We start from the raw sequence: 70,092 nt of genomic DNA, 5'->3' as shown, positions 1-70,092 counted from the left end.
GTAGGATGTTTTGTGACGCAAATGACCCACACATAATAGGCATCAAATGTGATAACTCGAACATTTTTTTATTGGAATCACTGCTCCCAATGGCAAACAGTACCTTTAACCAACTTCTTAATAACAACATATTTATACCGGATGGTATGTTTGTGATATGATACAATGTGTAATAGATATCTTACTTATACCGGATGGTTTAAGTATGATGTCATATCATACCGGACGGCCAATTTGGCGCATATTCGTATTTTTTTTTACTGTGTACTTACCTGTATCCCTCGTCGTACAGTCTCATCTATTCCTTTATGTATGTATGTAGGCCTATGTATGTACGTGTATGTATGTATGTATGTATGTATGTATGAATGAATGTATGTATATATATATATATGTATATATATATATATATGTGCGTATATATGCGTGTATGTATGTACATGTATGTTTATCTTTATTTATTGATTTATCTATCTACTTACTTATCTATATTTATTCATCTATTTTGTTCACCTTTTTAGTGATATATTTGCACCGGAAGAACATCAATAAAAGGTCAAGCCTTTGATGAGAACTGCAACTGTTTCACTATTGAACTACATGCCACTTCTCATTTCTTACATTTGAGCACTTTCTTTTCTTTCCATTTCTTTTCCTCTAACTTTCAGTCATTCTGTTTCATTTATATTTCATTTAATTTCTGTTTTATCATTTCATCGATTTTCTTCTTTACTCTGCACTCCTCCTTTCTGTGCTTTCCTTTTGGGTTATTTTTCTTCCCTCCTCTCGTCTTCTCTTTTTCTCTTCTCCTCTGCTTTTCTCTTTTCTCTTCCCCCCTCTTTCTCTTATCTCTTCTCTTTTATCTCTTCTTTCTTCTCTCCTCTCTTCTTCTCTCTTCTCGTCACCTCTTCTTTTCTTTTCCCTTCTCTTCTCTTCTCTTCTCTCTTCTCTCCTATCTTCACTTCTTGTATCTTCTTAAGTCTTCCTGTTTCATCCTTCCTCTCATGAAATAATATATCTCTTTCTCTCCCGTTCTTATGTTTGCAGAAACGCAGACGACCTCGGTGAATACCCCCCAGCCGCCACCATGTCAGTCGTCTGCGCGAGTGCACGATATTTTCATCACCACGTTCCCGCAATGGCGGAACGTCTTGGATTTGCGCGAAGCGACGAACAACAGCTCCGACATGGTGTAACCATGGTAACATAAACATACCGTGGATAAGACTCTGTTGTTGTTGTTGATTTTTTTTTCTTCTCTCGCTCCGTCTGGAAAACCACAAAAGGTTCTGAATCGTTGGGTTCAACGTTTGAACAAGATGTTTCACCCTCAATGCCCCGTTTGGACCCATGCAGATCTGAATGCGTTGGGATGTCTTTCTCTTTCTTTTATTCATTTCATTCTTATTATTATTGTTATTATTATTATTATTATTATTATTATCATTATTATTATTATTATTATTATTATTATTATTATTATTATTATTATTATTATTATAATATTATTATTATTATTATTATTATTATTATTATTATTATTATTATTATTATTATTATTATTATTATTATTATTATTATTATTATTATCATTATTAATATTATCATTGTCATCGTCATCATCACCATTATTACTAATTATTTTGGGCTTAATAAGCAGAGCCCCCTGGAAGAGCAGCGTCGAATCTGCGGATCCGAGGCTGTATGTCTCCCGTGAGTAGACAATGATTTTTATCAATGAAACCAGGGACTTACGGCAATACCGGGGCATACTATCGCATAGGTATTGTCGTGACGGGCGGGCGATGTCCCATTTTTTGATACCATGTATAATAGTAAATTCTTGCAAATTGTGTATATATATATTTTTTTTAATCTGAAGACGGATATTAAAAAACAACAACAACAAGGGACTTACGACAAATCAGACGGTGTTAATGAGTAAAGAATCAAAACGACAAGGAAGAAAAAGAAAACAACTACAAGTATCATATCTGCAACTGTGATGATAATCATTATGACAGTTGCTCCTGCGAAAGTTGCTCCGGACTTCTTTTCTCCATGGACTTAGGGTCAGGGTTAGGTTAGGGTTTTAGTTTTATTTTGATGTGAGGATAAGAATAAAACTATGGGTAAGGTTTGTGGGTAGAATTCATGTTTGACGTATAGCGTGCAGACACTTCACTGGCCTCTGCAATTATTGTTATCACCGTTGTTGCGTATTCACTGAGTAATGTTGTATAAATGCACTAGAAATTGAGAATATATCATTTTCTCTGTATAGTGACTGATCAACCGTTATTATCCAAGGTGGATTCGTCATACGGTTTGAGGTTTTTGTTTGATTGTTTTTTCTATTTCTAAGTGTTGCTGTTGTTATTGTTGGTGTAGTAGTAGTTGTTAACCTGTGTTTGTTTCTCGAAGAGCAGTATTACTCAAAAACGTTATGAACGGAATTAAGTGGCTTTTCAGGAAAGGGCAATTGCGGTGAAAGGAATAGATAAATGATTGGTTTTGTGATCCGGATCATGATCCGGATCTAAGGGTTTTTGTATCGTATTTATCATTTCCTTTCTTCGTTCATTTTCTTGAAAGAATACAGGGCCTACAACCACAATTTCATGGCGTTTTTTATAGGCAGTCTGTGGCTTTGGCGGAAGTTAGGCGCTTTTCGCTGGTGCTAAATACACGTGTAGTTCTTTTTTTTAACTACCGTGTTAAATAAGTGAATATTTTTATGCTCATTAACACCTACCAGTGCCTACTTATTATGTGAAACCATGCCAAAGGTCATCGCAGTGTGAATGATATGGTGATCAGGAACCAGATAAATTTATAACTAATTACAGGTTCCATGGCATTATTGATGTTTGAAATTCTGTATGCTCAAAAACAAAGACATTTGAAAACTGTCGTGTCCACAAAAAAAAAAAAAAAAAAAATCTGGAAGAAAGAATGGAAATTCATAGACAGATAACAATTTTAATTCTTTTCTGAAATCAGACATATTCTGAGAATTCATGACTTGTCTAAAACAGTAGGACAACTTCTTGGTTTTGCTCATCCATTCTGAATCGTATCTGGTGTCCATACATCAATGTTAAATTGTAAGCAGAGTGCACAAGGTTGGTGAGGAAGTTCCATTTTTGTATAAAACCAGCTGTCGTTTTTGTGTGAGTGTGTGTCTTATTATATTCCCATTGTGTTTCCAGTGAATTAATAAAATTAACGAGGAAAGATCTGAGCTATATATAGCTGCGTGGTTCTACGTGCTAAAAACAATGTTTATGATATAGGCATTAAAGGTATTTGATAATGTTATCACTTTATATTGTCAATAACATTCTGCGTGTACACAAAACTATTGTAAAACATGTCTTTATGGTCAATTACATTATGATGGTGATCTTTGCCTCCTGCAATTTACTTATGTGGTTATTCCTAATAGGCCTACCGCGAACAGGGGCGGATCCAGGAATTCTGAAAGGACACGCAAAATAGAATAAAGTGGGGCGCATGCGCCCCCTTTCATTTCTTTTTCTATTTATTTCTTTTATTTAAAAAGAAATAAAGGGGAGGGAATCGCTCGGTGCCCCCCCCCCCCCCCGATTCGCCACTGATGAAGAAGTGCGAAAATACGAGAATCCATAACATTTTCATACTCTTACATCCGGTTTTGATGAATCCTCTACAAGTTTTTTTTTTTTCCCCTGAATTTACCCTGGCCATTTATACCAACACGGTGCATTACTGTGTACTTATATGTAAACACTACATGAAAAGTTCGGATACAAAAACAGATAACCACCATTTTCATGCGTTTAAGTATAAGCTAATCATCAAATAGAATCATCATAGAGAAAAATGAAATATTGTCACTGTGATTATACTACACTCAATTTAAAGGTAATCATTATCAAAATCATTACATAATTATATTTCAATTATTTTCTTTTGTTTTTCAGTAGCTTTAGTCACAAACTGAGATAAAAATGTATGTATAATAAGTATGTGTGTACTTGTGTGTGTGTGTGTGTGTGTGTGTGTGTGTGTGTGCGTGTGTATGTTTGCATTCAAGCTATTCACATGGACTTGTTTCACATAGTAGGTGCAAAATCAAGGGGAAAGCATCATCACATAATTATATTTCAATTATTTTCTTTTGTTTTTTCAGTAGCTCTAGTCACAAACAGAGATAAAAATGTACATGATATTATAATAAATATGTGTGTGTACTTCTGTGTGTGTGTGTGTGTGTGTTTGTGTGTGTGAGTGTGCGTGTGTATGTTTGCATTCAAACTATTCACATGGACTTGTTTCACACAGTAGGTGCAAAACCAAGGGGAAAGCCACCGTGCCAAACTGGCACTATCCATGTCCCTATATATACCGTATAGCTGTGATTATAAATACACGTATAGACCTATACTAAGAACACGATGGTCCCCACTCATTGCTGTTTGCTCTGGTCCCCACTTCAACATTGCCCTCTACGCCCATGTTTTTTAGAGGTCTCTGATGATCATTCATGATTGATGAGTGTACAGGCAGTGTGACAATACTCTTTGGACAATGATCATGATCATGTGGGCGGACGGCGGAGATAGCTGTGTTGCGTTCGCGGATTTGATTTGATGAGGCGTTCCGACGCAATGAATCACGGCATTGTGACGTAAGAATGAATAGAAATGAAATGGTAATCGCAGTACGAATCTATCGTCAGTGACAAAAGCAATGAATTATTTTTGAGAGGACAAACGGTAACGTTACTAGTACTAATGAACGGATATCGGATAAACGATGTCACATTAATTGCTCTTGGTACTTCTGAATCTGAGGACTAATATCGTGTTCTGACTTGTAATATTGCCCCATATAGGCATATAACCAGGCTCGTACATGTAACACACATCCACACCATTCTATGAATACATTATGCCAACTCTAGTCTTAACATGTTTATAGGAACCTTTAATGGGGCAAGAATTATATTACCAAACAATGATAATGACATGCATGCGATTTACAGTGTTTGCCCAGGGTGACGTGTTTATATTAAATGTTGTGATTGTTCGTTTGCTGTGTACTATGGTTGATACAGAGAATTACCAAATGTATACCAGTAGACCTAGGCCTATGTGAGAAGATATACCAAATGGACAATGAAGGGCAACTCTCTTTCAGCTGCTGGTCTTTCTATAATATCATATCATAATCATATCTTTCTATAATATCATATCATTATCATTTCTTTCTATAATATTATTGATAATGATATGATTGATACGTTGATACGTTTCGTTTTCCTGGACCACAAAAATAATGAGAGAGGTTATAATAAATGGAGAGTACCTATGTAAAGAGCCTAAGCAGTGTCAGTTAACACAAAGCTGTCATACACTATGTATGTATGTATGTATGTATGTATGTATGTATGTATGTATGTGTATATATATATATATATATATATATATATATATATATATATATATATACATATAAAATATCAAGAGTAAAAACAGTCTTATAAACACCGCAGGAGCCAAAAAATTGGACTAACGTTTCGGTCAAAGACCTTTATCAAAGTAATTGTTTATGTTCAGACTTACTTTGATAAAGGTCTTTGACCGAAACGTCAGTCCAATTTTTTGGCTCCTGCGGTGTTTTATACGACTGTTTTTATTCTTGATATCTATTTACTACACACCGACTCAGAACGTTCATATTTTGATATATATATATATATATATATATATGTATATATATATATATATATATATATATATATATATATATATATATGTATATATATATGTAGAATATACATATATACATTTTTTTTATATAATGGATTATTCACATTTTTTAAAGCGCCATGAGCACCTAGAGGTGGACCTGTGCCCTATACAAATACACCCACTTTTTTATGATGATGATAATGATGATGTATATTATTATTATTATTATTATTATCATTATCATCATCATCATTATCATTATATTGTTACTATTATTATCATTTCATTATTATTATCATTATTATTATAATCATCATCATTATCATCGATAATCATGCATGATTTGAAATATAATAAGCATAATAGCTGTTGCTAGTAGTGAGTACTCCTTAAATTGAGGGTTCAGTGATACATTATGTAATCAGCATATTTCCTCGTCCTACTAGTAGTACTATAATGATAGTATTCTGACAAGATGACCTATGCGGGTATCCCGAATAATAATTTAAATTTTTGAATTCAATTTTCCGGGACATCAAGTGCATCTGTGATATAGCCATATAATAGCTCAACCGTATCCAAGATGGTATATACATCATACCTCTAGCTTATGCCTTCATTCAGTAACCATGCAGAGGAGAAAGGAGTGTGTGATATCACGAGAAATAAAGATTTGCATGGAAATCCCTTCGTTATGATTAATCCTTCCCCTCCTATCATAGAGTGACATAACAAGAACTTTCCACAAATAAACGAGAGAGGGCGACACGGGGAATTTCCGAAAACTATAACTGCTGCTAATGGGGTATTGATTTTTCACTTTTGAATGATTATTTCTTTTCTGCTTCCTCAACCTTTCACCTAGTCACCGAGTTCTTTTCGCTCCTCTTTCTGCGTTCGCTGACGCAAAATTTGATGTTTAGGAACCACTTCCCCTTTTGGACTCTTCATGCTTAGTGTTAGACGGAAGTAACTGTCGATAGCCAACCACAAAAAGCTCAAGATCTGGCCACGTCAAGGCCTATAACACGGATAGCAAGTCTGACCCTCACATCTCTGTATCATTAATGAGACCATACACGCGGACCTCTATTTTCCAATATAACCCCGGAATATGATATCAATGACTGAGCAAATTTTGTTTTCTTTCCCTGCTTTCAATAATGTATGGTTTTTCACGTCAATTTGGATGTATGATATTAATTTGTTGCAATTGTTGTAGGCCTATACTTGGAATAATAAGAATTGAATCACCGAGACAAGACCTGGAAACTTACATTACATACAGCGCGAGGAAGAAACTATGCACTCGAATTATATATCATAGTCAACCCACAACCACAGACATGTTTAGGCCTACCATTGATTGGGCTACACATGATCATCAATCTTCTATGACTACAGTATACTGTGATATTACTTCAGCAGCATCATTACATTTTCTTGTCTATAATGCATAAACGACTCGACATTCTTTATGCATGATTTTAAAGAGAAAAGGTGGGGGTGGAAGAGGGGGGAAAGAGGGAAAATACTGGCATAATCATAATTCACGACCTTGCGCAAGGGTAGCCTGTGTAATATTCATCAGTGCAAATGATATTCAGTGGCGGATCCAGGAATTCTGTAAAGGGGGGGGGGGGGGGGGGGGGGGGGGCGTGACTAATATTTCTGGTGCCACTTCCGGGTTTCATTTCATTTTTTGTCTTTTATTTCTTTTGTTTTTAACGAAAAATAAAGGGGGGGGGGGGCATGCGCCGGTTGCGCCCCCTCTGGATCCGCCACTGATATTAATGATTTAAGTTTATTTCGGTTTCTGTTGGCTCTCTCATTTTTTTCTTAGTAAATCACGTCAATAATATCTCATTAAGATTTTTTTTTTTAAATCTCGGCGATTAGCAGTGTGCTTTTGTTTCTTAATAAATCATGAACATGTAGTCAATGTGCATAAAATTTATGAGTAAATTTATAGGCCTATAACATGCACGCCAAAGAATAAATCACTGCGACAAGTCAACGTCATGCATGGTATATGAGCGGCGAAATGCTTTTTACTGCCATGTGTTTACCTGCACTATCGAGTTTTTGGAAAGGGGGTCCTTGGCAGAGCTCGTGGTTGGTTATTATGTAATAGTCTATATTATGTTACTATTTGTGTGTATATATGGCTATGTGTTTGCGTGTGTGTGTGTGTATGTATGTAATATACATTATATGAAGAGTTAAATTTTGTTCGCAAAAACCGATAAGTCCATATTTGCCAAATGGAGAAAAATAAAGAGAATATAAGAAAACTGTAGCTTCTTTTGACCATAACTTCAAAAATGTACCTTTATAAATGTAGTGACCAATATATCATTTAAAAAGGTATTATTTCGTACAGAGACCTTACTTCAAAATCTTCAAAAATGGACTTATCGGTTTTTTGCGAACAAACTCTTCATATATACATATATATTTGTGTGTGTGCGTTTGTGTATGCGTGTGTGTATGTGTGTGTGAACGTCCCCTTCTGCGGCCCTTTAATAATGATTATGTGGAAAAATATTTTGCTTTAAAAATACGGCAGAGATGAAAGAATCCATCATTATAGTGCCTCCCTTTCCTTTTAGCAGCGGGTCGCTCATTTTGAGATATCTACAATTTAATTATGATACTTTTAAATGTTAAGATAGACATATTTTGGCAGATATTAAATGTTTCCGGTTGTCGTTTTGGATGGCCGATCCTTTTTCATTTTTACATATTCACTATAATAGGTTGATCAGCTTTGCGTATCATTGGGTAGTAGAGCGTATATAACCTCAACTGTGATAATGAAAAAAAAATGAGGTTAAAAAATGAAATGGGACTTTTGTCTTTGTATGTTCGCTATTATAGTAGCTCGTATCACTTCATCGGCATATTTGATGTATACATGCACATTTTTATCTATGCACAACTTTAGCGGCTGCTATATTTATAGAGTAGAGTTATACATGAACATATCGAATACGGACAGATTTAGTTGGTGAAGCATTTGACAACCACAAGACTATATATCATAAGCGATACCCTTAAGAATAAAACAGGTCTACTAAACAACTGAATCGATTGTGGCAACTGATGATGTTATGACCACGAGGACGTCGATAGGAATGAAAAAAAAAACAACAACAACAAATAAATGGATGTGGACATATCAAAAATTCTTAGATATGGTCATTCCCTAAATATTACATCCATATTGTTAAGGGATAAATTGATAGTGGAAGAAAGGTTGACTAGAAAGAAATACATACAATACAATTACAATTAACGGATTAAATGAAACTTTGGAATGAAATAAAGAATTAAATTATAATAATCAAATATATTGAGTGAAAAAAAAACATGTGGAAACGAGTTAATTGAATTTGAAAGTTCAAAACGCGAAGTTGTGTTCCGATAAATGAAATTTACAACTGGTGCGAAATTGAACGCCAACTTTGAGTAATTTAATAAATTGAATGAATTTCTCTCTAAATTGAATGAAATAGAATCTAAAGAATGACATGAAATGAAATTGAATGCTCAAAGTGAATTAAATGAACCCTTGCGAGTGAATGCAGTGACCAAAACTGCTTCAATTTGAACGCCTTTTCAATATATATATAATTCGAATGAAAATCTGATGAAATTGGACGGGAAAACATATGCTTCTATTTATTTAAGTAATTATGATTATCGGTCCTGTCAATATAAATAGGCCGACATAATTATCGTTGACACGCCCTGCTACTGGATGGGAACACTTTAGATCTAGCACTGATTATACATACACATATGATGAATCACAAACCGTTTCACACTACTATGCAATGTATGCAATGTATTCTCTACATGCATTTACAATTAGTCATATCCTCACTTTCTTTCTTTTATTGCTGAATCATCGAAATCACATTTATTCTACTTCAATAATTACTTTGTTTCCGTGAATGCTTTCAAGAACGAAATTGATTTGCTGAACTTCCGCTTTTTAACAATCTGAAGTGCGCCACACACCGAGCCACAGTGACTGACTGCATTGTATTCTTAGCGATCCTTGAGATCTGATGCGGAGAGTTGCCCATTTTACGTTACAGTACACAGAATATAGGGCTGGCTAGGCGCTCAGGGTTAACACTTACTCGTACACGCGCGCATAGAGTACACAGCCCTTGCATCCTGTCGCCGCTGTGCGAGTCTCGCTTGTTTGTTCGCTCGTCCCTACTCCTACCAATTACTGTAGTAATACTATCTTTAATTTTACGCCTGTTTTCGCTCCGTGTGAAAATTACGACCCATGGCGTGGGTCGTGTTGTACTATAGACCACAGCAGTGATTTTTATTCTGCTGGTCGACAGCAGAAACAATGGTAAAATGAGCGCCGAATTCGTGGTGCCTGCTGAAAAGCGAGTGGCAGTGGTCGAAAATGCGAGGCGAATTGAGCAAACGTTCGACGTCCTCCTGCGCTGCTCGCACCCGGGAGAGAGCGGCGAGGATGACGCTGGAGATTCTGGGTGTATCAATATCGTGCCGTGTGACGACGCCGATGCTACTGTGTGGGTACAGATTGAAGGAGACAGGGAAAATATTGAAAAAGCGAAAGTAAGTGTGTGCCTACTCATTGTCTGATTAGAGTACATACATGTTCAATGTGTACTACATTGTAATCTATTGTTGTGCTGCTAACCATCAGTTGGGCCACTGCCTCTCTGAATCAGCCCGAACCCTTCGCTTCGAAGCGTTCGGTTTCCCGTAACCGCAGCAGCGACCCCATACGGACAAATACGTACCGTACTGTGTTACAGCGCCCCGCGACGGGGTTAGGTTTCCCGCTGCTACAGTGTGTGTACAACGGAGGAACTTAGTAAGACGAGTGAATTGCACGACAAATACATTTGACATCTCAAATCATGAAGTTATGGTCTTAAAGATACACTGAACATCAGCTTAGTATCGAAAATACACCAGATAATGGACTGCACTTACTCGGAAGAAGTATCTGACTTTCTTCTCTTTGCAGTTTTCTTCCTTTCAAATAAGAAAACATTTAACATTAAAAAAAAAACAACTGTTTACTTTTTAGAATGGCGTCAATTCACACTCACAGATTCATCTTTTAGTTTTACTCTGTGGAATATATAGACTACTAGTAGACTTCTAGATCTAATTGCAATATAGCGAGGCTTTTGCCTTTGCTATTTTGTGAGAAACTTGTGTGACTGTAGCCCGACCAGACGCTGTAAGTTCGCTGTCGCGACGTACCTACATGTACGTACAGCGACTGGGCTGTGTATAGTTAGTGTGACTGACGCTATTTCTTTGCCAGGATCTTGTAATATTTTTGATTACCCAGGTACTCGGAGATCAATGTCATACATGTATATTGGTCCAAATTTACCCAACTGTTTCTTATTGCCAAGCGCCCCCCTCATCCTCATTCAGGACAGTGGCAGTAGTGTGGCCCTCTGTGGGTAGACATTGACTACTATTATAGACCGATTCTGTGACGCGCTGTGTGTATTTTTGGCATGGGCGCAGCCATAGTGGGTGTATCAGCAGACCCCCCCTCCGCACTCCCCCACCCCTCTCCCTACATTAGCACGCGCGCAGAATGAAAAACTGCTTTAGCCCATAGGCGTCTCGTACTGAGTGCGCGAATGCTTGCTTAGTGCGCGAACCTTTGTTACTAGTGCATGATAAACATGTTGCCCGGGGTGGGGGAGAGGAGGGGGGTCAGCTGATACACCCACTATGGCTGCGCCCTGTGCCGTAAAATGTCTGCTGCCCTCAACGAACCCGAATCGGTCAATACTGTAAAAGTGGATATTTTCGCGTAACTAATTTTTTGCGCTTGGCCGTGTCAGAAGACTTGCATGTTTTTAGTTCCGCGGAATCAAGACATCAAGTACCAGTACTGGAACATAGGGCATGCAAAGATATTCGTGTGCTTTTATTTTCGCGCTTGCTTCTCGTTGCACAAAATGCGCGAAAATTTCAACATGGCGAAAATTTCCACTTTTACAGTACAGTAGAATCTAAATGATTGGAACGCGCCTAAACACACGTCTAGTAGTATTTGGAATATTGAATCACATGCAGGTAAACAAGATGTGAATGCGATTCACTCTCACGCGATGGATAATTCTCTGGTCCAATATGTTCGATGGGATATTTGATGTGATTGATAATGTGATCGGGAATGCTTTGAAATTGCGATACTCCCAGCATACTTTTTGGGTAATATCTTGCATTTTTGGTCATTACCCAACTGAAATTGTGTCATCACAGCATTACCGTATTTCACATATTTCTCATAAATGCATACTATAATGCATGAATACATTTTAGAAGGAAAATCAATAATTTCTGCAGGCATGTGAGAACCATGTTTGCCCTTTAAAAGATGAAATGGACAAAGATTGTGTGTACTGTTAAACAGGCATCGAAGCCCAAATGACAATGGTACAGTGTAAATGTCCTACTCGTGTGCATTCTCGTATTTGATGCCACTACAGAGTACTCATAGAGGGGAGAAGTGTGAAACTGCATCAGCGCCCAAAAATCCAACATGGAACATAATTATGGACTCTTCCAATAAATTCTAACATGTGCAGGCATGGCTTGAGTACTGGTATTAATTCAATATTAAAGCGAGAAAACAGATTAAAGTACTATAGTCTGATAATCAAATTACTTGTATATAATTTCAAACAATCAGCAAAGTCAAAATGATGTAATCATCAGTATAGGGCATTTAAAAAATGCTTCAGAAATGACACATAAAATTATAAGACCAGAGACGTATTAAATGCAGAAATGAAAAAGCAAAAAGAAATCAAAATGAACAAATGAAATCTAAAAACAGAAGAGCCATGCTGAATGAAGCGTATTTACAGAGAGCTTGTGAATGTGCGTTTGAAATCGTAGTAGAGCTTAGTACAGTAGGGCTTAAAAGGATTGTATAGTTTGGTTTAGATGGGGCTGCAGGTTTCTAATTGTGTGGGTGTGTGTGTGTGTGTGTGTGTGTTCGTGAGATAATGAGAAGATCATAAGGTATAAAAGAACATTCAATTCTTAGAGGAAATCAAAGTTTATATGATGAAAATTGGTCTTGAAATGGCTGAGATATCCAACATAGCGATTTTATTTTTAAAATAAAGTGCGACAGGCTGCTGCTTTTATTGGAATTGCTTTATTTTACCTTGTTTTGTATGTTCTTCAAATAAATTTTCCATTCCTCATAGAAATGTGTACTTAGGCTCTTGGAAAAACATAAAACATTTCATTTATAGTGGTTTCTAATTATATCTCTCAAAACATTGAAAGCTTAAAACTCATCTCAACCAATACTATACCATCCCTTTAAAGTGAAGTTACATACTGTAAGTGAAGTCAGTGTACAAATGTAGGCTCAGAAAAGCAGACCTCCAAAAGACATCTAGGGTGAGACTAGTGATTGGGGCACAGTGATTAAGAGAAGCAGAGAAGAGAAAACATGGGAAGATGGCATCTGAATGTGGTCAATTTTACTTAAAAGAACTGTATACGCCGAATATTTTGCGAGGTGTTTATTTTCACGCATTTCACGAGTCAGGTGATATACGCGAAATGAAGGACACGCGAAAATATTGACTGATTCCCGATGTGAATGTGATGTACGCATGTACACTTCTCTGTTCAGTACCGGTACAGGACTCCACGATCGCGAATTTAACCACTGGTGATATTGTTTGGAATTCCCGATTCGCGAAAATTTAGACTCGCGAAATATAGCATGTACAGTACTCATTAGTCCTCTCCTCTCCCTAGTATTCATATTAAGTAATAACACTATTAAAGGGATGGTACAGTATTGGTAGAGATGAGAATTGGGCTTTTAACTTTTTGCGAGATACCAAGAAAACCATTTTGATAGGAATTCAAAGTTTATTTGATGAAAATCGGGTTTGGAATGACTGAAACATCCAAAAACAAAATAAAACAAAGCGATCATAATGAAGTGTGGGTCCCACACTTTGTTAGAATTGCTCTCTTTCGGATATCTCAGCCATTTCAAAACCAATTTTCATCAAATAAACGTTGAATTCCTCATAGAATTACATGCTCTTTCATAATTGATAAGAGGTTTCTCATTATCTCACCAAAAAATGTTAGAGACCTGAAATTAGGTCTCAACCAAAACTATACGATCCCTTTAACAGTCGGTAAACTGCTACTTTTTACATTTTTTTTTTTACTGAATTGTCTCGTATCTATGGATATGATGCAACCTGAACTATTGTAAAAAAAAAGAAAAATATGAAGTTTTAGATATTTTTCATGATGTGCTTGTACAACAAGTCATACCATCAGATTTGATAATAGCTGATGCTTTTGTTTGTACATGTACGAAGTGTACGAACGTGCAGGTACACGTGTGTACCATGTGTGTTTAGTTTTGGTTACATTGACAATATTGACTTTAAAATGATAAGGGATTTTAGAAACTCTCCTTTCACTTTTCATTTTGCATCTCAGTGAAAACAGATGTTTTGAGAAACACTGGTAGAGATTAAATGTGAAATGCTCTCTTATTTTTTAGTATGATATTCAGTTTAATTGTATGTACAGTATGACAGGGCAAATCTTGTCGTGACATACGTTTCGTTTCACCATTAAAAATTAGGAAACCTACACTTGCTCCAAGTGTTTGTACTACTATTTCTTTCAATTTCATAGTAGATTTTAGAGGGGAATAGTATTACATCAGGAAAAGAGAAAATTGAATGATTGAGTCAAAATGAAATGGATGTCGCCCGGAGCTTTTGTACTGGAAACATCTCTGGTTATTGCTAGTTGTGATACGCCGTCTCTGATTACATCAAACATGAGCAACTAATCATTCATGTAATTCTGATTGTGATGCTAAATAACACAATCGAAAGACTTTGCATAACCAGTCAAACTCATTTCACGCCAATTTTCTTGATGTCACAATCAGTTGAATAACTGATGATGTCACAAAAACCAGTGATGTCACAATGAACGATGATGTCAGAGGCACTACATTGTACATTGTACAAGGTATTAGCCAAGTCATATCACATGTTTGCAGTGACTACACAAAGCAATTTCGAGTACCAGTGCTTACCACACTGTCCACATACTGTAAGTCTGCGTGCAATGCTTCTGTACATAATGCAGATAACAAAAGCACATTAAAAATGCCTTTGTCAGCACTGTGCAGTCCCATGTACTGTGATAAAATCTATTTTTGTTATTTCCATGGTTACTGGGTTTGCAGCCTACAATGTAGTTCTAGAGCATGACTGGCTGCTGAATGACATGCCATACAGTATCAATGGTTGATCTGCTGTGCTGTATGTCTGCATTCATGTGCAACAAATCAAATCTTTCTGCTGAGGTCTTGAGCTGGTCCTAAGTGCAGTTGATCCGTAGGGTGCATTTTGTTTTTTGGTCGTATCTCTGGCCTTCTTAGTTCTGTAGGCCTACACATATTTTTATTTTTTATCTTCATAGTTCCAGTATGGTGTGTACTTGTGTGAAAGTTGTTGTTGTTGTTGTTTTTCTCTTTGATGGAACATTCCCTGTCAATGTAATCTTGCTATCAAATACACTTTTTTTTTTGGTGACTGTGAAGTCTTTAGTTTGTCCTTTTCTGTCATGAGTGCCCAGAAATGTACATCTGTACTGGCTGTAGCAATAAAAACAATTTATGATATGTGATAACCTATTTGTAATCAAATTTTGCCATTGGAATATGGTGTATGTTTCCATATGATATGCAGTAGGGTATAATCTTGCCCAGTCTATCAAGGACACAAACAATTTGTTCATGATTGATAAAAAAAAAAGCCCTGGAAAAACACTATGCATACATTGTATTCATGACATAAATATCAATGTTACAATTGCAGATTCGGCATTCATATTCATATAACTAAATATGAGCGCTCTTTGCGCAAATAGTTCAGTTACTTTCCTTGTACAATGTTGACTTGTCCTGGAAAGCTGACCTCTCAAATGAGAATAAGGAAGTTAGAATCAGTGCTTACAAGAGGAAAAAATGAACAGGGAAGTCATGTCCAGTTTTTTCTTCAATTCAGGATTTCAGATACTCAAAGAATATGGACAAGTACATGGTAGAGTTATATGTCCTGTTTACATGAGTGTCTATAAAACTTGAGCTGTGGGCCTTGGATGCATCGTTGTTTGCTTTTTTATGATTTGATTTGTTGATGTATCAGTCTGTCACAGTTGCATGTGCACGATACGCTTTCAAATGTAAAAGTGTGTGGGGGAAAAAAGAAAAAGTTTAGTTAAGTCTGTTTCTCATGTGTAAGAGTACACATTGAGCACTTTCACTTGAGATATACAGTACTGCATACAATGTAACTAGGCAAAAGGGCTTTGTGTTTCATCGTGTTTCAAAACATGTTTCATGCTGGCCAGTTTTATATTTTCCCAGATCTGAAAACAAACTCATCTCCTGTTTCTCCCAAACATTATACATGTATCTCAAATCACATGATTGTTTGTGCTTGGTTGTGGAGGTGTTTTCAATCACATTTTATTATTTTATCATATTTTATGATGGAGAGTTTGTTTATCAACTCACAGCAGTTCTGGCATACAGCGTAGAAGGCTTCCAAATAACTTTCAGGAAGATTTGGGCAGATGATAAACCCAAATGTGAGGAGGCCAGGCCCAGTTATGATCTTAAAACACATTTTTTTTTGGCCAATTATGTTCTATAGATCTGTTTTACATACAATGTATTCTAAGGCTGCATTTGTCTAATCAAGGAAGTACTAGGTGAGCTCGCCTAACTGTACCTCCGTGGTCTATGAAACTCGAGAGAGCAAATTTTAGAATGCATTTCAGATGGCATTTATGAACATGAGAAACTCGCTGAAGGACAATCGTCGTCTTAGAATGGTAAATTTGTTTCAATAGGCACTTTTTAGGGCGTTTCAAATCAGCATTTCTAAACACGATTGATAACATAGTTGCGTTTAAATATCTATTGCCCAGAAAATGCCTCAAACACTTTTGGGATTGTGGTTCTGCAGGGATTTTTAACTCCTTGGCCACCGCTGCATGAGCCTATGATATTGGGGGAATCCTTGACAACTTTCTCTTTATAATTACGTCAAAATTACAGATCTTTTGATTCTTTAGGATTCTCATTCGCACTGTGACAGGGGTAGAAAAAAGAGAAGACCTAAAGTACTTTACATTTGTTACAATAAAACATCATGCAAACAAGACTGTGAACAACTTCTGTTAAATTTCATACTCCAAGACTTCTGGGCCTCATTTCATAAAGGGTTGATATGATGGAAACTCTTGCTGGAATAGCAATTGCCATGGTGATGACAAGAATCCAGCTTCCTGATTGGCTGTTGCTATGGGTAGCTGCCATTCCAGCAAGAGTTGCTGTTATGAAATGGGGCCCTGGAACTTTCGTGTAACTCTAGAATATTCCAAAACCAAATGCATACGTATCAGCTGGCTCAACCAAAAATGTCAAAGAAATCAGTTTTTGCAACTTTTATGGGTTTTGTGATATACTGTCACATATGATGTTGATAAACAGTGCCTGACAATGAGATGAAATACATTGTATCCCCCTCCCCCCCCCCCCCATGGCTATAGATACATATAGGGCCTACATAACATATTTCATGTATCAAGGTACATACAATGTAGTGCAAATGTTGGTGTGATGTACAGTGTAAATAATTCGATATATGCCCAAAGGCCCAAAACTGGCCAATGGTTCTCTGCACTACATATATGGACTTGTATAGATCTGCAAAATAATATAAGCATTTCCACATTAAACCCGTTGAGGACCGGCTGATTTTGCTACCAGTACAACAATCATTTCCCGTAGACGCCTGCCCAAGTATACTCCGGCCTCGTCTTCAGTGGGTTACCAAAGGGTACATTTCAGGGATGTCCCTTTATTTTCTGTTTCCAGTGTGCATTAACCCCCAATACAATGTGATCTTTTAGAACAATTTAGTAAGATATAACTTTGCCCCCAAGTTGCTTCAGAGAAGCAGTTTAGTAGAATTTTTGCCGAGAGTGAGATTAAAAATTGGGGGGGGGGGGGGTGGTATCACATACGTTATAGGTAACATGAACAGACAAAACTGTTGCATTTTTGTCTGTCCATGTTACGTACATTCACCAGTGTAGAAATGCTGTAAAATACTGTGTTCAACAGAATTTTAAGGCTATTATCTTTCCTAATCTATATTAGGCCATTCAGTTAAGAAACAACAATGAACATTCATAATTTGACCTTCATATTTATGTTTGTGTACATAGATTTTCGTCCAGTGTTACATACTGTACTACAAACATGTACCTCCAAATTTTTCATTTTGGCAAAATTTCAAAAAAACTTGCTTCTTTGAAGCAATTTTGGGGCAAAGTTATCTCTCATTAAATTGTTCTAAAAGATATTGTATTAGGGGTAGTGTACGTTGGGAACAGAAAATACATGTAAAGCGATATCCCTGAAATGTACCCTTTTACTGTGGAAATAATTGTAGCTACAAATGTACATTGTCCAGTGTCGCTACAATTGTATGTGTGCATACAGGCTGTATGTGTTGTCATGTCAAATGCATGATTCATGTACAATGTGTGTTTGTGTATATGTGTATGTGTGTATGTGTGTGCGCGCGCGCCATATGCTCCCTGGCTTGCTGAGCTTGGTTTTTTAGGCGGGTGCTATTTAGTATTCAGAAGCCTGAATTAAGATGAGGGGAAAATCCCCTGCACTCCTCATCAATATTCTTCGCGTGTCTTTCATAGTGCCAGCATCATCGGCAGTCAATTTTGCATCTTCCTGCCTCCACACATACACACACACACACACATATACAGTGTACGATGTGGTTTCATACTCTGTGTGTGTGTGTGTGTGTGTGTAACAATACACTGTAGGTAGTCTATTTATACACCTTGTATATACATACATATATATATATAATTTATTTATATACATGTACACGGATGCAAATACAATTGTAGATGCCATACCTTATACATGATAGACTGTACAATATCAATGATACATAATTTTCAGAAGCCTGAATTGGAATGAGGGGAAAGTCCCTGAAATTCCTCCTATCCATGTAGGTTTCTCAATGTCAGCTGTGAGTAACAGTGATAAGGAGAGAGTTTTAATGCACTAGAAGTGATTTGATTTCTGGCTCACACCTTCAAAATCAATATGATGTTGGGAAATGGTGTGTATATTGATCATCATACACCAAACATATTGTTTGAGAATTATACAATGTGCATTATGTACTGTAGCCCTGTAGGCCCGTAACATTGACCAATTGAAGGGATGTGCCCTACACTTACCCATTCACTCTTTACCATGCAAAATGGTCTCAGTCATAAAATACATGTAGAGTGTAAACATTTTCACTGATTGCTCAGCTTCAAGAGTACACAACATCGGCAGTCCATTTTGAATCAGCCTGCAACCCTACATGTGTATAACTGTACATATACAATAAATGTACCTGTGTTTGTCAACAAAAAAGTTCAACTGAAGAGCTATTGAACTCCATACAAATCGACTGTGTTGAATCAAGTGTAAACAACCGGAAATTGCAAACAAATCATTTTTTTTTCTTATATTCGCCGACACGAGGCTTGCTTTGTTCTATCAAGGAGCTTCAAAAGCTCCTTGGTTCTATTTGTAGTTTCCTAGTTGGGGTGGGGTGGGGGGGGGGGGGGGCTGTGACCTGACTCACAGTTGCTATTCTGGTAAAAGTCTAATTGCACCATACTCACCCAGATTGTGCCTAAAGAGCACAATTCTGAATAAAATCCCATTGTGACATGTACCGTACCAGGATGTGTGATTTACCTAACAGTATAAATCAGAGAATCCTTATACTGTGTGTACTCTGATGAATTTGCAATTTTCAAAATGTTCAGTTATGTTACTGATTTTTTTTTTTTTTCAAATTATAGTATATTATGATTAAACTGTCTAAATACAGAAATGATCATGGCGTGCAACTGTGGACTTCATGGTAATCACTCTATGGTTGAATGAAATCAGTATTATTGTGTGTGTTTTAATTTTTTTTTTTTTTTTTGGGGGGGGGGGTAGTTTTCTTGTCTTCTAGTAGTCAAAGGTATCACAGTTGAAAGTCTGCTTAAATTGGTTTGGTTTATCTGATAATGTTAAAGGTCCTGTTTACCTTTGGGAGCAGTGATTTTTAAAAAAAGTTCAAGAGATCACATTTGATGCACAAGGGCCTATATGTCTGTTGCATCACAAAACATCCTATCATATCAAATTTTCACAATAAAGTCTGAAATATAAGGAGATATCAGTATTTTTCTCAATAAACCATCACTGTACAAATAATGTAGATGGTTTAGCGTGGAAACATTTTTATTTTGTAAACTATTGTTCACATTTTGTGCATTTAACAATACTTAACATTGATTACTTGTATACGGATTACATTTTTTTACATTGGTTGGTCCTATCCCTAACTTACATTTTAGAACTATTAAAGCACTAATGTTGGGTTTTTGTTTCATCTGCAAATATGGGGTAAATTATGTCTTTGATATTTTCTTCTTTGTACTGTAGTAAAAACAACTTTGGAATGCCATCACGACCAACATCCTCATGCATTATCTTTCAGACATCAGCACACTTTCACCAATCTGCACAGTATCATATAATTGGCATTGGTATCTTATTACCGGTGCCAGGGGGTTCCAGGCATAGGGAAAAAGGTTACCAAGTTCCGGTTGTTGAGGATGCAGAGTGTGTCTCAAACTTTTAGAGTGGAAGGTACATACACTGTAGTAGGCCTACGTGTATTACGCCATATGCAGAAAGTTGGTGTACGAAGCCATTGAAATGTCTGCATGACCCGCGATGATTCAAACTTCACAATTGTTCGATACAGTGGTAGGTTTGACTCACTCACAGCATGGAGCTACGTACTCCACATTCATGATTCACAGGGACACAAAAGAACTCTGGCATTGTCTAGTTGTGTCCATTCCGAGGTGGTAGATGGAATTTTCACGGGTCTTCTCTGTGTTTGGGCAGGTGTTACATCATACATGCATAATCTAGAAATGTGCCCGACAGTTTTGTTCTGTCTTTGATCAATAAAAAAAAATTACCTCTCCCCAACCGCCCACTCACGCCCGACCCACGCGAATGCCCACATCTGTGACCCTGTTACATAATAGACTATGTTTAGACTACATGTGTATGCCAGAGATACATCATGTAGCAACCGACAATGATTATGACAATTCCAACAACAGCCAATCAGCTTTAAAGACTTGACTATTCCTGGATCGTGTCACTCTAGTTGTTGTTATTGTGCAGTATGAATGTGTGTGTGTGTGTGTGTGTGTGTGTGATGAGTTGGTAAAATAGAGTCTTTTGTGTGATTGGCACCCTGATAAGTTTTCTCATTAATAGTGAAAAAGTACAGGATGTGCCATTATGTAAACCTGGAGTGAATATGTACAACCTTCATTTCATTTCATTTATTCATTTCATTTCATTTCATTTCCCCCCCCCCAAAAAAAAAATGTAATGTGGAAATCATATCATGCTTAAAAAATATACAAATTGTAAAGGGATTGAAAGCAGTGTAATCTGTAACCTTCTGTCCATCTTAATGAGGTGTCTTCCCATTTTCTTTTCTTTCTATGGCAAATGTATGCAGATGTATAACCTGTTATCTAGATACTGTGCATTGTAAAAAACAAACTATGTAGTATGTTTGCATTTAAGGAAATTCAATTCGAGATGTGCTTTGTCTTCTTATAACAAAATTAGAAAGGACTTTGAGTATATTTCACGTGCATCATATTTCAACAAAATTTGACACAAATGCACAACAATTGTGTAGCAATTCCAGGAAAAATTCCAAGCAAATGATAATAAAGCACCATCACTCACATCCAGCATGATACTAAAGATAGTACCCATTCGACCTTTATTGGAGTTGTGTAAAACCCTAAATATAAGATTGCAACAGTGACAAAAAAGTCCCTTCAATGAAGGTTAGTTTACTGTATTTTGCCTTTCTCTGTACCTGGCAGATTAAAAAGTTCCATGTCATCTTTCAATAATTTACAAGTTTTTAAAAAAAATAATTAATTTGTGTGTGCTTTGAGTTCCTGTCCACTTAATTCATTCGTTTCCTGTTGATATCTCATCTCGACTTCTATTTCACTTCATATATTTATCATTTTACTTGTGACATGCCCTTCTCTTGCACGTAGCAAGCCTTAGTCTGAATTCTACAGTGAGCAGCCTATCCCAAATGATGGTAATGGCTACCAAAATACCAATTAATGGCATAATTTACCATTTGCACATGAAACAAAAACCTGGCTTTGGTGCTTCGAAATAGTTCTAAATTGTGAGTTTATTCATCTATTTATTTATTTATCCATTCCATTTTATTTTCACAGGGTAGGCCTTTCAGTTAATTAGGGATAGAAACAACCAATGTAAAAATTTGAATCAGAATTATACATGTAGTTAATGTTAAGTATACAAAATGTGAACAATTATCGTAATAACAATGTTTCTAGACCAAACCGTCCACAGTTATGGTTTATTGAGAAAAATGGTGATCTCTCCTTATATTTTAGGCTGTATTGCAAATTTTTTCATGGTAGGATGTTTTGTGATACAACTGACCTGCTATGTACACATGTTATGCATCAAATGTGATATCTCGAACATTTTTTAAAGGGCTAGTGCAGTTTTGGTGGAGCTGAGAATTGGGCTTTTAACTTTTTGCGAGATACCAAGTAAACACTTGTGATAAACTACAGAACATACCATTTTGAGAGGAATTCAAAGTTTATTTGACGAAAATCGGGTTTGGAATGACTGAAACATCCAAAAACAAAGTAAAACAAAGGGATCGTAATAAAGTGTGGGTCCCACACTTTATTAGAATCGCTCTTTTTTGATATCTCAGCCATTTCAAAGCCAATTTTCATCAAATAAACGTTGAATTCCTCATAGAACTACATGCTCTGTCACATTTTATAAGAGGTTTCTCATTATTTCACCAAAAAATGTTAGAAACCTGGAATTAGGTCTCAACCATAACTGTACGATCCCTTTAAATCACTGCTCCCAAAGGTAAACTGTAACTTTAATGTATAGGTCTAGGAGGCCATGGTGATGATTTAAGAGGCCTTCCACCTTTATATAACCCCCCCCCCCCCAAACAAACGCTGTGTCACCGCCCACTTTGAAGCGTAAGCAGAAAGACTTGTCCACGATAGAGTACAAGATAGGCCTACATGTAGATTATGGTTTCCATGCCAGGTCTATTGTGGTTTCCACAGAAGGATGGGTTGTCGCTCAAGTCGCCCAAGACATCAGTGTGTACTGCCCTGCACATGAAGGGTGCCTGGCACTGTCTGACCCCCTGTGATTTGATAAAGGAACATGACTGTCTTCATGCTGGAGGACATTCATGTTGCAAACAAGCAAAGGACCAAGGATGACTGAGACAGGAAAATAACAGGGCCTACGACAAAAATCTCTCTTTTGTTGCTTTTTCCCCTAGGTCTACTCTTTCTGATCAAGAAGCAGTATTAGGAAGGTCAAAAACCAAAACAAAACTAGAAAACAACAGTCCCCTTTTCCACCTCACCCTGTGAAGTCTGTAAAACTTTTCCACCAAGTTCCTCTCTCAACACAAAAGTCAACCCTTTGTGTCGACTGGGTACTTGCTAACTGAGTGAGTGTTATTGTGACACCTCGGGTGGAAGCCATGTTATGCCAAGAAAGCCAAAATTAGGACATTACAGCCAAAGATACGCCGTGTAGGTGATGCAATTAATATTGTCATTAAAGTGTGAAAAATAGTCATGAAATCAGACAGTGAAGGTTTTGGCAGTCAAAAAGAGGGTTCAGACGGAATTATGATTTTGCAGAAATCTATTTATGATCGTAGTTCAATTTAACAATTTCCATAAACTGGGGGTACCAGCCTCTGCCAATGGGATCCGCTTACTCAGGCACATGCGCTGATGACTGTAGCAGCTGGGCCATTGTTGTTGTGCCAAAAATAGATCCATTGTAATGTGTCCTCAAAAAAAAAAAAAAGTCTGTGCATGTGTGTTTGTGGGGGGGGGGGGGGGGGGAGTGCTCAGTGGGTGCTCAGTGATTAAAAGCCTTGATTATGTCTGCCTTGTGTTCATTCCACAGTACAGTGTTTGTGAAGATCTGTTGTAGGATTTCTCGCTCCAGACCATTTCCTTGCCAGTGGTGGTGCAAGTTAATTAACAATTCATTATCAGGAAATCTGAGAGAGACAGTAAAAATACCCTAACAAATTTGTTTGCATCAAACTTTTTGGATTTCGACTCTGGACTATTAACGATTATATTACCTACTTGTACAGCCCCTGTGGTCAACAAAGGTATAGTTTCATGTCTCTTCTAAGTTTAGCCTCTCAAAAACAAAACAAACAAGTTCTAATGTTACCAGAACTGCATTCTTTAATGATATAGGCCTAATCTTCGACATGTTTCCTTGTCTTGTTTTGTTTTGTTTTGTTTTGTTTTGTTTTGTTTTGTTTTTATTATTCCCATGTAACATATATGCTGAAGAAATATTTGTGGTATAAATCATTGCAAATTGTATACCATTTAATTTGATATTCTATTTTGTATCTATGAATATGTATTTTAGGGCTGCATATTTGGATTTATTGTCTTGGTGTTGACTAACATTTGTGCTCAGTTCAGCTGTGCAACAATTTGTTTTTGCTCATAAGGTAAAACACAGTATTGTTTGCATCAATTTTTAATATCTTTTAGTTTTCATTTCCTACTTTCTATTTTATACAATACATTCATGTAGGCCTATACACATCTGTATTATGCACACACAAACAGATAGTATTGGTGGGAATGAGGATTGGGCTTTTAACTTTTTGTGAGATACCAAGAAACCACCTCATGAAATAATACAGAGCATACTTTGTACCATTCTAAGAGGAATTCAAAGTTTTTTGGATGAAAATAGGTTCTGGAATAGCTGAGACATCAAAAGACAAAGTAAAACAAAGTGATCTTAATAACAGATGGGTCTCACCTTTTATTAGGATTGCTCTGCTTTGGATATCTCAGCCATTTCAAAACCAATTTTCATCAAATAAACGTTGAATACCACTTGGAATTACATGCTCTTTCATATTTCATGAGAGGTTTCTCATCATCTCACAAAAAAAAAAAAAAAAAAATGTTAGAAACCTGAGGTTAGGTCTCAACCAAAACTATACAATCCCTTGAAGATGCATACCTAGTATTCTGCTGTGTGAGTATGACTGCCTTGGATTGACCTGGGCGGTGGCTTCAATCTCCCCTGATTTGACGGGAGCTTGAAGTAGCCTAATTGACAGCAGTTTTCTGTTTTTTGCTGTCCTTTTGCTAGGGTATGTTTCTCCCTACTCAGCGCATTGCAAACCAGTGCGTCAGAAATGCAGAATGCATGTATACTGTACATATAGCACGACATTAAAGGGCTTGTCACAAATGCTGCAAATTCCCATGCTCAGGGCAATCATGTGTGTTTGCTTGTTTCAGCATGGAATTAATGATTTGATTGCAAAATGAGTGGGTGCTTTCTTCGTTGGTCAGTGTGAAAGAGGACCCTCTGATATTCTTGCTTTCATTCAATGGCTTGCAGGTCAATCACTTTGTGTAACATGGAGGTGGAGGGAAGGGGGGGGGGGGAAGGGGAACTGCCTCCCTTTTTCCATGAATAAGGTTGGAGGAATGGGAATACGATTTGATCAAACACTTCCCCTCACAGACATCCATCCACAGGTACCCCATGTCACATCCTCTTTCTCAGAGTGATGTGCCAGATATAACCTTCCCTTTGTAATGCTGTACATATAGTTCATTGAGACTTGTTCCAGCTGTAGTCCTGTGTTGTTGTTGTTTGTATCTCACACACACAACACACACACACACACATACACACATGTACAGTGTATGCCCTGTCCAATTCAGGTTTGTACCTAAGAAGAAATTGTACGGATGGAGCATAATTTACAAGTTTGTGTCCTGTATCTGTTGGGGATTCTGTACACCCCAATTAAGAAAAAACAAAAAAAAATGGGGGCATATTCTACATACATGTATGTACATACTGCATCTATAGTAAGAAAGGAAGAATGCAAACCAGAACAAACATAACAAAAAGAATATCAAGGGCATACAGTCTCTCACTGGTTTTCCTGCCAATTCAATATGGTAGACCCCCCCCCCCCCCCCCCAGTAAGAAACAACAACAACAACAACAACAAAACAAAACAGAATGTTTCTGAGAAAATTTGGTTTTGCACCAAATTCAAATGTGTCTAGCAATTGTAGCATGTGAAGGCACTCTGACAGAGTCCATTTGTCAATACCTACCAGGACAATGTATGACCCACCTATGGTGTATTCCAAAAACTGGTTGTTCGATGAAGTGCCACAGGAGTAATGCATTCACCCCTTTCCTGTTCATGATGCTCTCTGGATACTTTGTTGTTGTTGTTGTTGTTGTTGCTGTTGTATTTTTTTGTTCGTGTGTTAGTTAAAAACTAAAACATACTTCTCAGAAGGGCCCAAAAATTCATCTTCCACCATTTGGAATTTACTTGCTATATATCGAAAGGCTCTACCAAGAAACTTGTCTCTCTGACACGATTTACTGGGATGATGAGTTGTTTTGGAGTAAGTTGAGATCAAAAGTGTAAAATATGAACAGTATGCTCTGAGAGTGTGATGCTTTCGGCATCATTTTTTTTTTTTTTTTTTTTTTGGGGGGGGGGGGTACTATTCCATATTCTCGTTGTTACCCAACTGAAAAATTGTGTTAAATCACAATGTTATGTCACACATTTTGTATGCATACCTACAGTATAATGTCTCCATTTTAGAGCAGAAATTGAATGTTTCTACCTAGGCGTATGGAAGTGATGTAAACCTACATTGTATGTTTCGGGGCTTAAATGTCAGGCATGGAGCGGTGCTGAAAGAGAAAGAGAACAATTTTAACCCTCAATTTGTTGTTTGCACCGATGGGCCTCTCCTGTCTATAGTTTGTTACATTAATAAGCAGACTTTCTCAAGAACCAAAACATGTCCTGGGATTATCTTTGCCTCAGAACGTGAATTAGAGCGTGTTTCTACTGAGCGACGAAAATTCGAGGTGATGCCAGCCGATGTGTGGTGATACCGGCCGATGCCGGCCGATACCGGCCGATGCGTGGTGACACCTCGAATTTTTCCTCAGTAGAAACAGATCGGGTAGTGGCCGATGCCGGCTGATGCGAGGTGCTCCGTCGTCCATCTATTGAGGTGGTCGATGCGTGGTGACGCGAAGGACGATTCTCAGTAGAAACACACCGGGTAGCGAAATTCGTGGTGTATCGGACGTCCAGAATTTCTCCCCGCGCTTTTCAATTGGTTCATCGCACACACTCCTTTAACACATGTGTACAAAATACGTGTGTACACACACCGACCGTGTTGGCATGCTTTGTACCAACTCGCTTGTGTACGTGTTATAGGCCCTATACGTTACGTTACATGTGAATTGTGGCATTCCTCGTCTATTGTTCGCGTGATTAACAGCCTAACTTATTGCATTACTAAGCCCTCATAATTTACTTTGATTTTACACCGCGTTATTTCATTTTATACTGTCTCGAATCGCGAGAGTACCACATTAGTATGTCGCAGCCTTGAGAAAATCTCAACTGGACCCTCGATCTCCAAAGATTTCTCTATCAGTGGCAGGATACCAGTATGTTAGTTCGGGGTATATTGGATGGGGAGACGAAATGGCTTATCAAAAAATAGCCGACGCAGTAGCAAAGCAGGCAGGGTTCAGTACAGTGCGCGCGTGACCCAATCTGTGACTTAAAAATACCTGACTTCCGGAATCGCCGCATTTGCACGTCACCTTTGCATCACCTCGTATTTTGTCGCTCAGTAGAAACAGCTCGAGTGGTCGTAAAGTACGAGGTGCTGCGTTGGACAAAATTCGTGGCGATGCCAGGGATGTGAGGTGCTCTCAGTAGAAACACGCTCTTAGACTTTGAACGGTATGTGGGTGGGGAGGCTGTGGAGTGTAGAAAAACGGGAAAAGAAAGGGGGGGGGTGCGATGGAGTCATTTATTTGCCGTCTTTCAGCATGGCAGTTATACAGGGAGTGGGGGCGGACAAAGTCCCTCGAAACAATGTGTCACATTTGTTTGACTGCGCCCATATCTTGCTACTTGGCAGGGGTGAGGCTAGGGAGTGAGTCAGGTTATTGCACCAGGTGGATAGATTCGATCCCACCAGGCTGTCAGCCATATCAGCCATACACAGTATGACTCAAAGCGGCCAGCTCTGGATCAATGTCGTGGATAGTCAGTTGATCCTGAGTCACTTGCCCTGTGAATGGAATGAGCCCACTCTTTATTAAGTTCCTTGACCATTTTTAAACCCTTCCTATTCAGGGTAGGCCGGGTAGTGAATTTATATTGTTTGTACGCATTTATATGTGTGTGTGTGGGTGGGTGTGTGTCTGAATAGCGGGATTTTTAAAACTTTTTTTATAGATGACATCATGCATCTATCTGTCTTTAACAACTGGGTATTAAAGAGAAGACTGAGGAATTTTGATTTTTGGATGCTTTTTGTTTTCTCTTGTTTTTTCCCCTTTATCAGTTAAAAAGGATATTTTACATCAAAGTGTTCATCAGAATACTAACATTGCCAAGTGTTCACAAAAAAGAGAAAAAGTATGCATGGCTTCAGAAACCATACTTTAATTGTACTATGTAGTAGTACTAGTAGTCATGGCTCTAACCAAGGTAATTAGCCATCCAATTCCAACCTTTTTCTTCTGCTTTTCCTTTCTCTTCTCCTGCTTTTCCTTTCTCTTCTTCTGCTCCTTTCTCTTCTTCTTCTTGTTCTACTTGATTTTTCCTTCTCCTTCATGTTATTGTTGTTGTTGCTATTATTATTACCCCTAAATGTATTGTCATTGTCATCATAAGGGGTAGTGGTAGCATTAGTAGTAGTTGTATAAATGCTGGACAGTTAGTACTGATAAATGTATTCTGTAATATTAGAGGCAGCAGTTGATTTGAAATGTGCTTATCATAGTGTTAATGTTGTTGCTTTAACTCGTCCTGTAATTTCAGGTACACTGTACCAACCCCATAGCAGATGCAGTCAGATCATCAAAATGAAACTTGATGCTGTGTCAAGTTAGCTGTGAAAAGCTACATAAAACAAAACCAAAACAACAAAAACACACTTGCACGAGTTCCACTCAGGTGAAAAGAGCAGTTAGCAGCTTCAAAAACATTGTAGGCCTACATTGGATGCGCTTTTAACGTAAGTTTAAATATATGTTTTTCATGTGTATTCAGTGATACCAGTCATAAACATCGACAGTAATATGAGAAAATGACTTCCTAGTTTCACTAGTCTTCCTGTAATGAACAAAATAAAATATTTGCTCAATTTCTATGTGTATTCAGATGAATTCAAGAAGAGGAAGTCATGTTCTTTACCTCCGTCACCTTTTCTTCTTTATGAGGGTGTAGCTGTGAAAACTTTACAATTACATTGAGATATTACATAACAACTATTACAGGGGGGTGTTTCACACACAAGTTGTCAGTCGAGCTTGAAATTTAAGATCAACTTAAAATTATAGGTATGCCACTGGTTTCTATGTTAAGTTTTATCAGCCTTTGAGGGTCCATTTCAAATTGTTAAATCAATAATTAAAAAGAAAATCCTTTGTCAATTACTCTGGCTTGCATGAAACAGTCCAAAAAATGTTCATTTTTATTAGGAAGATAGAACAGTGCTGAACATGTGTCCACACAGCATACCATAATTTCAAGTACACAGTATGGATCTTCACTTTTAAGATCGACTATTTTTTTTGGTGACATACAGTGTACCCTCAATTTCTAGTACATTGATAAGCAGTGGGGGGGGGGGGGGGGGGGGTTGATAAGATGACATCACCATATCTAATCTGCATATGATACGAATGTCACAATTTATTGCATCCTTGTGAAGGAGTGATACATTCTAAACCCAGGATGTTCCCCTTTTTATGTCCAAGTGTAATGAAGACTCGCCAGACTGTTTTGTGCAAGTGAATAAGCTTCTTTTTTTTTTTTTTTTTTGAACTTTGAATGGAGTATTTCCAGGGAAGTTTATGATGATTAACAGGTTGGTTCAAAAGGAACGTGACCTAGGAGGTTGAATAGCAGTTAAGATTTTGTGTTCAAAATCAAGTGAGTGTCGAGGATGTTGCAACAGCTGGACTTCTCAGGAAATACGCCATTCCGGCTTCCTGTGGAGAACTTGTAATAGAGCTCTTTTCTTTGTTGAAGTCTTAAAATGTGTTTACAGCATGTACAAAAATAGACCACAATTGATTTTGCTCTTATATCTGCAAGTTTATGAAGGATTAGTTTTCTGCTTTGTACAGTACTTCCTTCAATGACGTCTAGTCAAAGAATATTCTTGAGATTTTGCCAGTGTACACTCGTAGCACAGTGTACAGACACAAAAAGTCTGTTAAAATGAAAAAAAAAAAATAATAGCACCAACAACATTATTTGTCCACAAAGCAAACAATGATAATCTAGTGACCTCCTGACCGTTCAGGAGTAACGCCTTGCCTGCCAAGCACAACTCTTGGCAACGGACTCTGCTCGCTCGGCCAGCGCGAATATGGTGTGTGTGTGGGGGGGGGGGGGGGGGGGGTGGGTAGAGGGAGTGTGCACTGTGCCCAGTACTTTGCGAGGTGTTACTGTTAGTTTTTCCAGGGAGGTGAGACGAAACTTGGTTTTTCTCTTATTTCTACATTAAAGTGGACTAAGCACCCCATTTATACATGGCATTTTAATAGAGTGGGGCACTCCTGAAGTACTCTAGACTATGTGTGAACAGTCACCTATGTTATGAGCGCTCCAGATGTGGTATGGCTTTGGCATGGCGCATGCTGTGCATTCAGTTTATGTGGACACTAAGGTCACCATGGCAGAACTTTGCATGTACATGTATACTTGTATATCATATCGTCTGTTGAGAATGAGAAGGGCATTAAGTTGTCTTGAACACTATGGGTTTAGTGGCAAAAGGAGCATTATAATACACCTGCAAATCGAAGCGCTCCAGGAACACTCCTGTGCCCAACTTTGTGTAGGCCTATAGATAGGGTATTACAGTTCCAGGGTCCTGAGTCCGAAACTACGCCAGCATCCTGCATCCTGTTTGTGCTCGAATACATATTACTGCACAGCATGCCTTCAGTTCAGTAGACTTCTCTGTTACAATTGTTTGTGTTTCATAAAACGCCATGTGATGGTGGTGATACATCTAGCCGGTTGCTCTAGTCTAAGTTTCAGTCCCAGCAAGAAACTCTTTTTTGGGGGGAGGGGGGGGGGGGGGGGGGGAGGGGATTGGGTGGACAGCTGTCATAGTTCATATCCATGTCAACGTAATCATGATGACCTCATGGATGTGTGTGTGTGTGTGTGTGTGTGTGTGTGTGTGTGTGTGTGTGTGTGCTTGCACAAAGTTTAAGTTTGCCACAACACAGTACACTTAAAATTTTTTTTTTTTGAACAAACAACGCTTACAGCCATGTGAGTAAGCGTGTTTGCAACGCGAGTAACCTCTTTGTTGTGAGCTGCTAGTGCATTTGCTTGTGGTTATGGTTTGGTGCCAGGGATTCTAGGGTTAGAATCTTATAGAACATGTACAGTTTGGTGCAGGGGGCTCTAGGGTTAAAAGCACTCTTCATATACTGTTTGCACAATTTGAGGTTGTTTTTGGTTGTATCAATCTGTGTAGTTGCACGGCTCAATGTGCCAAGAATGTCTCCGGTATTATGTGTTGTGAGTATGGAAGCTTTGCAAAACAGCTATTTAAATTGTCAGACTGTGCCAACTGTAGTATCATGCAGCTCAAATTTTTCAAACTACATTGTACTATAAAAAAACATTGTTAATGAATAGTCTGTTAACATATGTTGTTGTTGTTGTTTTAATCTGAGCAACAGCAGTGGCATGTAGATACTGTTTTTAAATGGACGATTTGCCCATTTGTGGTATTGCTATGGAATTACATGTTTTATTTGTTTATTGGCGGCACCAGTTGATTTCAGTGTGCCCGCATTGTCACTCTTTGTCAACCATCCGTATACATGTACTTGCTCACATTGTGGAACATACATTGTACAGTATGCTATACAGTGTTTATCAGTTACCTGTAAATGAAACTGTATGCAGACTTACCTTGAACATTATAAACACAGGTGTTTCTACTGTGAATGGTCAAGATAAAATAAAAGTTGATTATGTGATCAAACATAAGATATGATTTATTGTGAATACATTAGACAGGAATTTGACTGTAACTTTGTAAAATTGCACCTTTGATATGACTTTTCGAGCAGATTTTGTCCTGTGTTTTATCCACCTATTACAGTAATTCTATCAGTCTTGTTGGCATAATGTTTAGGTCAACATGATGCAAAGTCAAGTTGATGTGAAGGCTGGTGGTATTCAGGGAGTTTATGATACAAATTCACGCAATCTTGTCAATATGGATGTCAGTAGCAAACCATAACCCTTGGAAAGAGCGAAGAAGATACAAGGGTAACACCCCTCCCCTCCTCTCCCCTCCCCGCCCCCCTCCAGTCAACTTGCTTGATCTGGGGTCATCCTCTTCTTCTTCTCGAATCCGAAGTCCAGGTCAAGCCTGCATATGACGAAATGAAAACAGCGTTATACAGGCCAATTATTTACGTTGGCATCATGAAGTTCAAGGAAGTTTGCACTGCATCATTACAAGTACGTACTTCCAGTTTTGACAGTCCACACCCAGTGACGACGCTGTAGAAATGGGTGAAACCTGCCCATGCAAAACATAAATGGAACTCTTGGGGAGCTAATGACTTCCAAGAGACAAGCCAGACATACCAGCATACCATAAAGAATAGAGTAATTTGTTGCATGGAAATACTTTGCACACTTTGCACAGTATGGAGCAGGGTAGATGGATTGTATTGTATGCAGATATTTTGTGCACGACATGGTATCAGCATAAACTGTAGACTTTTTCATATTGTCTGCATACTACCAAATTTTATGAAAATCCGACTAGAAACAGGTAGATTTGATCATGATGTTACGTTAAATGTCCCAATCTAAACTAATCGAATTTTGCAAGAGCGATTTTGCAAGAGCTCCAGTTTGGGGCTAGTGTATTGTGTAACATGACAGTGGTGTAACTATTCCTTTGTGGATCTTCATTTTCCTTCTTATGGGGCAAGTGCTGCGGTGTGTAATTTTTGGGTTTTCTCTTTTTATTTGCAAAAAAGCTGAAAATAGAAGTTGTGTGATGAAAATAAATTGGCAATTCACCCCCAAGGACAGATGCCCGAGGGAGAGTACGAGAACATGTCCAGACATGAACTTTCTGTCTTGGTGAAACTGATTGAGCACTGCAGATACACTGCAGATGCACATACACACACACAGCCAGTCCTTTGACAGGATGTTCGTCAAGTGTCAGCCCACTTGATCGACATTTCCTACAGAGTGCGAGGGTCACGCAGTGCCTTGCCCAAGAAACGAGAGAAAAATCCCCCTCTCTACGTGGAGTTGACTGATGACTGGCAGGCCTCCAGTAGCCCTCTTGTAGTACATTCCCATCCGTATTCCATACAGTCTCACATGACGGAGACTTTGGACAGGGTCCCCCACCGTGATTGCCGAGAGCATTATTACACCTGTCTGTACTGATGACATTGCGTGTTCAGTCTTGTTTCTGCGAAAGCGAATAATTCCCTTATGATGGTGGGGGGGGGGGGGGGGGGGGGGGGGGGGAGGAGGAGAAGTTCGATGTTTCCACCCTATAAAGATTATAGTTTGTTGACAAATCATGCTCACGCACAAACACACAAGTCATGGACACTCAATGCACATATAATATTTGCCATCACCCAAGAGTGGTATTACTCATTTGTGTCATACGCCGCCCAGTTGACAGTGGTACATATACTTTGAACACCCCTATATGAGGGTAGGAGACTTGGCACTTTTACAGTCTACAGGGCTCTGTCATCAGCCAAACGACGAATTACACTAACCAGCACGTGTCGGGGAGATCAGGGAAAAAGTGCGTTGTTATTGTATAGGCCTTCATATATATGTGATGTGTATATGAGCCGTATGCGCCTCTACGCACCAGCACTATTGTTGATCTCGTTGATACCATACACAGCTTGACTGTGCAGGATATATCAAGGTAGGAGTGAATATATTATGTAAAATGCTCTACTGTATTTTCTGTCCCTGTACTTTGGACCCCGCATTTTGCTCTGTACAATGTACATCCTTTGTAGGGGGTGTTCTATGACAGGATTAATGTGTATTGTAGCATAATGCACTTTTGTAGGGGTGGGGGGAAGGGTTAACAATGAACTCTTTCATTGCAAGATGTTCTCATAATACGTACATGTGACTATACACGAAAAAATGCATTCTGATTTTATTAATACTACCAGCCAACTATTCGTCAGTGTCATGAGGAATTATATGGATTTATGTCGGCGTGAGGAAGAAAGAAACTTGGTGCTTGACAGTTTTTTTCCCCGTCAAATGATATAGGGTGCCCCCAAAACAACTAGCCTGCTTGTCCGAGGCTATTAAAATTCCCTGTAGGGCAAGTGATATGAAGGGACACATGGATGCTAAAATGCTTCTATAATTCCCTTGCTCTATATAATACAAGGCAATTTCTTCCCCAGGCAAATGTGAGAAACAACTCCTATGGGGCAATGTTAAATGCATAGTTTACTATTTGCAGATTAAACAAAAACCCAGCATTAGTGCTTCAAAATAGCTTTAAAGTGAGAGATAGAGATAAAAACTACCAATGCAAAAATTTGAACCAGTACAATCAATGTTAAGTATTGTTGAATTTACAAAATGTGAACAATAGTTATAATAAAAATATTTCCAGACTAAACCATATACCAATACAGTTATAATGGTTTATTAAGAGAAATAGTGATATCTCCTTAAATCTTAGGTTGTGTTACAAAAATTGTATAATGTAGGATGTTTTGTGATACAACTGACCTACAAATATGCATCAAATGTGATATCTTGAATACATTGATTGCACAGTTGCTGATTTCCATTATGCCTACTCCAGTAATTAATTCTTGAAAGTTTAATGCCCTGATATGTGATAATTTACTGAAAACTTATAACTGAAGAATGGGCAAGTCTCTTCGTCAGATTCAAAGAAAAAAGGTCAATGCACTCAGAATGAGGGTAAATCATTTGATAGACTATTAAAACATGTGGTATGGTGTATCATGATAAAGGCATCAATTCTTCTAGTCTCTTTTCTTGCATCATGCAAACTAATCCACTGATTAGACAGTAAGTGGCAGGATTTGATGTTCAGAGAGAGAGAAAAGAAGTAATATCTTCTTTTAAACATAGAAGATTTGCTCATAAAAGGTTGCAATAGATATCCCTTTTTCTTTTGATAAATGGAGCCAAAAGTTATCTGTCCATTTATGGACAGTGATGGCTGCCATGTTGTCTTGTTTTTGTATCTGGGTCACCAAGGTGAAACATTGCTCTGTGATGTCATAATTGCTGCAAAGCTACTGATACTTACACACTTGTATGAAAGGAATATGATGATGTCATCAAAACCAGCGCCATTCTTGACCCAGTTGCTGGTATGACGTATCAGTGCTCTCCCAGCCCACGTGAAATTCCAGAAAAGCCCATCCAATTGTTTTGTTTTTTCCTTCTTTCTTTAGTAACTTATGATGGTTTGTTGTGGTGGTTGAGGGGTGGGGCGGTGGAAGAATAACCTTGATACGTCAGAGCGATCTCACTACGTCACACTACACTGTCACGCCTCATTTCACTTCTGATCTTGTTTTCAGGGTCAAGCCTTGTGTGCATCCTACTCCAAGCAAACAGAAACTGTCGCCTGCCTCCTTATACTCAGAGTTTCCACTATAGTCTACCACAGCTTTTCAAACACATATGGTTGCCGGGCAACACAATTTTTTTTCATGCACTCTATGAAAGCTGATCACAATGCATACCATCTGCCATGCATCTAGCTACATACTTCCTCATTGATTGGTTTATAGCTATTGTTTACTTGGCGACTGGCTGAAAGCATTGCATATTTTCATTACTGCCCTTAGTGTTGTGTGTTTATGTTTTGATTTTTCGCCTGCCTGGAGATAGCCAGCCAGCAGGGAACATCAAAACTGAAAGATGTCGAGCGACAGATATATTTCTCTCTGTCGCAGGACTCCAGATCAGACCATACTTGCTGGCTGTCCAGATTGCCTTGCGTTTCCTGATAGCATTGTATCTAATTCTAACATTCGTTCAGGGATTTTTGTAGTGTGTTTACGCAGAGTCACAGGTTGGTATGATTTATGTTGAAATAGGTCAATTTGGTGAAACATACATGTATAGGGTACATGTATGTATGTGTGTACATTTCATGCATGACTGCATACAGTATATCTCATCATGCAGTGTTTTGGTATGCCTCTGGAAGGTGTCACCGAAAGCACTGTTCTATTTGTCATGTACATTGTATGCAGAGGAATTTGATACTTCGAGTTGTACCAAAACTAAGGTGACATGAACAAGAAAAAAAGGTCGGGTTGTCCGCGACTCTTTCTGAATGTCCATTTGGTTGCATCCTTGTGCATTTATCATGTCGTTTCTGAAATATCAGTAGACAGAAAATATATGCAGGCATATGTGCATGGATGTTTACATACAGGCTGTACAATATGCATATGATATGATCATATTGTAGCAAAGAATTGCTTGTGTTCCTCTAATGTTGTATTGTTTGCTTTTCTTTCAATGTCCTTCAGGAATACACCCTCTCCCTGTGCTCAGACAACCTTCATCAAGAGCGACTCAGCCCTCGTCTGCTCGACATGTTGGACGCGCAAATCCCCCAACTTGAGTACCAGTCGGGTGCGGTGATTGAGCGCGCCAGTCCGGAGCACCTCGTGTTGCGGGGCACCGATGAGAACATTGTGCGCGCACAATCTCTCATCACCAGCCTGTCAGAGGCACGACAGCTCGCTAAGAAGGGCACGTCGGAGAACTTGGTGGCACACAGTGCCGTCGCACCCCCAGATTCATATGTGGAGAGCAGGGGTCCACGTAGTACCCCCAGAAGAGACTTTAATGACTCGGTCAGTCGCTCAAACATTGACGAAACAGATGGTTTGCTCCACCGGGCCACGGAATCCAGTCATCGGAGACTGCCGAGGCGAGAGGGAGGATCGGAGCTACAGGAGAAGGCGATGCCAACGGAGGGCTCACCTGCACCGCCGAGGGACACACCCCAGGACTCGGTCCAGGACACCATCGCTCTGATGCAGAAGCTGGGATACTCCCTGGAGAGCGTGGAGCAGGTGCTGGCCCAGGTCGGCGACCAGGCCTCCAGCAACGAGGTCCTCCAGAGGCTGCTCAGCCAGGCTCCGTCCAAGGTCGCCGAGGAGGACGAGGAGGAGCACAGCGCTGGGGAGGAGGCTGATGTGGCCAGGTCTCCGGTATCCAGGGACGCCAGTGACGGTCCGATTCACTCAGACGACAAAGATGAAGACCCCTATCGCCCTGTCATCATTGATGGTAGCAACGTTGCCATGAGGTGGGTCTTATTTTCCTTTAGTATGAAGAGACTACACTCCATTTAGAGTTTTACACTATACTAAATGCATCAAACATACAAAAAAATCACACTGATGCTCACAAAGTGAGAACGTGTCTGAAAGTCATCTGCTACTTGTGGGCCCTGGCAAATAGTGAAGTGATTCTTTGTAGTAGATGCTTGAACAAGACAATAAATATAGCCACCTGTATGTTTCCTTTTTTTCTGCATGAGCCAGTAATTTCACAATATTACTTGGATAATAGGAAGTCCATACAACAGAATTAGACTCTGCACTGGGCTGTCACTTACACATACACTGTATGTCAGACTCCTGGTCCATAACACTGCTTTTACTGCTGAATGCATGTTATTTCTTTCATTATAAGCAATCATGATTCTGTAATCAGAAATTAAACTGCAGTTATTCTATCTGTAGCAAACATCTCATCTCATGTAAATAGGAAAATAGTTTTCGACCACAATATATTGTTTGAGCTGAATCTAAATTACCAGAAAAAAAAAATGATTTGCATTGTAGATTTTATTTGGAGGTTGGTTTCAGGATATATACTGTAGATGTTCGGTGAGGCTGTTAGAAACACAGCCATTGGAATAATTATTTTAACAAAGGGTCAGCGGCTGCCGACACATAATGTAAGGTTGGATCTATCTCTGAATAGCGAGCATACTTTGTTGGACCTACTGTGTGCTTAAAGGACAAGTTCACCTTCATAAACATAAGGATTGAGAGAATGTAGCAATATTAGTACAACACATCATTGAAAGTTTGAGGAAAATTGGACTATCCGTTCAAAAGTTATGAATTTTTGAAGTTTTTGTGCAGTAACCGCTGGATGAGAAGACTACTGCAGTGTGTGAATAACTTAGATGTCACATGCGTACAACAATATAAGGAAAATATAAAGAGAATTTCACAAAATTTCATCTTTTGCAAAAAGTACACATTCCCCCGACTCGTTACCGACAAATGTTATGGGTAATATTATTCACCCTGCCTTTAGAAAGAGTCAAGTCAAGTGCTCTTTTATTATGCGAAAAAAGTGAAAATATGTTGAATTTTCTTTACATTTTCTTTATACTGTTGTACACATATGACTCACAAGCTGTAGTAGTCTCCTCATCCAGCGGTTCCAACACAAAAATTTTAAAAATTCATAACTTTTGCATCGATTGTCCAATTTTCCTCAAACTTTCACTGATGTGTTCTACTAATATTGTTGCATTCTCTCAATCCTTATGTTTATGAAGGTGAACTTGTCCTTTAAATTGTGTTAGCCCCTTACTCCTTCCTCCCCAAACGGCGGTTTAATCAAGTACAATGGCTGGATACCTCCGTCCTTTTGTAACTCACGTGTAGCCTCGGTTCTACCCCTTCTCTTTGGCAGCTACGGCAACAAGAATGTCTTTGCCTGCAAGGGCATCGAAACGGTGGTGCTCTGGTTCCTAAACCGAAAACACAAGGTCATCTACGTCTTCGTTCCGAGCTGGCGGAAGGAACAGTCAAAGCCGGAAACGCCCATCCAAGGTAGGCCAGGAAGTGGCGGCGCTTGTTGTGACGTAGACATCCAGGATACATAGCAGGAATGTGCCGATTTGATGTGTGCACCACATGACGTTTTTTTAAACGCTTCCATTTAAAGTTGAAACGTGGCATGAATTCCGTCCCTCACAGGAATTGGATGTGTAGATACAGAATAATGACACAGTGTTACATGCATCTATGATAACGCTGTACTTTTGATACGAGAAAAGGGGGGTAGCAGTCTACTTGTATCTCATTTCAACACCTTAACCTCAATTTCAGTTTGTTTTGAGATGTCTCCCCCCCCCCCCCCCCCCAGCCTACCATGTTGATTAGCCTATTCATGTTCCCTTTAACTTGTGTGCTGGCATGGGTAGTGCTCAATGTATAAAGTTTGTTGAAGGACAAAGTGACTTATCATTCTTTGACACAACCTGAACAGGAACAATGACAAAATCAAGCATGATTCAAAAGACATTAAAGCTATTGATAGTATACAGCATTTAATAGCAGGAGGTTGATAATGTCTGCTAGTTGTGTAAACGGCAGTTGAGCAGTGTCCGCATAGATGTCGTTGGTTCTTGTGCTTTGTGACCTACCCAAAGGCACTGTGCACTCCTTTGTGTGATCAGTTCTGCTTTCTGTGCTTCAAAAGTCTGATAGAAATTAGTCTGCACTGAATCAAAAAAAAAAAATGGCCATAAAAACAAAATTTTTGTATGGCTGAAATGAGTCATTTTGTATACTAGTATCGATATGAATCTCATAAATGATAAAGATTTGGTCTCAGTGTCTTTATGATATTGTTAAACAATGGAAAGTAGCATAAAAACTGTTCTGCTTTAGTAGAGCAAATCAGTTATTAAACGACACAACCTTGCTTTTTTGTTTTGTTTTTTTCCTTTTTAATCTTCGGAACACACCCATATTTGTTTTCTCTAATGGTGTTTCTCTTTCCGAACGTAGAGTTTTGAGACTTTACCTACGTTGATTCTCCTCACATGAATGCCCAGACTTAATGGATAACTTCAGTTGTTTGTGTACAGGGAGTTCATGTGTGAGTTTTGGCAGTGTGCCAATATCACATCCAGCACTAGGTCTGTCTCCTATGTTTGTTTGTACCTTGTAACTTCCTGTTGCATATTGCCAGGAGCATTTTTTTTTTCCAGTCCAACTTCCATTAATGGTACCAGGCACTATTAGGAGTGCCAGTGTAGGGATGTTTACTCATCGACAATGTTGAAGTCTCTTGGGATTAACATGACCCCAAGTCAAAAACCTTCAGCGGACATTAGTTCTACCTTCTTAATGGCTAAACCGAAAAAAAGACACCTTAATCCAAGTCAGTAGATTATCATGTTTGTCATTTGTTTGTGAGGCCATGGAATAAAACTCCAAGGTGAGACTAAGTGCTCTTAAAACCATCGCCTCTAAAAGGGTGTAGGATGATTTTTTGCTTTTGTTTCCTCATTTCAAAACTTTCATTTGTTGTTTCTTTTTCTTGATATATTCATTGCAAATTTGTCAGTATTGGCATTTAGGGAAAGGTTGGATGGATTTTTGAATATCCTAGGTTGTTTTCTTTGGGAAATATATGTACTAGATAACAAAAGAAATAATGCTAATGATAAGGCCATGCATGTAACAGGTGTAATTATTCCAGGAAATTTAGTCGGGGGGGGGGGGGGGGGGGGGGGCAGGTTGTCACTGCTAGCCTTCTGACACTTGAGTCAAAATGAACTTTTGTAAGACCAGAAATTTTCATGCACGAGTATGTAACTCATGAGGAACCATGATTCGCAAAAGTAAAATGCATGCGAAAGTTTTTGTCTACACAATGTATTGAATGTGCGTACAATGCTGTACACCATCATTGTTGGCAATCCACAAAAGTTTCATGCCATGAAGAAGGCTGTTGGCTCCAATTAGTGAAAGTTTCATGCCGCGAATGTTTCTGGTTTTACGGTATGAGATATATATTCATGACTGCCACTATGACTATATCAGTGATGCTGATTTTTCTCCTCTCAAACAAACAAACCAACAGATCAGGAGGTGCTAATCAAGCTGGAGAAGGCCCGCATACTGGTGTGGACGCCCTCGAGAAGGGTCAAGGGTCGACGCATGGTGTGCTACGACGACCGCTACATCCTGAACCTGGCCGTGGAGCTGGACGGCATTGTGGTGTCCAACGACACCTTCCGAGACCTGAGCGGCGAAAAGCCCGAGTACCAGAAGGTGATCGAGGAGCGGCTTCTCATGTACACCTTTGCCGGGAACAAGTGAGTGACTCTAAACCTTAGTCCATGATTTCAATCCAGGATTTGAAGGGTCCAAGACGATTCTCAATTCCTTTAAAGCCTCAGTTTGTGATGTGAGATTTTTTTTTTACCGGTTTTTATTTATTTTTATTTAGATTTTTCCTTTATTGTGCATAGATATCTATAGTGCTGTTAATGATGGGACTAAGGTGATGTAGCTATCATTACTAGGCCTTCCCAAATATCTGAGAGATTTTTCTTACCAGTGTGCTCGCGAAAGCAGATTTATAAAAGTGATCATACACCCCTATCTCACTTCAAACTGTCACTACTCTGCACCTAGGAATGAGAGTAGTAATTTGATTTGATTTGATTTGATTGCTGGTTGTGTTGTCCAGTCAACTGAAGGTGAATGATATAGCCCTTTTAAAAGTAAAAAGTTATGTAGCACTTGCTTTCCAATATGTCTGCCATGTCAGACAGTTATTACAGTTTGATACAAGAACCGCTAATCCTCATCTAGTGATGAATCATAAATCCTCAGCTTCAAAATGTTTTGTAAAGAGAGTGATTCCCTATATTGCATGAACTGTATGAGTAATCACTCGGTGTTGCCAATTTGCCGATGATGAAATACATGCCAGTCAACGTGAGGGGGCATGTGCACAGATGTGTCCCTGACATTTACTTCTTGCCAAGTATGTGCAATGCCAATTCGTATTATCATGCGGTTGCAGTGTGCCGGAAGTAGGCGTTTGTTTATTCGTCAGGCCCTGGGGAATATTTTATCTTTTGCTGCCAACATGATCAAGATGTCGTCGTTAAATAGGCGCAGCTCCCTCTGTATTTCCTTGCATCTCTTATATATCTGAGCAAAAAATTTGATGGAACTCGTTAAATTCATTAGATGCTATGCATGCACAGAATTGAAGAGAGACATGAGCTTTACATGTCCTGAAATGTATGGGTAATGTAAAGCCCGCCACACACTATACAACTCACAACTATACGACTGACAGACTTTGGATCCAAAATGAATAACAATATCCTCAGAATAAACATGCTTGTTTATTTCAGATCCAAAGTCTGCCCATCATAAAGTCGTGACTCCATTGTATAGTGTGCGGCTGGCTTAAGAAGATGGAGAAGATTCTGCAAGTAAAACAATTAGCCTGCATGAATTAAATGATTAAATAAAGAGTTGAAATGAAAGATATTTTATTACCTCCGCCAAGGGGGGAGGTTATGTTTTCGTTACCGTTGGTTTGTTCGTTAGTTAGTTCGTTCGTTTGTCCGTGTTCAAAATAACTCAAAAAGTAGTAAACGGATTGGGATGAAACTTGCAGGAAAGGTTGAGAATGACACAAGTAACAAACAATTAACTTTTGGTAGTGATCCAAGAATTTTTTGGGAATTTATGAAGGATTTTTGATATTTTGGCAGGTAGGGTCAATGAACTTGGGAGTTCAGGCTGCGCGTATTTGAGGTTTGCATGCGCGCACTAAGGGTTTATGACGTAACAAAGGCTTCTATATTGGGAAATCGGGCAATTTTTCAGCATGTATAGACCTATGGGTGGAAATCACTAATCTCTATGGAAGAGCCCAAAGAGCTTTTCCCCATTGGTAGAGAGGAGAAAAAATCTCTTTGGGAAGAGCAAGATCATCGGTGGAAAGTAACTGCTTGGTGGAGGTCTGCTGAGGTCTCAGAGTGCTTTTCTAGTTATTATTTTTTTTAAAACTCTGCTCTACCAAATGAAACACTTAGGATGAATGATTGAGGGGGGGGGGGGGGAGGGGGGGGGGGGCTTATCTTGCTCTTGATTTCATGGCTCACTGTCGCGAGCTAAGTCGAGACCGGCCCATGGCGATCGGACTCCTTGCGTGTTGTCCTACAGTGGGGAGATATCTCTTCCTTCACTCTCTCTATGGCCCTTCTGCAGGGATAGCCAGATTGTCATGTTAACCCATTGAGGACGAGTCCTGAGTATACTCGGGCAGGTGTCTATGGGAAATGCGTGTTGTAGCCAAATCAGTCCGTGCTCAACGGGTTAAAGAGCTTTCACTCTTGAGCGATCTGCACCAAGTGGCTCTTGGTTGCTTCTCAGCGTTACGCTATTCACATAACAGGAAGTAGCGGAAGTTAGGAAGAAGACTGTTTATAAATTGCTTGCACAAAAGACGGGAAAAGGTAGTACTGCAATTTGCCTGATTACAGCAGCAATGTACACATTTTACATGTAGCCCTTTGGTCCGACAAATATAGTTGATGTGCAGTGTGCTGGTCATTAAAGGGGATGGCTAGTAACTGATCTGTGGGAATCAGTGGGAATGCTGGGGGATGATTGTTCCAATCCTTGTGGGATTCATTTAAGAGTGCATTATATATATCTATTGTTGTGTGAATATTATTTGCTTCAGAATACATAGTCTCATATTCAAGTAATGTGCAGTTCAATGTTTCCAGGTTAGCATGCCTGTACAGTGACGGGGCGATCGTTAACGGGCCGTTACTAGCCATCCCCTTTAACAGTGAAAAAGAATTTGGCAACAAATAGCATTCCTACACCCCCTTTCTTTCCTCACTGTGTTAGAAGATGTCAGTTATTAAAGAAAATGCCAAACAGAATTAAACTTTTTGCGTAAGTGAAATGCCTCTGCCTGTGTGGTTTACATGTGTTTGTGCATCATTGTTTTTGTCTGCGGATAAAGGTGAGATAAATTCCCCAGTGCAGAGTGACAGAACAAACAACATGAAAACCCATTGCGGATACAAAAAGGAAGCCCTTTTACCCGTGTGTGGTCCATGATAGCAAAGAATCTTCAGGAAATATTGTTCCTACAAGCTTTTCCTGTGCATGTGTGGCTGACGCGTGAAAAAAAAATCATCCTATAAAATGTAAACTTGTGCTGAAATCTACAGAGTCAGAAGAAAATTCTTTCTAAATGTCAATGTCATCTGGAGCAATCAATGACCAAAGTTAAAAAGTGATGCTCAAATAAATGACAACCCACATTGAACATTGAGTAGAAAGATGATATTTTCAAGTCACTTCTAACATAAACATCTACCTGTCAACTACATGTATTTTTGTTTTATAGGAATATTCTTCTTCTTTAAGCTTCTTCAAAGCTTTTATTCAACCTTACCTCCCTATTTGTGTGTGTATGTGTTTGCATGTGTGTGTGTGTGTGTGTTTGCGCATTAAAGAGTCATATTTTAGCAACATTTTTCCCATATGTATGTATATTAATTAGAAATCAGGGATGGCAGGTGTGCAAACTAAAATGTGAAAAACAGGCAAATATAAGGAACAAACAAACAAATGAACAGACAAACAAAAACCCTAAGCGAACAAACCCTGGGTTGAGGTTCCTGGTTTTCCCAATTCTTGGTTGGGGAGGATTAGTCGTGGAATGAGATTACAGTTCTTGACCAAATCCTGGTGCTGTGGTGTGGAACTAACCTGCTCTCGAGGCCACTTAAACATGTAGGTGATATAGTCACCAGGTATTTACCAAATTATGTCCAGCGCTCATAACACAGGAGTATCCCATACAGATTCCAAGTGCGTAATTTCCATGTTCCAACAGAAAACTGTTTCCTGCATATACAGTGCATGTAGATTCTCTTTGATCGAATAACCCAACAGGGCATTTCTGTGTATATATATTCATACATATATTTTTTTTTTTCTTCTGAAAATGGTATTGAGGATGTGAAACACAAGAGTATCCCATGTACAGATTCCAAATGCGTACTTTTCATCTTGTCATAATTATCATTATTTAATTTCAAAGAACAAGCAGTTGTTGCATTTTCAAAGACAAGATTTTTCAATGACTGGGCAGAGTTTTGTCGAAAGTGTGCAACACTCAGGAGCAGATGTTGATCAAAACAAGGCAAAAGGCCCCCCTGTGCCTGCTCACTGCCAAAGTCAGTTTCGAGAAGCTCCGCTACTTCCCCTTTTGTTTTGAACAACGGGTGCGAAGGGGCGGAGGAAATCAAACATTCTCTTTCGCTGGCGAGCTTAATCCCCACCCAAACTGTACCTGTACTTCCTCTTAATAGCATCTTCAGTGAATTTTTACATAACTCTTTATTGGTATCTGAGACCACCTTAGTCCCATCTATTCCACCTATATTTGCAATATCTAAAGTTTTGGAATTTTTGCTTACATGATGCAACTCTAAAATGCCATATTGATCGCCTGTTCTGCTCGTATTTCAAAAACTGGGAAATGTTGATGTGTTTGCTATGCACTGTCTCTGTACTCAGTGGATTTCCTTCCAGTTCCCCGATGCACAGTCAGCTTTATGCAAGGGATTCACATGAAAAGAAAGGCATTGTGCATTGTTCTGCTCACAAGCATTCGAGAAGGATCATGTAATAGTGTTACTATTTTTGTGCCAGAAAAGGGGAGGGGGAGGAGGAGGTTGACTGTGGTCTCTTTAATACTGCAGTTGGTGATTAAGCTAAGAGAAAGAAAGAACGATAACAGGGTACAATGTATACCTTGTGATATAAGAGTATACCTGAGCATATTCAATCTGTACTCAAATCGAGTAGCCAGTGTTTACCAGACATCCTCCTAAAATGTGTACTGCCTACGCACTCCTCGAGTTTCTATTCTGAGTGAATACATTAACGATAACATCATGTCGTGTGTTATCACACCATCCAATTTTCCGCTAAATGTCATCTCTAGATCCAACAATAGACGTCTGATGTTGGTTTGCATCACAGTTGTGGATGTAATTTTCATTTTAATGCTAACAGTGAGCTATGACAGTGTTCCTTGCTGTGCCTGAAAAAAATCCCACCAACAAACAAACAAACAAACAAACATTTTTCTGATTAGTGTAGGTGTTTCAACAGTGTCGATAAATGTTATGTCATGGATTGTGGTTATACCTTTAATTTGCAAATTGTTATTACAGTAAATATTTTTGGAATTAACTTTTCTATAACACCCCCACATTTTGGACCTATATTTAAAAACCCACTGCCATTTTTGGCACTGTGCAACGAGTGAAGTCATCTTCACGTGTCACTAGGAACATGCAAATTTGGAAAGAAGCACATTGCTTGTAGTATGTAGTGGCCCGTCGTCTGGAGCTCAAGACATCTATTTTTTTTTTTTTTTTTTTTTTTGGTGGGGGGAGGGCTGAGGAGGAGGAGGGGCAGTGAGCACATCCATTTGACCAAGTAGTCCTACAGATGTTGCAATCTTCATATTTTTTATGTCTCCGCCACGAAGTGGTGCCGGAGGCATTATGTTTTCGGGTTGTCCGTCCGTCCGTCCGTCCGTCTTTCCGTCCGTCCGTCCGTCCGTCCGTCCGTCCTTCCGTCCGTCCGTCCGTCCGTCCGTCCGTCCGTCCGTAATGAATTTTGTGGACAGGGTAACTATCAAAACCTTTTGAGGTATCCTAATGAAACTTGGCATGTGTGTGTATTAGGGGGTGAAGTTGTGCCTATCAACTTTTGGGTGCGCATGCTCAAGGTCAAAGGTCAAAAGGTCAAGGTCAAATGCTTAAAATTTCACTATTTCCCCCATATCTATGCAATGCCTGAAGATATTTTCTTGAAACTTAGTGTATACATGTATTACCCAATTAGGATTCTCTGGTGAAAGTTTGGGGTCATGAGGTCAAAAGGTAAAAGGTCAAAAGGTCAAGTAAAATGTTCAAATTTTACTTTTTTCTCTGTATCTTGGAAATTGTTCAAGGTATCTTTATGGAACAAAGTATATGTGCATGTATGACTGGCAGTGGTTATCTAGGGAATTGGGGTTCATGGGGTCAAAGGTCAAGGGCAATACTTCCCAAAATTTTACTATTTTCCTTATATTTATGCAATGCCAGCAGGATTATTCTTTTTTAACTTGATTTATGCATGTATTACCCACTAGAGATTCTCTGGGATTTTTTTTTTCTTTGCCAAGAAGGTCAAAGGTCAAAAGGTCGAAGATCAAGTGAAAGTGCTGAACTTACTTCTTTCTCTCTATCTCGGAAGTGGCTCAAGTTATCTTTAAACTTAGTACATAATTATGTATGTTCTGCCTGACAGTGATTCTCTTGCATTATGAATCAAAGGCCAGATAAAAATGATAACAATTTACTGTTCAATACAGAAATTGCACTTTTTCTCCATACCTTGAAAATTACCTTGAAAAAGTGCATAAACTTATGAAAGGGTCAAAGTCGAAGTTTAAGTTCTTAAATCCCCAAATTCATGCTCTCCTATTTCCAATTAAGGAAGGTGAACATTCGATACATTTGTGACAAACATGTCATTTTTATATTTTGCCAATTTTGTGAAAATGTAATCACACATTGTCCACATGTACTATAGACCTATTAGGAGAATCATGCATTATGGCGGAGGCATACCAGTCGCCATAGCGACATTTCTAGTTTGTTCTGTTATACTCATAATGTTGTTGATTCTGTGTATTTATGCGGGCAGGTACTTGTACAAACTGTACCCTGGGTTGTGTGTAATATGCACCTGTTTGCACAGTACCCCGTACCACTGTCGTGGAAAGCCATGCTCAGTGTGCTGTGAATGCCATACAGGTCTGTGGGAAAGCGGGATAAAAAGGGATAGGGCTTTGGAAAACAACAAGTGAAGATGGGGTTGCCCTTTACTATGGCCTTTGCGCCTGTGCTTCAGTGGGTACTCAAAGAGGCCACTTCAGTAGCCTCCTTACGAGTGCTTGATGCGCTGGTGGGTTCAAGTCACATAGAGAGACTGTGCTTGGAGTAATGACTGATTTCTGCCATTTTGTTGTGTGGGAAAGAGCGAGTGCTTTACAGTGTTTGTCATGTACACAGTGAGTGTCAGAAATGATTGTGAGAGCCATTTGAGCACGTGAGGGTCCTTGGCACTGTAGGAAAAGAGAAGTTCATCGTTTAATCATTTTCAAGTTTAAACCAAAGAGTGAAACTAGCAGGATTCAACAAATTGTCTGCTTATATATCCAGTGCATTTCCTGTTTCTATACGTTCCCCCGAGGAAAAAAAAAAAGTATCACAGTCTCACAATTTTTATCGTACATGTATGTCGTATTTAAAATTAGGCTATGATGTCACAGAAATGGAAGCAAGAATGCAGGGCTAAAAGCAGATTTTGTGAACCCTAAACAGGTCCTAAATTTCTCAATTCTCCTCGCTTACATGTTCTTGTCAAACACAGTGAAGTGGACAGTGACAAGGGTCTGAAATGCTAAGACTACTGCCAGACATGAGTTCAAAGTCCACAGCTAAGGCACAGTATAGACTGTGTTGTACAGGGGCTTTTTTCTGCAAGTGCACTGAAATAGGGGAGTTCCCCTTTATTTTTGCACAGCACTGCCTTGGCTTCCCAATGAAGCAAATAATTGCTTCGCTGTGCTGTCCTGTGCACGTTTGGGATGTCGTGCACATGCACAATTGATTCTGAACACGTGTAGGACATGCCCCTTTAACAACATGAGTGAAATTGCTCATTCACAAATATGGTGACACACACTCTCTCACACAGACACACCTAATCTTTTTACACACTTCCCCAAAGAGAGCTGGGGAAACTATGCAAAAGGTGAAAGTGCTGACATATTGCACTAAAGTCATAGAGATCATCTAAACTGAATCAGTGTGAATCATCCACAGATGAAGTGGTTAAAAGACAACTGATTCAATCGATGAACGTCTTCCCAGATGTCACATTGATGAAATTTTGATCTTGTTGTCATGAGAGCAGATGTAGGAAAAGATTTATGAACATGATTTTCAGAATCCCTTTTTCTTCTCTTTTTTTTCCTTCACATTTGTGATAGCTAAGGACCAATATATGCAGATATTTTTTTTAAAGCAACACTTATACAACAACACTAATCATGCGATTTCTTTTAACATGATCTCTGATATTGCAAATATTTATGGTCCTTTTCTTTTTATTTTCTATTGCTGTAGATATGCCCTTTATTTATTTGATGTTGATAGTCTCTGTTGTTCTTCTGCATTGAAAATATGTTCTTATTTTGTTGTAAATAAGTTATAATTTTTACTGTATCATCTGTTGTTTTATGTTGTCAGGGACTTTCTGAAAAAACAGCACTGAGGTTGGCAATGAGTTTTTTAAAACCGTATTTAAAAAAAAAGAAACAAAGAAACAGGCAATTCTCATATTAACTTTGTTATTCGAAAGAAAATAAGAGATAATGATGCTCTGCCAAAAAGGCAGAAAAAAAAAAATGATAGTGCAGAACAATAATGATAGAATATGATTTGAATAGAGTGCTTCTTGTCATGTATTGTGCAAGTCTCAGTATGAAGCATGCTGATTCATATTGACTGCATTGACCGTGTGTTGCAGGTTTATGCCACCCGATGACCCGTTGGGCAGGCACGGTCCGAGCCTCGAGAACTTCTTGCGCAAGACACCCGCCAAGCCGACCCACCAGATGCAGCCGTGCCCCTATGGCAAGAAGTGCACCTACGGCAACAAGTGCAAGTACAGCCACCCCGAGCGCACTCGGAGCCAGAGACCCACCAGTGAGGTCCTGATGGAGAAGGATCGCTTACGCAAGGAGCAGCAGGTCCGTGACGAGCTGCAGGCGAGGGCCATGGAGCAGAGCCACATGCCGTGGAAGGAGAACGGGGTCCTTGGTGGGAGCGGCACGGAGCTCCTGGGGAGTCTCCCTATGGATAGCATCCCACTCCACGAGGGTGCCACCACATTGCCCATGATGAATCCGCCCAGACACACCTCGGGCATGAAGACTGTGCCTCTCACGGGATCGCAGCGCTCCGTCACCGCGTCCCGGCCTCCCGCCCGGGAAGATGCCGCGAGATTCCGTCCCAGCCCCGCCCACCACCAGACGAACGGAATGGCCATGCCCCAGCCCCTCTCCTCCATGCCCGCGCAGTGGTCCAACCAGAGGATATCAGCCTATCACCCGCGGCAACCGGCCGAGCAGCTGCCCAACAGAGCCATGAGGACCGCGCCCCTCCCGCAGTACCAGTCCTACCAGAACCACCCCCCACAGCGGGAGATGAGGACGGCCCCTCTGCCTTCCCACCCTTCCCACGACTACTACAGCCACCAGGCCACCGGCTCGTCAAAGCGCATCTCCCTTCCATCTGCGGGATCCAACAACCATAGTCTCCCCCAACATCCTAGCTACCACGGGATGGAAGACTTTACCCAGGGCTTCCAGCTGATGAGTCTTCAGGATTCAAAGTGAGCAACCGCCTGCTTTTATTCATTTCTGTTTTCTTCTTGTTTTCTTCTCCACTTCCTCCTTTTCGTCAATCTTGCACAACTTTGACTTAGAGCCTGCTGTGCGTGTTCACCGCCACATTCACATCGTCAGGTTTTATTGTTTTGTGTGTTTTCTTCTTTCTGTGTGTATGCATAGAATGTTCTACTTTAGTGGTATACCGTCCACTTATCAGGAACAGCCACTGAGCTTGGATTGACATCGCATTAAAAGAAATACTGTAACGACGTATTCCTCAATACTTGGGCTGCGATGGCGTTATACACTACAGTCTCTATGGGATTTCCTCATTGTGGCCAGTTTAGCTGGCATGGTGTGTGTGCTCAACACTATTATTGTACTTGTGAGCTTGAGCTCATTCTCAAGTGCTGCCTAGTCCATCAGGCTGCGTTCACATAGAAGTATACTATTCGGGTATTTGGGGCTCGTTTTCGAGGGCACGCGAATAGCTTGCCTTGAACGATAGGATTTCCTCACACCGGTTCACACAAGAGGGCACTATTTGAAAGTACCGAATAGCATAGAATAGTATAGCGTAGTGGGAATCAAGCTTGTTCGATTTTCTTGCAGCGTATACCATCCCTCGTTTATGAAATAATGACAATTTTGATCTGGATTTGCCCTTTAGGAAAAATAAGCATGTAGACTGACATTCTGATGCAGTTTAGAAATTGTTAATAAGATTTGCTGGGATGTAGGAGGAAGAAATCCTCACTGCATGGGATGGTGAGTTGACGGTGCGGGTGATGGTGTACTGGGTGCCCGAATAGCGAATAGCGAATAGCGAATACCAAATACCGAATGCCGAATACCAAATACCGTATACTTCTATGTGAACGCAGCCTTACGAGCAACTCTTACACTCCATATTAAGTGAAAGTGACCTTGCTTGTCTTGATAGTAACCATGATATGGTCTTATTTACCCAGGTTGAAAATAACATAAAAAGAAAGTGAAAAAGCTTCATAAGATTATCAGCACTGACCATCTCAGACCCAGCCGTTAGTGTTTTTTGCTTTTGTGTTTTTACCCCAGCATTGACATGTACGCATTCTTTGTTGGATCAAAATGGGGAAAACTGAAGTAAAACGTCCTTGCCTAGGATTTGAATCTGACAAGGCCAGTGGTGTATGCATGGCAACACATTAATTACTGTTGTGCTAAGAAATGAGCAAAGCTGTGCAAACAGCCTTCCCGCCTCCCTCCCCCTTCCCCACACCCCACCCCACCCCAATGGCTGTTTGTGACACGAGTCTACCAACATTCGTTGTCTTTCAGGAAGCACTCCGTGGGCTACGAAGAGGAGAGGCACCACTCGTATCCTACCAGCAACCCGTACAGGAGGACGCAGCCTCCACCCAGGCCAGCCATCTCGGGTGACTTCAACAGCCAGGTGAGCACAAATCATCGAGAACTCTTTATGAGTGGTGCCATTGTGTCATAAATATTTGGTTAGTGTAATCATGTGTTAAGATGCTGAATAAATGGAGGGGAAAGAGAGAGAAGATGAACATTTTAACAAGGAATAAAATTCCATCTTGGCTAATTACAAGGGATATCTCAAAAGCACAGCAAGAAACAGCAACAGGGAATGGGGGAATGAAATATCCTCAATTTGGGATTTGTGAGCATGCATAGTCAAATCCTAGCATTGTGTTCTTGCACTGAGTCTTAAATTTCTGTCATTCTCGTGATACATTTCATTTGCAGGCAGCTGTGAGTATGGCTTTGGAGGATGAAGGCTATTTTTCACCGCTTGCAGCTCACCCTCAGTCCCAGCCAAAGAGTTTCATGTATCCCTCCTCCTCCCCGTCGCCGGCGTCGTCCTCTTCCTCCATGTGGGGCCCGCCCCTGCTGCCGGGCGGCGGGAACTCGGGAGGTCTTGGCCTCGCCTCAGGCAGCCTGGGGCTGGGGCCCGGTCACCAGGGGCGCGGCGGCCTCCTACAATCTACGGGCCCCATGCAGACCTCGGAGGCTGCCCGATCCAGGGCGTGGATGGGCTCTGAGTTGGGCCAGGAGCAGCTGTTGTCCTCCATGTTCCCCAGAGTGCCAGACGAGAACCCGAGTGGACTCTCAGACAGGTCATGGAGTGAGTATTCAGTCCGGCCATGACGAACGAGGAGTGCTTGACTCCTTCAGTCTCTTTGACAACATGTATACCTACAGAGTCAATAGGCTTTGAGGCCTCTGGACCTTAAAGGCTTAAGGAGTGAATTCACCACACGATGACCAACATCATTAAGACAGTCAAAAGCATGGAGATACTTAATGCTTTGCTAAAACTATTGTCAAATTTCTACTTTTTGTAATGAGAAGTAAATCAATGTGGTGCACTTAGCTGTCGCCTGTGACTATGATTAACACTTCATCTTTTGCCTTCAAAGTGCAAAAAGAAAAAAACAACAACAATGAGTGTGAAATTTGTAGCATAGAGTTGATATATGAGCGGCAGGGATCATGGTCCATATCCTGTTATTCCAAGGGTCTTATCTTTCAGGGCTAGAGTGTGTAAATGTGTATTAGAGCTGATGATACAAGCAACTTGCAGCCCTGATAGTAGTAAGGGAAGATAATCACAGCTATAAACCCTGTAGATAACACCACAAGCGATAAACAGACATGCCCCTCTGTCCCGAGGCACCACAGTTACCAATTCAAGTATGAAATCGATAAATTGGATGTTTCCGCCTCGACCCCACTGCTTGTGATTGTGACAATCGAGTAGGCTATTTTTGAGATTAGGATGCTGTTGCGACCTACGTAATCTGCACGATATATATTGAAGTACGCGGCTCTCTGTGCTGTATCATATTTTGTCGTACTTCTTGGTTTGCACAAAGTGGCATGGCCTAGAGACTGTACCTCTGTCTTGTTCAATCTCTACGGCTGTCATGTAAGCAGAGAAAGCATTTTTAAAGGGAATGTTCATGTTTATGCTCTTGTCAATCTGATTATAGTAGGGTTGGGTGTATTCATTATAATCCCAGGGAGGCAAATGTCCCCCCCCCTTTTCTTTCCCACCTAAGCTGGATTGATTTTTAACAAACTATAGAATACACATCTCTGCCATTCTTTCAGTATACTGAATGACTTGTTGGAGATATCACTCATCATCCAGTCAGTTCTCATGTTTTGCATTTAAATTCATAAACATAAGGATTGAGAAAATGCAACAATATTAGCAGAACACATCAGTGAAAGTTTGAGGAAAATTGGACAATCGATGCAAAAGTTATGAATTTTTTAAATTTTTGTGTTTGAACCGCTGGATGAGGAGACTACTACAGCTTGTGAGTCATATGCGTACAACAGTATAAAGAAAATGTAAAAGAAAATTCAACATATTTTCACTTTTTTCGCATAATAAAAGAGCACTTGACTTGCCTCTTTCGAAAGGCAGGGGGAATAATATTACCCATAACATTTGTCGGTAACGAGTCAGGGGAATGTGTACTTTTTTCAAAAGATGGAATTTTGTGAAATTCTCTTTATATTTTCCTTATATTGTTGTACGCATGTGACATCTAAGTTATTCATACACTGCAGTAGTCTTCTCATCCAGCGGGTACTGCACAAAAACTTCAAAAATTCATATTTCTTGAACGGATTGTCTGATTTTCCTCAAACTTTCAATGATGTGTTCATTAAAAAAAAAAAGACAAAGAAACAGACATACATGTACATGATGTCGACCATTAATGTCAGGCACATTTTATAAGTGGTGTAGTGTAGCGAGTTTAGGTAGGAGAGGAAATTCTGTGGTTGTGTGTGTGTGATATTTTGCCCTTGATATTTTGCCCTTGATATTTTGCCCTCGATACTGCTCAAATTTGTGACTCCAGGAAGGTAAAAAAACGGCAACCTTCAGTAATGTATGCAGATTCGCAACTTGTTAAGTAAGCATGGAAAGGAAGGCCGCGCCATAACTCCTTGGCCCTCAATTTTTCTTTTTTTCTTTTTCTTTTTAAAATTTTCGTGATAGATCTCAAGTTACAATCTGGCGACCATCGCCGCATACTTTGTTTCTGAAACTTGGATGGGGCGAGAGTGAAACTAAAGCCTGCTGGCAGCATGTGTAGGTCATGGTGTACACAGCTTCCAAAGCGCAGTATGTATAAAACACAGACTAACCTTGGCCAGACATACATAGTTCAGTGTATTCAGGTTATTTCGACTGCTACACTAGTGTGCCTTTGCTCAGCTGAGCTAGCCTCTTAGATTACTCTCCTCTGCTGCCACCGTACTACTTGTAATGCAGCTATTCGTCGAGACTGCCCCGTCCTCTCTGACTTCATAACACAGCAATGAAAAAGCTGTCCTTCCAAACCTGCACTTTTGTTCAAAGAAAGAAAGAAAAAAAAGGAAAACCAAGCAAAAAGGAAAGAAGGAAGACAAAAAAAAAAGTCCTGCATTTCCTCGGCAATTTGTGTCCATGCGTTCTACCTTTCACCAACCTAAATGACATAGTTGATTGTAGACCAGTAGACACATTCACAGTGCTACCATTTTTACCATTGATTATTACCGATTGTGATCTGAAAAGATTTTTGGCCATAAGCCCATAATGGACGATTCCTAGCCGAGGTATAATGCAAAGTATTGTGGTTTTTACGAAATTTGTCAAGTACGCACAAGAATGCGGATGTTGGAATCGGTTGCAGTTTTTGTCACATTTCTGTTTTTCCCCTTTCTCTCTGGAATGGATGGTTGCCCAGATTGGCAGACTGCAGTGTGTATCATTGCGTCAATTCTTCACTAACTCTCACCAACTTACACGCAAGTTGCGTGTTAGTTGGTGATGAGTTAATAAAGCACTGCAGTATTCTCACCACCGGCAAATGCTTTGTATAGCTGTCCTCTCTGCTCCTTGGAGTATTATCGGCAATTTTGTGCAAGGAGATTTGCCGTTTTCACATGATAGCTTTAATCCAGTGATTGTCAGGTCATAAGGTAGCATCACAAATCTTTTGCTGTAGATGTACTCAGTGTGTAATCATTTTAGTGGATAAGCATTATGTTTCTTTTACTGAACAGGCTTTGGATATCTTTGTGCATGTTAAATGCACACCACCACCACCACCAACAGAAGATCTCTGGCTATCGATAAGAAGAAGAGATAGGGGGGGGGGGGGGCAGGGGAGTAGTTCTTATGTGTGCCTGTATGATTGGCTGCTCGGTTTTGGGGGAACTGCTTTCAGTTTTCATGCCAAATATGATCTCGTCTTCGCCATATCCTTGTTCTCTCTTTCTCTTTCTCTCCCCCTCTCTCTTGTTCTCTAATGTAATTCAAATATTTTGGCTTCAGTGCATAAAGAGTTTCACACTGTGAAGTCTAAACACGAAGCTAGGTTCATTTTTGTACAATTATTCACAAATGACAGTTTTTATTTCCAGAGTCTCGTTAAATGAATGAAGGCATGAGGTCACGTGCGTAGGTTAGATGGTTCAAACAAAACAACACTTGATATGCTCTGAATAGGGTTATGTAATTCGTGCAGCCGTACATATTGAACCTGTCTCGTGTAAAGAAGTGTCATGGCTAAAAAGGGCAGCTGCTGTGTTTACAGAAGTTCACTGCTTTGTGGAGAAAGCAGGATATCGGTGTAAGGCCAAAGCCGTGGTATCCGCTTTCATCCACGCCCCAGTCGTTACTCTCGGTCCTAAAAACTACTCTGCGTCTCTCGCTGCAACAATATGCGAGCTCTGTATGCCTTCACTGCTGTTCAGCTGTCTGTCCGTCCCCGCAGTGCAGCGTGGGAAACAGATTTCACGGGACGGCAAATTACTGGCCACGTCATTTACGCCCAACCCTCACAATCGCCGATTGACGTAGTCTCTCGGAAAAGCGGGGACCGGATGGGTGAAGGTTTCTCCTGTGATTGATTAGTGTTTGTTACTCTGTACTTCGTTGAAAAGTTTGGGAGTTATGTATGACTGTGAGAGTGGGTGATGTTTGTATATTTTTCCCCCTTATTTCAGTATGTATATGGCCTCTGTAATATCCTGCATGTGATGCCGACATTTATTTATATTGCACTGCGTCGTGAGGTCAGCCGAGTCAGTATTGGCGTCAAACATGAAAATGTGTATAGTATCGGTACAATATACCGTACAGTATATTACTGTCATATATGTAACAATACACAAATCTTCACATGTATATAGGTCGCTGTAGAATATAAGACAATTATACGTATGGACTTTTTTTGTCCAGTTTTTGTAATTCACCATCTTCCTACTACACCCACTGTTAAATGAAGAATACAGAGGGGATTTTTTTTGTAATTATTATATATTTTGTGAGCTATTTGTGACATAATATCAGTAATGATATGTGAGACTGATAATGATGTATTGCATTAATTGCAAAAACAAATACCAAATTAAAAGAGTGAAATATGTCAAGTCCTATATTATATGATGAAAAGTTTTATTTTAATATTATAAATGTTAACTTGTATGAAAGTTTAGTACCATGTTTTCATGGAGTAAACGCTAGAAAAGAACAGAAAAAATATCCACGATTTGTTTACAGGTACCAGTGAATATAAAAATTGTAGGACTTTAGAGATGTAAATAAACCTTTTTCTTTTTCTCTCTTTTTTTTTGTGATTATCGTTGTTCATGCTTCTGTATTTTCTATGGTTATACATGTATATTGCATACTGATAGTACAGTCCGTACAGATGCATCGTGTGTCTGAAAATACGGTGAAAGGGTGCGACTTTTCTCCATTCGTTGTTGTGTTGTTTGTGGACGGATGTAACACATCGAGCAGCTGCTCTGCAGCGAGTGCAGCACATGAATGCACGGAGTATCGAGTGCAGTATATGAATGCATGGAGTAGCGAGTGCAGTACATGAATGCATGGAGTCACAAGTGCATTACGTGAATGCATAGAGTAGGGAGTGCAGTACATGAATGCATGGAGTAACGAGTGCAGTGCGTGAATGCATTTAGTCACGAATGCAGTATATGAATGCAATTAGTTGTGAATGCCGTACATGAATGCATGGAATAGCGAGTGCAGTACATGAATGCATGGAGTAGCAATGGAGAAGGTCTGTCCTCTTGGTGTAATCTCATAGCACCACAAACTGAGAAGAAGCGATCTCTCGCATTGTTCGTTTGACGGTGATAACCTCAGAGTTACCACGTAACTCTTGATTTAAAGATATTTATGACTTTCGTTCTCTAATCTACTCATGCCTTGTATCCAAACCACCAGAGGTACGATTGAAGAATAAACATACATGTATGGTGGCTAATTATAATTTTTTAATGATGTTTATTTTAATGTTATTATTAATATGTTAACTATATAATATTAATGGTTATTACTCTGTAATCCCATGTACACATATTTGTTGATAAACATCTAGCATCAGAGGCATGCATGTATGTGTTTCTTTTTTTTTTAGGTACTAGGAGAGTTGTAGTTATGTTCAAATAGTAGTGTGTGTTTACAGCAAACCTGTGCATTATCAGAAATTATTATATCGTTATCATAAAATCACACTTTCTTGATCTAGTACTTGCACTGAAAGGAATGTAATATCTAAAACTCTTTGCTTGTCCAAGTTGAGTTCTTGTCGATAAGATTTTGTGCCTGTGTGTACTTACGGATCAACATTGCATCTCTGATGGGGCAAGCCGTGAATGCAGCGTGCAAGTGATATTTTCGTTCAGGATAAACTCGAGATGTCTGCAAAACCACTGAAATCATAACTAATGTAAGCACTGCTAGAGGCATGTGCTAGTTTTGATTTGATTAGACACGCTTTGATTTGATTTGATTTGATTTGATTTGATTTAATGTGTACGCATGGTGGAATCCAATACCACATTTTTAATGCATCCATTGTAGTATGATGTGCATCAGAGAAATGATAGACAAACATGACATATTCTGCTCAGTCCCAGACACTGAATTTCCAGTTATGTCAGCATAGGATTGATTTTATTTGGCTAGTGTGAACACATATTTGGTTTTTACCAGCAAATAATGAATTATGAATATAATCAGGCAAAGATGTATTGTCCTCACTTTCAGACCTGTACTTAAAATTAGTGAGGGTGCAGTTACAAAGATTTTGTATTATTCATTAAACTGAAGTATTAAACAAAATGACTGTGTCATGCATATTCCATTTGAGCCATATGCTTCTCAGAGAAGTAGCATGTTGTGTTAGATTTTAGGTTCCAGTACCGACATCAGTCTTCATTGGTTTTATTCACTTCAGGTGTTAAGCTGAGTGATTTATTTCTCTCTTTTTGTTGTTGTTATTGTTGCTGTTCATTAACAGTAAGTTTGTCTTGATTTGTTCCTGAAGTTCTCCATGCCGTGAATTAATTCAAAAAATGTGTAAATGAGACTTTTTACTCCACCATATTATCATTTGCTGTTCTAGCTTTAGTTTTATTCATGGTTAAATTATAATCCATCATGTATTGTTATAGTTTTTGTATGATTATTTATGTTGTCATCATTGTTACTTTACTTCTTGTTACATGTATAATACCATTTTCACTCTTGGACATTCTTGTTGTTTGCTGTGAAAGTCTGTGTCCAGAATCTTTGAACAAACCAACTACAAACTGACAACTGCCTCTTGTAGAAGTCGACACTTCACTGCCCGAGCGTACATAAACTAAACAAGATATAATGAGAAAGAATATTAGAATATAAGCGATGACATTGATTTCTCTCGTTATGCTTGTCTTTTTTCAGACACCATAGTCTTTAACAGAGCAGTTAGTCACTGCATCCATATAGAGTTGTTGCTAGGCTGTGCCAGCTTTATTTTTCCTAGAGAAAACCAGATTTGTTTCCCCCTTTGCAATACTCTTTTACTTGGTGATGTAATACCTACACTTCGACACAGGAGTAATATGAAGTTTTATCGTCTTGCAGTCGTCCTATAATGTGTTAAAGGGTGTATTCACTATTTTCTTGCAAAAGAAAAAAAGCAGAAAAAAAAAACTCAAATAGAGAAAAAAAAAATCGTTGTTTTTTTCAATCGTTATAGTCGTTCCTGACAACCCGTCTTTGAGTCTTTGCTCATGTTCTTTTTTATATCTCCTCTAGATTACATTGGTTGCATTGGAGTGACTACTGGATATGATATGACATAATTACCCTTGTGGTTGTGCATGTGACAACTGTCAAATGTACGCATTGTGTGGAAGTGATGGGGATGAGGGTGAATAGTATCCTTTTATTTTGAAAAGGGAAATGTGTGTGTGCCATTCAAAACTTATTGAAAGATGTTGCTGTTCACAAGAACTGGTGAATAAAAAAAAAAACAGGAAAAGCAAATTATCAGTGTTGATTTGTTTGTTTGTGTGTTTGTTTTTCTTACTTCAATGCCAAATTGGACGTTATTGGAGTGGTGTGAAAAGTCTTTGATATACATATGAAGATTTTATCGCTAAACAAGCTGAATCCATTTTTGTTAAGTTGAGATATTTGTGATTAAAGCTGCTAAAAAACAAAGAAAATGATAAGGAAATTCAGGATATTTTTAATCATAACTTCTAGAATAGTCCTTGCCATGTTACAAATGAGGTATTACTGCAAAGGCTTAATTTTGCTCTATTGATGATGGACTTACTGTGAAATATGTTTAAAAATGGCGCTTAGCTCATTTTGCAATAAAACTTCATAGAGTTGGGAGGGTTTTGGTACATACTAAGGAGTATGAGGATAGTATTGTGGCATGCTCTACCTCTTTAATCTTGCCACTGTGATACATGTATTCAGGGAGAATACACTGGTAAAAGCAAACAATGGATTACTGAGTAGTAGAAAGGGGTGGAATGATGTTGAGATTTAATGTCAATAGTGTTGATGCATTATTAAACAAAAACCCACTACTACATACATGCACAGCCACCCACTATGCATCATAATGATTACAACAGTTTAGGTTTTTTTTTTTATTTTTTATGAGTCATACTTGCAGATTGGTAAATTGATTGGATGGATGAATGGATGGATGGAATGAATGAATGAATGAATGAATGAATGAATGAATGAATGAATGAATGAATGTCACATGTATGTATGAATGTATGGACGGATGACTGAATGAGTGTATGTACAAATGGATGGATGAATGAATGTATGAATGATTGGATGGATGGATAAGTGAATGGATATTTGTCTCTGTGTATATATATATATGTGTGTGTGTGTGGGTGAGTGTCTGTGTGTGCTCTGTGTGTAGGTGAAGAGAAGGAGCGAGCAAAATTGGGGGGGGGGGGGGTGTGGGAGAGGAGAGATCGGGAGATTGGGGGGATTCATTTAAAAAAAAAACATTAACAAAAACATTAACAAAAACGCCATTAGTAAACTTAGTAAAAAAAAAAAGAAACACAAAACAAAAACAAACAAAATCCAAGGCGTATTTTCCATTACAACACATCATTGGCGCCAAGTTAAGACATTATGAAATCCATGATAATAACACTAGATCACGCTCTGGACCAGAGACGAAAGCCTGTCAAATGCCTCGTGACCTTCCCTTCCTTTCAATGTAATCACTTTGATTCAAAGGTATACGATGCTACGCAAAAAAAAAAAACAAAAAACAAAACAAAACGAAAAAAACTAAAACAAAACAAACAAACATAATGATATTACGTGATTATTACCGTGTGCACGTAATCTATGACGTATACTGTATTCCTCACCACCACCTGAAATGAGGTAATATTCCCCAAACAATATAGATGCAGTATAAATGTATATTTTGTTCATGACCCTGTGAGTGTGTATTTATATTTGTATGTAGTATACATGTAAAATATAATAATTATGTGTGTGTAATATACCTGTAAAATATAATAATTATGTATATGAATGGACGTATGTACGTATGTATGTATGTATTTACGTATGCATGCACACATGCATTTATATACCAAACATAATTATACACACACTAGTAGCTTTAATGTCACTTGCAATAAAAGCCATGGCGCAAAGGTCTGGTTAGAAATATGAAAGGACAGTTAATCGTAGCTATATAACATAAGCCGCAGGGAAGACTAGATCTCAAAAGATTCAAAATTGTGAGATCTAGATGTTGCATTCACTTTATCCATAGCGGTGACTGCTGCCACGCTCAACCCCAAACTTTCCTCCACCCTCCCCACCCCTCCCCCAACTGAGAAAATAAGAAATGCAGAGCATGTAAAACTTGAACAAAATACTCTGAAAGTTGTGCCTATAATTCATAACAGCATCGACTTTTCTCCGCCTCACAGTCTTTAACGATGGCGAGTTTCTCTGAATCCCATGAACTCTCGTAAACTCAAGAATTCAATACAGGAAATGGCTATTACAATATGATATCTTAATGTAGTATATCTTTATGCATATTCATTATGTAAAGGTCCATGTTATCCAGAAAAGACCATCTTTTAAGTCATAATTATACAATGATGTCATATCTATTTCGGGCAATCGCCGCTATAATTGGTCCATCACTGTGAAAGGTTACAATGAAGTTTCTTGCGAAATTCTAAATTGTGAGAGACCTATCGACTCCTCGGCTTTTGTCGAAGCGTGTTGTGAAAGACTGTAATTTTCTTTGTGTGGTGAACATTATGAGTGCGAATACAATTGTTTCAGAGAATAGTTATTATGATCAGATCCTGCTCGAAAAAAAAAAGGAAGAGGAAGGCATTTCTTAATTCTAAATATTGCTATATAGATATTAGATAATTTTGTTTTGTTTTGTTTTGTTTTAAATCAGCGATCGAGTATTAACGGAAAACGAATAAAGATGAAATTTCATAAGTTGCGAAAGTTAAGTTCCTGACGTGGCGGCACGCTGGATGACGTCACAACGTCACATGACTGTGATGCCTAAGAGATGTGACGCAAGCATAGCTCTCTTTTTTCTCCACGTCACAGACCACGCGAGCAATGTGATTTCGGAATATACTGTGTTGTAAATTGACCCCGACTACTCCATTATGATAAAACTAAATGATTGGTACATGTTTTCACTTCCATTTCTTTTGTTTCTTTGGGGAAAAAAGTGATTTTTTAATAAAACTATAGAGTAATATTACAAATATTACTATAATGCTATGTAAACTATAAAATGCTCGTTGTATTTATCTTTCTATCATTACATATGATAGCTTAGTCACAATTATGGTTTGCATTATAGTTTTCTTTTTCTTTTATTTCTTAATCATAATTATAGGCATATTCCGCTTCCCTATTATGGTACCATTAAATCACCTGGTCTGAACTTCTATCCGTTCTCCGTTTCTCTTTCACAAACACCGATTATCCGGGGCTTACAGCCAAACAAGATTGCACTCATGTAGGCCCCGCCATACCTCTCTTTGCACAACCCGACTTCGATTTCTACCAGTTATCGTTATAATTACTGTGTTATTATCATGCATGTATTTTTTTATATTGTTGACAAGATGAAAAAAAGAACTTGTGCTGTTATTTTTGGTGTATTATTGATATACGAGAAGTATATAAATTGAAATTGAAATTGAATTATTTTACATCATTTCGAGATAGTAGCAGTAGTAATAATAAATAATAGTAATGATAATGATAATGATGATGATAATGAAAATGGTGATGATAATGATAGTATTGATGTTAACAATAATGATAATAATTAACGAAAATAATGATAATGATAAGGTACACAGGCCCGTCTTTCGCCGATACAAACAATCAACGACACAATCATTACACGATATACCAGGAACAGAGGAACGAGATTAAGCAACAGTCAGAAATATAAGAAATGGATGATTGAAGGTCGAAGAAGTACGTTTTAAGTTTTGATTTAATTCGTCTGTTGCAGAAATTTGGTCATGAATCTTTTGGGGAGATCGAAGTTTTGGACCTATGACAGAAAATGTTCTATCACCCCTTATAAGAGTGCTTCGCTTTTGGTACATGACATAATATAAGTGCATGTTATGTTGAAAAATATGATTATAGGTTCGGGGTTGGTTTGTGCAATGAGATTGATTTGCCCTCATAATCAGGTGAAGACAAATAGGTAACATGTCATGATATATCAGTTAAAGGATTTAGATGAGATTCTTTTGCTTTCGGGAGACATTGGAAACACCTCAGATCTGGCGATTATAGTTACGGTCAAGGAGGTGAGACTCATGTCCCTATAGTGTTACGGTCTAATATTACAAAAAGTAACCTGCAGAACTCTGAAGTCACTGGGAATTTAGATATTTTGTACTTCGTTCATGTACAGGAGATGACAGAACAGTGAATAAGGAAAACTTAATCGAGAAGAGCACAAAACATGCACGTATTGAACTTTCGGCAATAACTTTACAGGGAGGTCCATTGATTCAGATTATTTAAAGCCTGTATGTGGCATGGTGATTATCTCTTGACATTTTAATGTACACTGTAAAAAGGAAGTTTTATTTTACTTATTATATATTCTATTTCTCATGGGTTTTATCAGAACCCACACATAGGTCACTGACCAAGCTGCCAAGAGCGACTAAGTTTGCACAATAATGATGTCAAAAAATTAAGTTCCTCCAACATTCAAAGCTGTTTTAGACACGTGTGGGTTTCATGGTAATTAGGGCTAACCCACAGTTAGGTTCTTCCATGCAAGGCTTCGGATATATCCTCAAAGCCAAAATTCATTTTAATCGTTTTCAATTAGCGACAAATTAATTTAGAGTACAATGCACTAGTATATAGGGGGAGTGTGTAATGGGCAAGGTGGGTGTTCATCACATATTGTGCTTCTGGCGTTATTTTAAGAATTCGTTCCTGACGCGTGCTATTTATTATCGAGTCACAGTTGTACGACTATACTTTTATGTACAGCCTCGTCATACTCGTCATGTTTCAAAGCCCTCGGACTTTCCCCCCAATGACCTCGAGTCAGGCGACTCGATCGAGTTACCATGGTTACGTTTCACGAAGCATATTGGGTGACCAGCGTACCAATGAACTTCTTATGCCACTCGCGTCCCCCCCCCCCCCCCCCCCATCTCATATGAGACCACCACTCGGCATTTACAGAACCCGGATGCGAAAATCATAATTTTTATTCACGTCCTATTGGAGATCCATTATCGTATTGTTGTCGGGGGTAATCGATAGCTTGCTCTCGCAACGGCGATTCTTTTAAAAAAAAAGGTCTCTGTATATCACATGACTACGTTTACACAATGCGCCATCATGTGATACTGTACAATTGGTCCCTCATTAAAGATTGGGTTTCCGCCCGGAGGAGGTTAGTTAACCTTGTAATGACTGGAATCATAATAATGTATAATGTCTTTCTTGGTTTTCTATGCAAGCAATTCAGAATGATCGTATGAAGAAAAAAAAAAGAAACAAGAAAGAAAGAAAAGAAAACCCATAAGGAATCGGCGTGCTCTTGTGGCTTCTCGTAATTAGTAATCTAAAAACTTCAGTTTTTCTTACATAAACACATATAGATGAAAATCTTACATACCACACATGTGTGTATAATCCCTCTGCGTTTTTGAAAGGGGGGGGGGGGCAGGATTATTTCTGGTGCCATTTCAGGGGGTTAATCAGCTGACAAGACGTAACCGCAATTTTTCTACTGCCTCTTCCTGTTTTTTATTTATTTATTTTTTTAAGAAAGTGGGGGGGGGGGGGGTGAGGGTCCAAGCGGTTAGACCCTATATATTTCTATGTATCATGCAAAAAAAAAAAGTGTGTGTGTGGGGGGGGGGGGGGGGATAGGTTGCTCCCCGGCCCTCGGTTGAGCCGGCCCTGATGTTCCCCCTTTGAGTAGGGCGATAATGTATGTCTACAACCCAACCACATTTAAGTTCACCTTCTTACCTAGTGCCAATACAAATATTTCATACACCCTATACAGGGCTCCACACTAACTTTTTTTTTGGTGGCCCGATGGGGCCACCAAAATCATCAATTTCAAATTTTTGGTGGCCCGAGAGAAAAATTTGGTGGCCCCCCCAAAAAAAAACCCAATAAAAAACATTAACTTACTGCAAGCATTTATGCATTTATGCAAAAAGTTACGAATTTATTGACATACTTGTAAAAAAAAATTGGTGGCCCGAGGCGAGCCACCAAATTTGCCTTTTTTAAAAATTTGGTGGCCCGACTTTCATTTTTGGTGGCCCCGGCCCGCCACCGGGCCACCGTTAGTGTCGAGCCCTGCCCTAAAGTAGAGAGAGAGACCATCTAGCCCTGATACATAAGTGTCGTGGTCGCGGTTCGAACCCTAATAGGGAACTGTGGTTGAAAGCGCTTTAAACAGTATGTCCAAAAAAAAAATTACAATCAGATTTTCGCACTGACAACACCCAATATGATTAAACTGTCTAAGTGCTACGTCAGGGTCTTAAAACATAACATCTTAGCTCTATTTTGCAGAAAACCCTATTCAAGTTGGTCTAGCGGTCACAGAGAAATGTGGATTGTTGTAAAGCATGTCATGAGTCTGATTCTTCCAAGTTTAGCACTTGGATGCTCTTGTGTGTGAACACAATAGATAGACAGAACTTGGAGGGAAGAGATTCCTGACATGCACTACAAAATTCCTCATTTCTCTTTGACCATTGAAGCAAATTTAATGGGGTTTTCTGTAAGATGTGGGCAATGTGAGTTACTTTTTCGTACCCTGAAATTGCATTTGGATTGATTCACTATTTTTAAAATTATCATTGCGGAGGGTCCCAATGTAATTTTTTTTTTTTTTTTTGGGGGGGGGGGGGGAAACATATACGGTATATAAAAATTCCCGAACAACCACATTATCTTCATCTCGAAAAAGTTAAAGAATCCGACCTAGGAGATAGCGGCAGAATGAGAATAACGAGGACTGTAGTAATTTGAAAGGAATACATCACACATTGCTCTTTTTTTTTTTGAAAGGGGGGATTAAAGAAGAGTAACTGGATGGGTGCTGTAAAATATGATATTTAGCGGCATGAAATTTTCGCGAATTGGAGCCGACGGCCTTCAACACAGCATGACATTTTCGCGAAGTGCCTCTGGCATTCAGTGCATTATAGTAGACAAGAGCCTTCGCATGCATTTCAATTTCGCGAATCTTGCCTCTCGCAAAATTCGCGAAATTAAAATGCACGCAAGCACTCCTCGTTTTACAGGTAAGGTGACAACGTTCATCTTTTACGTTCCATGCACTTTCATGCTCACAAGCCTCCATGGGGGGGGGGGGGGTGTGCCATGTTCAAACTTATTCAATGCCATACCCAGAGCCAAGAGACAAAGGGAAACATAGAAAAGATAGAAGGACAAAAAAGAGAGGTATAATGGAGAAAAAACGACAGAGAAATGGAGAGAGAGAGAGAGGGAGAGAGAGAGGGAGAGACAGATGGAGGGAAGAGAGGGGTGAAAAGAAGAATGAAGAGATGGAAAAGATAATTAGGGGAAAATGAAATAGGAAGTAAATGGACGAAAGAGCGGTAGGAAAAAGGACAAAAAATATAAAAGAAATAAAGAGAAAGGAGAGGAAATAAAAGGGAAGAAGTCATGGGATCATGCAACTTGGCTTCACAACCTATGGTGTGATCATAAATGTTAATTTTGATATATTCCACTAATTCATTTTCATTTTCAACAGAGAACATAAATATACAAAACAGATATGTATATATATATATATATATATATATATATATATATATATATATATGTTTTTAGCATGATCTGCTTTGTACATTTATATTTTCTGTTGAAAATGAAAATGAATAAATGGAATGAAACGAAATGAAATGGAGGCAAGATGCTATGTGACACGTTGCAATCCGAGAAAAACGTAGTCTAACGGTCTGCAGGGATGACAAATTACACGCTCAAATTAATCTAAGGTACCATGATGCAACGGTCACGAGTTAAATCTTGAGCTATGAATCATGTTTTTTTTTTCTCTCTCTTTCTTCTTCCATTATGCTGTTGTTTGCTGGTTTGTTTGCGCGATTCAGGGTAAACGGCAAACGCGCTATCTATGATTAATGCTTTCCGAGAGCCGGGTCATCAAAATTTGCACGTCGACCTTGGCCGCGTAGAGTGGCTCCTATAGTTCTGATAACAATCCAGGATGTGTCTTTTTTTTTTCTTTCTCTCTCCTTCCTTTCGTGTTACTTCAAATATTTGAATCGACGAAGGAAAGATAGCAAGATAACAAACGACGGGTTGTTCTATTTGTCCCTTATCCGATGTTGAATTTAGATAAATTTATATTTCCTCCTTTGACAGAAGCTTTGTGACGACATGAGAACAAGAGTGTTTAACACCTGATTTGACTTGATATCTTGTGGTTTGAATTGAATTGGTTTTTTAACTGTAATTATGAATTTGATAAGCTGATAATGTGAGAAGTTGATAGATTTTGATAATGTGATAAGCATGATTTGGTGAGGTGAAACTCTGAATGTTCTTGTCTCTTGTTTCTGGTTTTATCTTTCGAGAAAATATACGAACAAGGAATTCAAAGCCAAAGAAGGATTTCCTCGCTGACAAACAAACCCTCGAGGAAGTTTGAGCTTCAATTTTCAGCCACAATGTCCTTGTGATAATTCTCGCGTTATAGAAGAAAGGTAATTGATGGAAGTATACAAGAAACATTTTTATTCATTTAATCCAAATCGTCATAGCAAGCATATTATATAATCGTCATAGCAAGCATATAATATACTATATATAATCGTCATAGCAAGCATTATAATATACTATATATAATCGTCATAGCAAGCATAATTATAATATACTATATATAACCGTCATAGCAAGCATTATGTGTGTAACGAATAAGGTGCAAGTTACATTAATTTCATTTTCCTTTTTTCTCCTTTATTTAAGCATTTTTGCACTTGTAGCCAATAAGCTGAGAACAGCTCTAGAAAATGGAAGTACATGTACCTTGTAGGTGGGTGACACCAATGTACTCAAGTTTTTATGGGAATCTCCTCATATGTCCTATAGTTATAAGACCTTGAGAGTACTTCTTCTTCTTATTTCACCTGTTTCTACGAAGTGCATCAATGTACATTGTTCGCATGCAATATACCTGTTGCCAATATTGGTTGCTGTGCCGGATAAAGCCTTGGGCAAGCTTCTTTATTTCCTTCTTCTTCCTTTTTCCTTTTCTTGTTCTAGTCAACTACTGTGATGAAGGCGTGCATTTGAGTACGTACAGTGGAGCAGATGACTGTTATCTGGAATAAAAGGCAATGAACCGATCTACCGATGTTCACCAACAGGAACATTGATACACGCGCAACCGCAAATTGCTTGGTAAACAATACACTCATTTATCAAGAAGCCACTTGAGTAACTTATAGGTATTTGGAAAATGCGCACTGATTGAGCTAGTTTTTTTTTCAGCTTATTTTCTCTGCTTTTATTCTTTGTAACAATATACCATTGTTTTCTGAATAAAGTATTGTGCATCCATTTTTTTTAACGATCTTTCCGCTTCTATCAAAATGAGCTCATAATATTGATTGGTTTCTCGTTATCCCTTCTAATGATTTCCCCCATTCTCATTATTTTCCTAATTCATCTTACGGTGGCTCCATCCTATAGGAGTAGTGTCTACACAGTCTATTGTCTATGCAATGCTCTCTTATCATTGTCTCGACCAACGTGCCGATTCCGGGTTTTTTTTTGTAGATTATAAATAAAGATAAGTATCGTCGTTATGTGATTCATTGATAATTGTTGTACGGTTGTTATTTCTGTGACTGCAATTACTCTAGTGTATCATAGTATGTCTATGTAAGACACTTAAGTCACTTGAGTGGATAAGTTTTTATTGTGCATTAGCATCGCTCTTGCTTTATGTGGATCTTAATATGTATGTGAAGTGGACCTCTTTGAAAATCAGCCGTGCTGAAAGGGCTCTCCACCCTATTGCTGGAAATAAATAAATAAATAAATAAATAAATACATAAATAAATAGATAAATAAATGAATGAATGAATAAATAAATAAATAGATTGATAAATGAATGAATGAATGAATAGATAAATAAATAAATAAATGAATAAATGAATGAATGAATGAATGAATGAATAAATAAATAGATAAATGAATAATTATCAATAATTATTGTTTATTTCTTTCTTAATATCGCAATCTCAATGCGCTATTACCTCGGTCACTGGATACATTATTTCCAGCAGCACCGACAGTCCTCACTCTCCACTCCCTGGGGAGCTTTCCAGCCAGTCGCTGGTCGCAGTCATTTTACAGGCGCGCACATGCTGATCAACCTTCTTTACATAAACTTTCCCATCAATATACCGGTTACCCATTAAAACTCGTAAGTGGAGAACATCAGTGTGGACTAAGTGCCTTGCTGAAGGGCAAACGTGTCGGTCTTCGCTGGGCTCGAACCCACGAACCATACCACCATATTATTATGGTAGTCAGAGATGAGCGGTCTTATCCA

General features: G+C 38.9%; 2 protein-coding genes across 3 annotated transcripts in view; both read left to right on the top strand.

Annotated features, from left to right (window-relative positions):
* Positions 1-1,196, top strand: part of LOC139730972 (prostaglandin E2 receptor EP2 subtype-like) — a 9,506-nt gene extending 8,310 nt beyond the window's left edge. The window contains exon 5 of the mRNA XM_071641855.1: positions 1,048-1,196. Coding sequence (XP_071497956.1) covers positions 1,048-1,196 — 149 coding nt within the window. The remainder of the gene's footprint in view (positions 1-1,047) is intronic.
* An 8,726-nt stretch (positions 1,197-9,922) lies between these two features.
* Positions 9,923-53,767, top strand: LOC139731603 (uncharacterized). 2 transcript variants are annotated; one of them, XM_071642495.1, is made up of 7 exons: positions 9,923-10,349; positions 36,772-37,559; positions 38,969-39,108; positions 41,153-41,387; positions 49,726-50,592; positions 51,911-52,025; positions 52,343-53,767. In XM_071642495.1, exons 1-7 carry the CDS (start codon positions 10,122-10,124, stop codon positions 52,742-52,744), a joined length of 2,775 nt encoding a protein of 924 aa, XP_071498596.1. In that variant the 5' UTR covers positions 9,923-10,121; the 3' UTR covers positions 52,745-53,767. The 2 variants fall into 2 exon arrangements, with proteins under 2 accessions (XP_071498596.1, XP_071498604.1); XM_071642503.1 differs by lacking the exon at positions 9,923-10,349 and adding an exon at positions 36,028-36,305.
* The last annotated feature ends 16,325 nt before the right edge of the window (positions 53,768-70,092 follow it).

This window comes from Diadema antillarum, unplaced genomic scaffold (genome assembly GCF_040938485.1).
Source record: "Diadema antillarum isolate AM-2024a unplaced genomic scaffold, OU_Dant_1.0 scf00000022, whole genome shotgun sequence".
Lineage (NCBI taxonomy): Eukaryota > Metazoa > Echinodermata > Echinoidea > Diadematoida > Diadematidae > Diadema > Diadema antillarum.
The sequence above is the reverse complement of the archived record's forward strand: the minus strand, read 5'-3'. Positions and strand labels throughout refer to the sequence as shown.

Bases quoted from the DNA above. Each gene is read 5' to 3' on its own strand.
- LOC139731603 (XM_071642495.1), top strand. From the start codon at position 10,122: ATGAGCGCCGAATTCGTGGTGCCTGCTGAAAAGCGAGTGGCAGTGGTC. The intron at 10,350-36,771 runs GTAAGTGTGTGC...AATGTCCTTCAG, and splicing joins AAAATATTGAAAAAGCGAAA to GAATACACCCTCTCCCTGTG. The intron at 37,560-38,968 runs GTGGGTCTTATT...TCTCTTTGGCAG, and splicing joins GGTAGCAACGTTGCCATGAG to CTACGGCAACAAGAATGTCT.